Source organism: Hemiscyllium ocellatum, chromosome 9 (assembly GCF_020745735.1).
Source record: "Hemiscyllium ocellatum isolate sHemOce1 chromosome 9, sHemOce1.pat.X.cur, whole genome shotgun sequence".
Classification (NCBI taxonomy): Eukaryota; Metazoa; Chordata; class Chondrichthyes; order Orectolobiformes; family Hemiscylliidae; genus Hemiscyllium; species Hemiscyllium ocellatum.
In genome coordinates, this window is record NC_083409.1 from 102,710,825 (window position 1) to 102,782,913 (window position 72,089).

Genomic DNA, 72,089 nt, shown 5'->3' on the forward strand with positions numbered 1-72,089 from the left:
TGGAGCCAGGCTGGAACCCGAATTGTTGAGGGACATAAAGTTTCAGTTAAGGAAGAAAGTAGTGGCTTATTGCAGATCCCAATGGGCAGAATTCCTGAAGTATTACAAAAAGCTTGGATGGGAGAGGATTGAAAAGGAAAGTAGGAAAATAAAGAATGGTGCATAAGGACAAGGGGAGGAAACTAATGAGGTGATTTTGGGATGATATCAAAGGAAGTATGCTTGGTCTTGCAGAGAGAAACCTTCCCCAGAATTCATCAAAATCATTAGAGAGAAGAAGTTTGAGAGGAATAGTTAATAGAGACATACAAGATGATCAGAGGATTAGGTAGGGTGCACAGCGAGAGTCCTTTTCCTCGGATGGTCATGGCTAACACAAGGGGACATGCTTTAAATTGAGGGGTGATAGATACAGGACATATGTCAGAGGTAGTTTCTTTACTCAGAGAGTAGTAAGGGCATGGAATGTCCTGCCCACAGCATGAGCAGACTCACCAACTTTAAGGGTATTTAAATGGTCATTAGATAAACATATGGATGATAACGGATAAGAATAGGTCAGATGGGCTTTAGATTGGTTCCACAGGTCAGTGCAACATCGAGAATCAAAGAGAGGCTGTACTGCGCTGTAATGTTCTGTATCTAAATTGGCAGAGTCAAAATATTATAAGATTCAGCTCATAGTGTTTAGAAATGACACTGGTAGAGGATTCTAAATGGGTCTACACCATCTTGGGTGAGAAACAACTTGAAGCAGAACTTCTCGGTCACTAAGTCACAGAGTTGTTGCACTTGATTTATTGACAATTCTTGCACAACTCTGAGCAAAGACTCATTATTTTGCCATCAGCACTGGAAGAGCTGCCAATTCCCTCTTAAGTCTGTCAATACCAATGAGAACAGGAAGTGAACAATTCACAAGCATGGCGTGACTCACATATCAAAAGCTGTCCAGGATAAAGAAAATTGCTCTGTGTTTTCTTTAGCAGCAATCAAAATCTACTGGATTTCAGTGGATACCACATTCCATGGGTCACTGCAGGAAAGCCTTTATTTAAATGTTATGACATCGGAGACTATTATATGAACTTGACAAGCTATAGTCTGGAAACAATCTGAACACAGCAGTAATGAGATTCCAGAAAGCCTTTGTCTTGGTGCTCAGCTATCTTCTGTGTGGTTCTATTCTAAAGTGTATTGGAGTAAAGCTGGAGAATAATGGATATCGAGACATCGTTATTGCCATTAACCCAAACATTCAACATAATGAACAGCTGATTCAAAATATTCAGGTGAGTTATTGACGTGTTGCCTGGTATGAATTAATTATTTTGTTTCATTGTATGTCCTTTAATGTTATATTTAATGTTAAGAATTCAGTATTTGCTGAGAGGAGGGGGAGTTAAAGGAATATATTATATATTTTTTCTTTAGTCCCAAACTCACTGCCACATCTCCTCCACGTACACCTACCTTGAAGAAGTTCAGCTCCTCGGTTGCGATGAAGGTTCATTGGATCCAAAACATTGACTCTGCTTTCTAGCTAGGTAAAACCAATGACTTCAGATGCTGGAAACCAGATTCTGGAGTGGAGTGGTGCTGGAAAGACACAGCAGTTCAGGCAACATCCGAGGAGCAGGAAAAGTTGAAATACTGTTTGTTGAGAGTATGAATTCTCCTGAAGATATAGTACAGAAGGGGTCCTTTGCAATTCTGAGACAGTGTGGCCCTCAGCTGAGGCAGGGCTGACTGTAGAGAGATTAGGTGCCGGCGCATTGCTGTGAGCGTGGAGTGGAGGATCTTGAAGGAGAACTGTTGCTGGTGTTTTTGAATCCGTAGTTTGTACTGTTTGGATCCGAACTCTGCTGGTTTAAAGGTGGTCCAGAATCCGTGTGGGATGAGTTGGCTACGGAAGCAGGCACCGAGGAAGCAAATGTGGCTGTAGTAGCAAGTCTGTTTCAGGACATGGTTGAAGAGCTTCAGGGCAGAGGAAATGACCTGGGAGTTGCAGTGGGTGAGGGACTCCCTGAGATTCTTGTAGAGAGAGGAGGAAAACTTCTTCAAGGCAGGCCTCCTTGCAAGAGGATTCGCAGTAGGGTTAAAATCAACTAGGTGAAAGCAATGACTGCAGATGCTGGAAACCAGATTCTGGAGTAGAGTGGTGCTGGAAAAGCAGAGCAGTTCAATCTGCTTTCTAGCTGCAAATGCTGCCAGACCTGCAGAGATTTTCCAGCAATTTCTCATTTTGTTTCTGATTTTCAGCACCCACGATTTTCTGTGTTTTTTAAAATTATATTTGTTTCCCTCTCACCATTTGATGAATGAATGGAGCTGTTTTGATGTTAAAACTGGGTTTGTGTTTTACAGGAAATAGTGACTGTAGCCTCCTCCTACCTTCACCGAGCGACCAAAGGGCGAGTTTATTTCGCAGATGTGAAAATCCTGCTGCCTGTAACATGGCCAGTTGGTTCCCATGTGGTTCAGAGACTGACAACTGAGTCCTACAGAAAGGTAAGGACAGAGGGTGAAGAGTAACAATTACCCAGAATCTCCTCCTGCTCAGCTGCTGAGGCTTCACATCTGCAATTGAATGGCTTTTATTTTGCACTGCTGATGTAGCATCAGCAACTCTGGGGCAATTTTCACAGGATCTGAGATTTGAGAAATGTTTTCTTGAGCATGTATATTAACCCCTGAAGATTATCTATTGCTGAACAGCTGACAGGGAATACTTTCGATGTGATGGTGTCAGTCATTGAATATGATGTGGAGATGCCGGAGTTGGACTGGGATGGGCAAAGTTAAAAATCACACAACACCAGATTATAGTTTATTTGGAGGTACAAGCTTTTGGACTGCTGCTCCTTCATCAGGTCGTGAGTGGGTCAGGATCTTAGGACACTGAACAGGACTGTCTTACGCTGAGCGATTGGAGCAACTGGGCTTGAGTTTAGAAGGCTGAGAGGGATCTGATTGAGATGTATAAGATTATTAAAGGATTGGACACTCTGGAGGCAGGAAGCATGTTTCTACTGATGGGTGAGTCCCGAGCCAGAGGACACAGTTTAAAAATAAGAGATTGGCCACTTAGAATAGAGCTGAGGAGAAACTTCTTCACCAGAGTGTGGTGGGTGTATGGAATGCTCTGCCCCAGAAGGCTGTGGAGGCCAAGTCTCTGGATACTTTCAAGAAAGATTTGGATAGAGCTCTAAAGGATAGTGGAATGAAGGGTTATGGGGATAAGGCAGAAACAGGATACTGATTGAGGATGATCAGCCTTGATCATAATGAATGGAGGTGCTGGCTCGAGGGGCAGAATGGCCTACTCCTGCACCTATTGTCTATTGTCTATAATAATTTCCATTTCTATTACACAACATTCTGGAATTTACACTGATGCTTTGGCAAATAATTTTGCAACCTTCTCCACTCCAGTCTGAAAAGAATACATGAGTTGTTCAGAAATGATAACTTTACCAGAGTGTTTGATATAACGTAGTGTGTAGACAGTATTACTGTTTTTCTCTTTCATCCCTCCAGGATTCTCTTGTGTCAGTTTGAAAGCCTAAACCAGAGTGATTAGTGCAGGTAAAAGGGTCATGTGATCTTAGAGCCCAGATGAGTCTGTTAAAATTTAGTGAAGACTCCAAAGTAGTTTTGGGTGGCACGGTTGCTCAGTGGTTAGCACTGCCATTTCAACCCACCAGGGCCTGGATTCGATTCCACCCTCGGGTGAATCTGTGTGGAGTTTGTACATTCTCCCTGTGTCTGCATGGGTTTCCTTCAGGTGCTCTGGTTTCCTCTCGAAGTCTGCAATGTGCAGTGAGGTGGATTAGCCATGGTAAATTCCGGGGTAACAGGGATAGAGCATGGGGGTGAGTCGAACCTGGTCAGCTCAGGTTATATGCTCAGGCTGCATGTAGAAATCAACTCCATACGCAAAGCCAGGAAGAATATCAAGCCCATTCCAAAATAGAAAAGGGAAAAATACATTCTGAAGCAATTATGAGGAGCAAATTACTGCAGATACTGGAATCTGTACTGAAAACAAAAAATGCTGGAAATCACCATGGTAAACAAGGAGGCTGGAAGAACAGAGCAAGCCAGGCAGCATCAAGAGGTGAAGAAGTCAATGTTTCAGGTGTAATCCTTCTTCCCAATGGGTCAGGCAGCATCTGTCACTCTAGAACAAGCTAATATTTCAAGTCTAGATAACTCTTCATCAGAGCTAATATGAAGTATGCAGTGGTATGGGATGGAGTGCTAGGGGAGAAAAGGTGCTGATAGTGCAGAGTAAATGATCAGAATGTGAGAGTGGCAGGAAAATGGTGTTTCCAACTTCATTTCGAGGTGAGGGTGCTTGGTGATGTAAAATGGAACAAGCAAAGCTGTGATGTGGAGTTAGTGTTGGACTGGGGTGGACAAATTTAGAAATCACACAATGCCAGGTTATTGTCCAACAGGTTTATTTGGAAGTGCTAGCTTTTGGAGCACTGATCCTTTATCAGGTGGCCACTAAATTTGTCCACCCCAGTCCAACACTAGTTCCTCCACATCACAGCTTTCCTTGTTCCATTTAATGTCACTAAGTGCTTTCGCCTTTCACAACCACCATCACACCCCCTTCTCCCCCCTCCAGTGGGATCCTCTGTCCTTCCCAGTTTGGCAGGTGGACACACCACTGTTCTGTCATTCTCACATTCTGATCACTTAATATGCTCTATCAGCAGCATTCCTTCTCTAGTGCTCCACCCCTGACTAATGCATAAATGCTGCCAACTCCACATTAGCTTTTTCTCCAGGATGGTTGCCTGACCTGCTGTGATTACAGTATTTTTTGTTTTCACTCAAATAATTATTGTTATATTTTTATTGACACATGGGATGTGGGTTTTGCTGGCTGGCACAGCCTTTATTGCCAGCCCCTAGTTACCCGAGAGAAGGTGATGGTGAGCTGCCTTCATGAACCGCTGCAGTCTATGTCCTGTAGGTCGACACACAGTGCTCAGCAAAACCGACAACTCGGGGGAGACACAGGTTTGAAGCAATTACTGCAGGGAATAGACATTTGAAGGGAAGTTTTAAAATTGAAACTATGCAAGATTAGGGCTAGTGAAGAGGCGAATGATAATCAAAGTCTGACAGGAAGGGATAGAAAATATGTGTAGAAGAATGCATCTGAAAATTGAACCAGAATAATTTATAATGATGAAAAGCTTATGGCTTTTTTATATGAATGCATACAACATTTGCAATGTGTAGATGATGGCCTTGGGATACTATTGCTTCAGTATTAATCTGGCGATGCAGTAATGTTCTGGGACACGGGTTCCAATCCCACCATGACAGATGGTGGAGTTTGAAAACAATTTTAAAAATCAGGAATTAAGAATCTGATGATGAGAAACAACTCATCTGGTTCACCAATGTCCTTTAGACCATCCGACAATGGAGTGTAATTCATAGAATCCCTGCAGAATAGAATCCCCTACCGTGTGGAAACAGGCCATTTTGGCCCAATATGTTCACACTGACCCTCCGAATAGCAACCCAACCAGCCCCTCCACCCACCCCACATTCACTCCTAACCAATGCACCCAACCCACACATCCCGAACACTTTGGGCAATTTAGCATGGCCAATTCACCTGCACATCTTTTTGATTGTGGGAGGAAACCGGAGCACCTGGAGGAAACCCAGGTTTCCTGGCACAGGCATGGGAAGAATGTGCAAACTCCACACAGACTGATGCCTGAGGGAGGAATCAAACCCGGGTCCCTGGCCTGGTGAGGCAGCAGTGCTAACCACTGAGCCACCGTACTGACCCTAACTGAGTCACTGTGCCACCCCAGCCGTTCAGCCCATTAAGTCTGCTTTGTAATTTGATTAGTGGCTGATATGTTTCTCAACCCAATTTTCCTGTGACCCCTGATCCCTTTACTAACCAAGGATCTGTCTATCCTGGTGTTAGATGCATTCAATAACCTGGCTTTGACAGCTTTCTCCAGGAACACATTCCCCAGAATAACCACTCTGTGGCTGAAGGAATTCCTGAAGGGTCATTCCCTTAATCCGAGCCGGTGTCCTTGTGTCCTAGTCTCTCCTATTATGGAAACATCTCCTCCACGTCTCCTCTATCCAGGCTTCTCAGAATTCTTTAATTTCAATCAGTTCCCCCATTAACCTTCTAAGCTCCATTGAGTACAGAGCTAAAGTCTTTGAGTGCTCCACATATAATAAACCCTCCATCCCCAGAATCATTCTTGTAAAACTCCTCTGGCGATCCTCTAAGGACAGTGTGTCCCTCCTTACATATGGAGTCCAAAGTTGCTTACATTATATTTCAAATATGTTCTGGCCAGAGCTTTATTCAGCCTCATTCCTAATCTTATATTCTAGCTTCAGGGATGGAAACTGCCATCCTTACCTGATCTGACCTACAAGTGACTCCAGACCCACAGCAGTGTGATTGTCTTGTAATTGCCATTCCATAGTCGCTCATGAGAAGGTCGTAGCCAGTCACCTTCTTGAATTGCTGCAGTGCATGTGTTTCAGGAGAAGGAATTTTGTGATTTCACCCAGGGACACTGAAGGAATGGGAACATATTTCCAAGTCAGGATGGTGAGTAGCTTGGAGTGGAACTTGTACGTGGTGGTGCTCCTAAAAAAATCTGCTGTCCTTGTCTTTTGAGATGTAGGTTGAAGGTTGGAGGATCTTTGGTGAATTACTGCAGTGCATCTTTAGACAGTACACACTGCTGCTCCTGAGTGTTGGATGCTTGTGGATGTGGTGCCGATCAAGCTGATTGCTTTGTCCTGAATGAAATCAAGCTTCTTGAGTATTGTTGGAGCTGTACTCATCCAATGAAGTCAGGGGTATTCCATCACACTCCTGACTTGTTACTTGTAGAAGGTTGCCAGGTTTTGAGGAGTCAGGAGATGACTTACTGACTGCAGGATTCCGAGCCACTGACTGGCTGTTGTAGCCACAGTATTTATATGGCTAGTCCAGTTCAGCTTCTGACCAATGGTCACCCTCGGATGCTGATAGCAGGTGATTCAGTGGCTGTGAGAGAATACATTTTAAAGAATGGTGCCACTTGTTTGTACTCCATAAGGAAAATCCACATTTTCCAATTATGGAACAGATTATTATTTCCTCAGCCACATAGAAAATGAAATCATCAAGTTTGGAGGACAAATGACTAATTCTTCTGTTTTTACAGCTTATTTCTTTTTTCTACTTAAAACTAAGAAAATCTGCAATGTGCAACATTTAATCTTATTTTGTATGTTCTATGCCATAGTAGAATTACTGCAATTTTTAACTTTTAACTTTGTTTTTCTTTTTACCTTATTCTTAAGATTCTGTACCGAGGTACTTGTACCTAAGATGGCACTTGTGTGGCAACATTATACACTTTTCACTGTACTCCTGTACCTTTGTACATGAGGTACGTGTGAAAATAAAATCAAAATTAGGTTAAATCATTGGGTGAGAGTGTAACATTGGATCTGAGGAACGTTCTTTGCCCTTTCACAACTGGCACACTATATCATTAAATCAAACAACTGTTTACACTTGTGGAGGGTTATAAATAAAATACAGTCAGTAATAAACATGGTCAAGATTTCAGGATAAGTGTACTTACTCAAAGAATAGGGAGAATATGAAACTGTCAGGGAAATGGTCTGAGTGTTAGTTTTACACAGTAACTGAGCAAGAAAACCAAAACCAAAAAGCACACTAGAGAGTTCCAGACAGCACATCTAACACCAATGATAAGGAGCCTCCATTAAGGTTTATCAATCTTAAAGTTAAACTCATCATTTCAAATGTGTTACTACCACCTTACATGTGAAACGCACCATCACTGGACTAGATGGGGTGAATTTCATCATCCATTTAAGGGGAAGCTGTATAAACAAATCGGCAAAAAGGAAATAGAAGGTTATGCTAATAGGGTCAGATGAAGGATCTTCATGTGGAGCATGAGCACAGGTATAGGGAGGTGACGTCTTAGTGATATTGTTGCCGGAATCTTAGTCGAGAGACCGAGGGAATGTTCTGGCACTTGGGTTCAAAGCTCACTACAGCCAATAGTGGAATTTGAATTCAATTTTTTAAATTCCTGGAATTAGAGGTATTAAGTTGACCCTGATTATGAAGAAAACCCATCTCATTCACTTATGCCCATTAGGGAGGGAAGCTGTCACCCACACCTGGTCCCTCCTACAGGTGAATCCAGACCCACAGCAATGTGATTAACTCTTAACTGGCCTCTGGGGAATAAGTGCTGCCCTCGCCAGTAATGTCCACATCCTGTGAATGAATGAATGAATAAAAAGAAGTAGACAAATGGAATCCAATTGTCTCTTTCTGTGCCCTACATTCTATGCTACTGTTTTCACTGGGTCACATTCGATGGTCAAAAACCAGGAAGGACACAATCCTATTAAAAACAATGAACTGCCCAAAATGTAGTCTATGTACATATCATGGGAAAATAACCATAAATTCATTAGTGGTCATAGGAGGACAGACCAATCTTTAGCTGATTTTGTCAAGGGTAAGAATGGTTTGAGGTTTTGTCCACACCAAGTGTACATTACAACATAGGAATATGATTATTTTATGATATCCCATCATTCCCAGCTGAAACTTTCTACTTATAACAGATGCCAATATTCATACCAATTGTTAAATTATAAGTGTGCCCTTAAATTCCCACAACCCTCTCCCTCCAACTAAAATGTTACCTGTAATAACTAAAGAGATAATTCTGTGAAATTAAGCTATCACTGTAGAGACTTGCCAATTGGGATGCCCATCATGATTTCACTCCTCATAGACACCAGGCATGATGAACAGAAAATCATAGAGTCATAGAGATGTACAGCATGGAAACAGACCGTTTCCTCCTGTCCATGCCTGTCCATGCTGACCAGATATCCCAACCCAATCTAATCCCACTGCCAACACCCAGCCCATATCCCTCTCAACCCTTCCTATTCATATGCCCATCCAAATGCCTCTTAAATGATGCAATTGTACCAGCCTCCACCACTCCCTCCAGCAGCTCATTCCATACACATACCACCCTCTGCATGAAAAAGTTGCCCTTAAGGTCTCTTTTATATCTTTCCCCTCTCACCCTAAACCTATACTCTCTAGTTCTGGACTCCCCCACCTGAGGGAAAAGACTTTGTCTGTTTATCCTATCCATGCCCCTCATAATTTTGTAAACCTCTATAAGGTCACCCCTCAGCCTCCAACGCTCCAGGGAAAACAACCCCAGTCTTTTTAGCCTCTCCCTATAGCTCAAATCCTCCAACCCTGGCAACATCCTTGCAAATTTTTTCTGAACCCTTTCAGGTTTCACAACATCTTTCCGACAGGAAGGAGACTAGAATTGCATGCAATATTCCAACAGTGGCCTAAACAATGTACTGTTCAGCTGTAATATGACCTCCCAACTCCTGTACTCAATACTCTGACCAACAAGAGAAAGCATACCAAACGCCTTCTTCACTATCCTATCTACCTGCAAATCCACTTTCAAGGAGCTATGAACCTGCACTCCAAGGTCTCTTTGTTCAGCAACACTCTCTGGGACCTTACCATTAAGTGTATAAGTCCTGCTAAGATTTGCTTTCCCAAAATGCAGCACCATGCACTTAACTGAATTAAACTCCATCTGCCACTTCTCAGCCCATTGGCCCATCTGATCAAGATCCTGTTATAATCTGAGGTGACCCTCTTTGCTGTCCACTACACCTCCAATTTTGATGTCATCTGCAAACTTACTATCTGTACCTCTTATGCTCGCATCCAAATCATTTATGTAAATGACAAAAAGTAGAGGACCTAGCACTGATCCTTGTGGCACTCCACTGGTCAAAGGCCTCCAGTCTGAGAAACAACCCTCCACCACCACTCTCTGTCTTCTATCTTTGAGCTAATTCTGTATCCAAATGGCTAGTTCTCCCTTTATTCTGGGAGATCTAACCTTGCTAACATGCAAAATTCTTATGAAATGGATTGTTATCCCAGTACACAAGAAAAAAATGTAGACAATTTACTGCAAATTTCCAGTTCTTGTCCTTACTTTTAAATCCCTCCATGACCTCTAGCTCCTCTCAACTCCAGCCCTATAACCTGTCAGAATTTCAATGCTTGTCTAAGTCTGGTTTCTTGAGCATTTGTGATTTTAATCATTCCATCGTTTGCAGTATGCCTTCAGATGCCAATGCCCACAAACTCTGGAATTTTCTCCCTCACCCTCTCTGCCTGGTCATCTGTCCTCATATCTCATTTGGCTCTGTGTCATATTTGGATTAATAACATTCTTGGGCAGCATCTGGAGATGCTCCCTTTCATTAAAGGTGTGATTTCAAAGTATGGGGAAAGGCAGAGGTATAGTGGTTATATTACTGGAATAGTTAACAAGGACCCTGGCTAATGGCCTGGTTTGACAGAGTTTCAAAACTCATTGCAACAAATGGTGAAACTTAAAAGAAAGACAAATCTGGAATTGAAAAGCTAGCGTAATGGCAAGTATTGTTCAAATCCATTCAGTTAACTGAGATCACCCTTAGCTGGTATGGTCGTCATATGATTCACAGTTACCCTCTTAAGTGGAGAAGATGGTGGTGAACTGCCTTCTTCAACCATTGCAGTCAATGCTGGGTAGGTGCACGCACAGTGCTGTTAGGAAGGAACTGCCAGGATTTTGATGCAGTGACAATGAAGGAACAGAGATACAGATCCAAATCAGGATGGTGTGTGGCATAAAGGAGGACTTGTAGGTGGTGTTCATCTTGTCCTTCTTAGTTGTAGAGGTTGCAGGTATGGAAGCTGCTGGTGCATGTGCCCTACTACAGTGTCTCTCGGAGATGATACATATTTTTGCCATTGCGTATCATTGAAGAAGACAGTGAATATTGAAGGTGGTGGAAGGAATACTTTGTCCTGAATTGTGTCAACCTTCTTGAGTGCTAGTGGCTACATTTCACAGTGAGCGCAAGGGCCAGCCATTTGTTCCTGGGGGATTTTGCTGTCCTGTTCTCAGTCTCAAAGGTGTAATACTGGGGCCCACCTGACCCCATTTTCAGTGTCCCCTCAGTAAAATGGTTGTTCAGCAGTGGTCGGTGGGTGGGCATCTGAGTTAGGTTATGCCCCCAATGGGTATCCTAGTTCCAATTGACCCTTTCAGGCTGGCATATGGCATTGGGATCGCGAGGGTGCTGGATATAATCAGTGTTACCTGTAACTTGCATCGTGGTTCTGTCAGGATCTGGCCATCCCAATAGAAAACCACTGCACACCTCATTTGCAGCTGGAAATTCCTGGACTAGTTCATATTGTTAGTCTGGATCATGTCAGTGATTCCAGGCGGAAAACATTGCAAAAGCTTAGGGTTAAACAAAGATAATTGAGCTTTGTGATTATTTTCCAGTTTTACACCACTTCCATCACCCAGATAGTCACATAGTTCAGTCTTGCAACACAAGCCATTTGTATTCAGGCTCCTCCCAGAATTTTGCTGCATTTACATTTGTTTCACCCTTGGGCATATTGAGCAAATTGGGCCGATTTGGTCTTGATGTCAGGGACATGCTTCATTTGCATTACTCTAATTCCTGGGATGGGCCCTGATTTAGGATGGCACAGGCCACTCATCCCCATGATATCAGTTATGAAGACTGGTTGCTTCATTAAAAAAAAGGAAAGGTTTGAAATAAGGAGGGTAGGTATGCTGGGGACAATTGGGAGATGTTAGAGTGTCCAGGAATAAAATCCCCATTCTCAAATAGGGTCGGTATGCCAGACATAGGGGGTTTCCGAGTAGAATCTAAGACCTTTATTTTACAGTATTTTTGCTTCAACCATGGTTTGTACATTCCTCAACTTTCGTGGCCTTGCACTGTTTCTCATGTCCCTTTTATTTTTTCATATACCCATTCACACTCACCTCCCAGCTTTCTGGAGTTCCATTTGCTATCCATACCTCGCTCCCCCAATCACATACAGAATTCCTTCAACTAGCCAGTAAGGTATCTTTCCATTCTTTAGTTAACAATGAATTAATGCAACTAGCTTCATGAGGCATGAGACAGGTCACTGACAATGTGTAAAGGAATAAAACCAAGGGATCCTGCCAACTAATTCTGATTTTGTGATTCAGGTCTAATACAATTGATGATAAAAAAATAGAAGAATCATTGTCTGTACTTCAGAGGCAGAAGTTCAACAAGTGGCTAAGACATTTTAAAAGTCATCAATAAAAACTGAAAGTTCATTTATTCAGTATTCAATATTTAAAATGTAAAATGTACACTAAAATCCACTATAATTACCTAGTTCTAGTCCCTTAAATTAAATCCAAGATTAATGCGCTCCTGACCAGCCATTGCACAGTTACAACGCTATAGGTCATGAAATGACTGCAGCCGCCTTAAGAGGTCTTATCTACTCACATGGTCACACAAAAAACCTTCTAATACACAAATAATGGCTGAATTCAAAGACAGAGATATTAACCATAATATATTAATTTTGTTACATGATTTATCACAACCTAATGTTGAACTGAATCTTCATTTGTCATTGAGGGAGTGGAATTGGTATAAAATAAAGCTACAGCTGGCATACCATAATCACCGATGAAACACAGCAATCTTAAAATTAAGTGGAAACAAACGAGTGAAACAAAAATTAAATCTGCTAGTATCACTTTCTGAAAGCAATGCTGTTGGTTTGGGATATTTTGGATCTATCTTTATATTTCCAGTTTTACAAAATTAAACTAAATTCATTTCAGATGTGTCTGGAAAGATGCGTGAGTGGGTGGGGAGCAAAAGGATACAGGTGCTTAGGAATTGACTGACAGGTTTAGACAGTACATTTGGATGGGCTCAGGCTTTGTTCTTTGTTCTAAATAAAGTTCATGCAATTCCTCTACTCAATGAACAAATGTTAATGTCTGAAGTGATTTTCCCCAACGTTAGGCCTAGATTATAACTAAAATTGAGCAGAGACCGGCTCTCATCCTGGAACAGAATGATTCTGCACCTGAGGCCCAGGTTTAGTACTACTGTTTTACATCCTTTGGTCAATTCTATCATTCGTACAACATGTAGGGGTGAGAGGGGAGAGGGGTGAAAATGATCTTTGTCTGGAGCATGAAATTATGGGGAATTTGAGAGCAAGTTTATACTGATGTCAAATGGTGCAGAATCAAAGGAGAAGACTATTTTTTTTCAAAGATTATAATGTTGTTTTTCTCCATATTAAACTGATTCGAAATTAAATAAGATTGGCTTTCATGCAAGCATAAAAGTAGGGCAGTAGGCCTGTAAAAAGAACAGGGGTTAATATTTAATTTCATAATCACTTAATCTTAAAAGAAATCATGACAAATTCCCAAAATGCAAACCAAATCCAAAACAATCCCAGTTCTCAAGCTCCAGGGATCAAAACACAAACATTCAATCATCAAAAAGCAAATGTGCGTCCAAACCGAATCTGCAAGCTGCAGCTCTCTCTCTCTCTGTCTGTCTCTCGCACATACACACACATTCCAAAAGTCAAGTTAGGGAGTTCTACCCTCATGAATCTTAGCTGTGGCACGTAGCTGCTTAACCAAGTGTGCGAGAATTGTGTCACTGACACGACACTAACATGACAAAAGCAGCAACCACCCCTATATTTCATAAACAAAGAACAAACACCAAAACAAACAGAACAAACAAGACAAAGCAGCAAAGCAAGACATGACAAGCCGAACAGATACAACAGGGAAGATAACCCCAACGTAAAACTTTCACTAATCAACAACCTGACAACAAACAACAAGGCTAATGATTTCTGCAAAACACTGTCGACATTCTAAACCCTGACTGTTTCGTTATAATAAATCGCGATAGTTCTTTGTTTCGTCTTTCACAGAACAATTTAGGAATCAATTTAGACGGCACCAATTTGACCGAATCAGAGTCTTCTGACTCTGTAAGGGTCCTCGACCTTTTTCTTCTTTCTTTTTAGGGTCCTCGACCCTATTCGGATCCTTGATCCACCTCTCATCTCTGTGCTCAGGTCCCTGACCTGAGGTAAAGATCCTCACCCTTCTTTTTCCTGTTGTTAGGTGGAGTCCCTGACTCCATAAAGGTTCTTGACCTTCTCTTTTCTTTTTTTTTGTTTCTTCCCCTTTTTTTATATATATATTGTATCCCCGATCCGCAAGTCCTCGAATTATTAGCTTTATCTCATTTCCTTGACCCTATTCTTACTGAGATCGATCCTTTATGGGCTGGACTGAGACGATAGACAGCGAGGAGTCAGGTCAACCACTATTTGAATGAGAGTAAAACCACGCGGTTATGAAATACTCCCGTCTGCCTGGCTGATTCCTCAACCCTCAATAGTAGAGGACTCAAGGCTCTTACACTGCTGTCCACAATCCATCTATACCGTATCTGAGTCATGGCACCAGATGAAGATCTCGACCCACGGGAGGGGTCTCTCGGTTCCGTGATTGGACATTAGAACACTTGTAATTCGGTCTGATTCTGCAAGATTTCACACTTTATTATCATCGACAGCTCAGGTTGTCCAGCAACACAGAGGTTAAATGCTTCTGTGTTCCTTGGAGTAACTGCACAAATTGCTTAAAACAAAGACAATCTTTATACTGTTTTTGAAAAATAGGACAGCCTTAATTACAGAGCGAATCCAATAGAATTTAAGAAAATGGCATTATCGACATGAAGTTAAGCCAATATTTCCTGGGAACTAATTTTGTTTTGCACATTTTATCTTTCGGCAACCTTGTGTTTCCAAGGTTAGCAAGGATGGCTAGTAATGTCCTATCCAGCTTAGTTAACTCCATACTGTGAAGGAATCATTGTCTGCTAAGCTTTGGTTCAGTTAGTTCTGGAATGCAGCTTTTAACAGGATAAAAAAAATTTTAAAACAGAGTTGTCAATTTGCAGCCTAGAAGCCATTTTATTTTAGAATTTATAGAATCCCTGCAGTCTGGAAACAGGCCCTTCAGTCAACATGTCCACACCGACCCTCCGAAGAGTAACCCACTTAGGCGCATTCTCTTACATTTACCCCTATTAATACAGCTAACCTACAAATCCCTGAATGCTATGGGCAATTTTAGCATGGCCAATTCACCTAACCTGCACATTTTTAGATTGTGGAAGAAAACTCACACAAACTCCGGACAGACAGTCACCCGAGGTGGGAATCGAACCCAGGTCCCTGGCGCTGTGAGGTAGCAGTGCAAACCACTGAGCCACCATGCCATGCTTTATTCGCCACTATATGCACCAGATCTGATTACATCCTAAACAAAGGTTATACTTTGAAACTATATACGAGTTTGTTCAAAAACTAAAGTAAAACAAAGCACTTGATTGGAGATCTGAAACAAACCCATGGCCTACAGTCCAGTCACCCACCGTACTCTAAACATTAACTGTTTTCTCTCCATAGATGCTGCCAGACATGCAGAGTTTCTCCACCAATTTATGCTTTTGTCGGCATCGTAGTTTAGATTAGATTAGATTCCCTACAGAGTGGAAACAGGCCCTTCGGCCCAACAAGTCCACACCGACCCTCCGAAGAGTAACCCACCCTCCTCTGACTTTACTCTATGTTACTCACATTAAGAAGCCATTTGTTTTGTTAGTAATGACATGTATTGCTCCTGACAGCAGCCCAAATTCAGATTTTAGATCCTCAGAACCACACTATTTCTATGGCTAGTCCAGTTCAGCTTCTGGTCAATGGAATTTCCCCATCTCAGGATATGGATAGTTGGGGATTCAGCAATAATAATGTCATTAAATGTCAAAGAGCAATGTTTGGATTCTCTATTGTTGGGCATGGTCATTGCCTGGCAATCATTTGACATCAATATTACTTACTGCTTTATTGGTCCAACACTGAACATTGTCCAGATCTCATGACATTTGAACATAGATTACTTCAGTATCTGAGGAGTTGCGAATGCACTGAACATTATGCGATCATCAGAGAACATCCCTCTGAATGAAGGCGGAAAGGTTGTTTATCAAGGAACTGAAGATAGTTGGGTTCAGGACAGTGCTCTTAGGAATTCCTGAAGTGATACCCCGGAGGTGAGATGATTGACAATCAATAATCACAGTCACCTTCCTTTGTGCCAAGTATGACTCCTCACAGTGTTTGACCCTGACTCCCAGTGACTTCAGTTTTTCTAGGGCTCCATGATGCCACTTAATGGGAAGGTAATGGCCTATTGGTATGATCATGAGACTATTAATCCTGAAACTCAGCTATGCTCTGTGGAACCAGGTTCAAACCCTACCATGACAGATGGTGATCTTTGAATTCAATTTTAAAAACTCTGGAATTAAAAACTCTGGTCTGATGCCCATGAAATTGTTGTTGATTGTCATGAAAACCCCATTTGCTTACTTAAGGAAGGAAATGTGCGACATTACCTTGTCTGGCCCATATATGACTCTAGACCCCACAGTAATGTGGTTGACTTTCAATTTCCCTTTGAAATGGCTGAGCTGGTCACTTAATTCAACAGCACCTGAGGACAGGCACTAAATGCTGGCCAGCCAGAGATAGTCACAGCCCATGATTGAATTTTAAAGATACTGTTGGTCAGAACTCATCTCAATGTCAAGAGCAATACACTTCACTTCCTCTCTGGAGTTCAGCTCTTTTGTCCATGTTTGGACAGAGGCTGCAATGAGGTTAGGAACTGAGTTGGCCTAGTGGAGCCAAACTGCATGTCAATGAAAAGGTTAGTATTGGATAAGAGCTGTGATAGCACTGTCAATGACACTTTTAGACATTACACTTTATTTCAAACCTGTACAATACAAGCCAGAGTAATGACAACAGATACCAGATATCAACAGATTCTTATACGGTAGTGTCCATTTATCTTTTCCTAGGCTGATGTGATCATTGCTGAACCAAACGTCAAAAACAGAGATGAACCATACACCCTGCAGTATGGTGGATGTGGAGAGAAGGGACGGTACATTCACTTCACACCAAACTTTATCCTGGACAGCAGTCAGGTTTCATTTTATGGACCAAAAGGTAAACTATCTGAACTAAGTTAGAACGGAGTAGCATTTGCTTTAAGCACCGAATTAAGGCTGCTTAGTTGGTGAACATGATCCTAGCTGATGCTCATGAAGACAGTGAAAATGAATACAGGAGTTGTTATTACAACGAGTAATGAAGAAGGCAAAATTGGAACACAGCAAACTTACTATTTCCCAACACTTATTGGACCGGGAGTGTGTCCGTTGATTAAATAATCCAGCTGGCCAAGACATTCACATAACCATTGTGAAAACACACTCAATGTAAGGCAGGGGATATACACCTCACTGTTATACCTTATTTACAGCATAAATCAATTAAATTAAATCACTTGGCTTTTAAATAAAATTTACTAGCTATTTGGACATTTTGGAGATTGTGATAATATAGTAAACTTCCAGTATTTGAAGTATATAATTTTTGCCAGTTTATCGAGAGTGCCAGTTCATAGGTGCTGGTAAAAACGAAATTGAAAAGTGAGGTGCTAGAAAAGCACAGCATGTCAGGCAGCATCTGAGGAGCAGGAGAATCGACATTTCGGATACAAGCCCTTCTTCAGGAACTCCTTATGCTTGAAACCTCGATTCTCCTGCTCCTCAGATGCTGCCTGACTGGCTGTGCTTTTCCAGCACCATATTTTTTGACTCTGATCGCTAGCATCTGCAGTTTTCACTTTCCACTGGTAAAAACAAAGTTTGCTGTACTCAATCTTGGTGAAAAAATTAAAAGCAAAGCTACAAAAAGAGCAATATCCGTTTGAATTATGTCCTCTCCTTCCATGCCAATGGAACAGTGAACATTTCAGCTCAACCCTCTGAAACACAATTTCTATCCCACACTCAGAAACATTGTACCATTAACACAGGAGAACAGAATATTGATTTCCATGGTGAATTCACAAAACATCTTCACACCATGAGGTGTATTTTACACCCGTGAGTGGAAAAATCCGACGTTGAAACTTCCAGAAGCACTATATTTCTGCAGAGAATATATGTGTTGGTTACATTGTTTTAATAAAAAGTGCTCCTGTTTCTACAGATCGAGTATTTGTTCATGAATGGGCTCATCTTCGGTGGGGAGTTTTCAATGAATACAATGAACTGGTGCCCTTCTATTTATTTAATGGAAAGAGTGAAGTAACGAGGTAAGACATCATTGATTGTAGTATTCTGCTCATTGAATAATGTCTCTTGGGTTTCTGGGATAACTTGTGATACCCATAGGATAACTATTTGTTCTTGCAATCTGTTCCAGTAGGTGTGTTGACACCGTTAAGATAGGGTTATGTACGAGCCCATACCACTCAAAACATTCTTAAACAGGCAGCCCAGACCATAACTTTGCAATTTTTTTTCACGAAGTGTATAGTAAAAATTACTTGGAGTAAGTTAGTGAGATTGACTACCAGGTCATAGAGTCATAGAGATGTACAGCATGGAAATAGACCCTTCGGTCCAACCCGTCCATGCCAACCAGATAACTCAACCCAATCTAGTCCCACCTACCAGCACCTGCCCCATATCCCTCCAAACCCTTCCTATTCATATACCAATCCAAATGCCTCTTAAATGTTGCAATCGTACCAGCCTCCACCACATCCTCTGGCAGCTCATTCCATACACGTACCAGCCTCTGCGTAAAAAAGTTCCCTTTTATATCTTTCCCCTCTCACCCTAAACCTATAACCTCTAGTTCTGGACTCCCCGACCCCAGCCTATTTACCCTATCCATGCCCCTCATACTTTTGTAAACCTCTATAAGGTCACTCCTCAGCCTCTGGCGCTCCAGGGAAAACAGGCCCAGCCTGTTCAGCCTCTCCACATAGCTCAAATCCTCCAACCCTGGCAACATCCTTGTAAATCTTTTCTGAACCCTTTCAAGTTTCACAACATCTTTCCAATAGGAAGGAGCTGAAAATGTGTTGCTGGAAAAGCCCAGCAGGTCAGGCAGCATCCAAGGAGCAGGAGAATCGATGTTTCGGGCATAAGCCCTTCTTCAGGAATGAGTAAAGTGTGCCAAGCAGGCTAAGATAAAAGGTCGGGAGGGGAGACTTGGGGGAGGGGCATTGGAAATGCAATAGGTGGAAGGAGGTTAAAGTGAGGGTGATAAGGTGAGGGTGATAGGCCGGTGTAGGGGTGTGGGCGGAGAGGTCAGGAAGAAGATTGCAGGTTAGGAAGGTGATGCTGAGTTCAAGGGTTGGGACTGAGACAAGGTGGGGGGAGGGGAAATGAGGAAACTGGAGAAATCTGAGTTCATCCCTTGTGGTTGGAGGGTTCCTCGGCGGAAGATGAGGCGCTCTTCCTCCAGCGTCATGTTGCTATGGTCTCGCGATGGAGGAATCCAAGGACCTGCATTTCCTTGGTGGAGTGGGAGGGGGAGTTGAAGTGTTGAGCCATGGGGTGGTTGGGTTGGTTGGTCCGGGTGTCCCAGAGGTGTTCTCTGAAACGTTCAGCAAGTAGGCGGCCTGTCTCCCCAATATAGAGGAGGCCACATCGGGTGCAGCGGATGCAGTAAATGATGTGTGTGGAGGTGCAGGTGAATTTGTGGTGGATATGGAAGGATCCCTTGGGGCATTGGAGGGAAGTAAAGGGAGAGGTATGGGCCCAAGTTTTACACAACCGCAAGAAATACAAAACTTGCGCCCACACCTCCCCCTTTACTTCCCTCCAAGGCCCCAAGGGATCCTTCCATATCCACCACAAATTCACCTGCACCTCCACATACATAATTTATTACATCTGCTGCACCCGATATGGCCTCCTCTACATTGGGGAGACAGGCAGCCTACTTGCGGAATGTTTCAGGGAACATCGCTGGGACACCCAGACCAACCAAACCACCCCGTGGCTCAACACTTCAACTCCCCCTCCCACTCCACCAAGGACATGCAGGTCCTTGGACTCCTCCATCGCCAGACCATAGCAACACGACGGCTGGAGGAAGAGCACCTCATCTTCCGCCTAGGAACCCTCCAACCACAAGGGATGAACTCAGATTTCTCCAGTTTCCTCCTTTCCCCTCCCCCCACCTCCTCTCAGTCCCAACCCTCAAACTCAGCACCACCTTTGTACCTACAATCTTCTTCCTGACCTCTCCGCCCCCAACACCCACTCCGGCCAATCACCCTCACCTTATCAGCCTCACCTTAACCTCCTTCCACCTATCGCATTTCCAACGCCCCTCCCCCAAGTCCCTCCTCCCTACCTTTTATCTTAGCCTGCTTGACACACTTTCCTCATTCCTGAAGAAGGGCTCATGCCCGAAACGTCGATTCTCCTGCTCCTTGGATGCTGCTTGATCTGCAGCGCTTTTCCAGCAACACATTTTCAGCTCTGATCTCCAGCATCTGCAGTCCTCACTCTCTCGCAATAGGAAGGAGACCAGGTTTGAAAACAGACAAGAATTTATTCACAAAATTACACAATGAAGCATAAAGAACAGAATAAAGAACCCCGACAGAACTCTGTCCATCCAAACTAGACTTAATTATACTGTTCCCAATATACACAACAGGCCCAATAAGCAAACCCCCTTAAAACACAGCAAAACATAATGGAACAGACGCTTACAGGTTGAAGATAAATGGGCAGAAAGAGAGAGTTTAGCAAACTGTTTCACACAGGTCATCGTCGAACCCCCAACTAGTTCTAGACTGAACTGAACTGCTCACCTAGAGAGCTGACCACTTCCCTTTAATTATACATGTCACCTCTAAAACATGACAATTTTGGCCAGAAGTCTCATCTGTTGACATATAAATAAAAAAAATTGTAAACCGATCCAGCATCCACTGAAGTTTGTGCAATAGATTTCCAATAACCCACCACCCTTTGTGTGTAGAAATGCTTGCTGCAAATGTGTTGCTGGTCAAAGCACAGCAGGTCAGGCAGCATCTCAGGAATAGAGAATTCGACGTTTCGAGCATCCTGATGAAGGGCTTATGCTCGAAACGTCGAATTCTCTATTCCTGAGATGCTGCCTGACCTGCTGTGCTTTGACCAGCAACACATTTGCAGCTGTGATCTCCAGCATCTGCAGACCTCATTTTTTACTACGTGTAGAAATGCTTCCCAACATCTGTCCTGAATGGCTTGGCCCTAATTCTCAAACTATGTCGCCTGTTCTGGAATCCCCAACCAATGGAAATAGCTCATCTTTATCTATCCTGTCTTTTCCTATTATTAATTTTGCAGCGTGGACTATCCATACAAATACATATCCTAACCCTATTTTACACAGGTCCTTTTCCTGGGTAACTCAAATGATCGTCTGACTAAGACAGAAGCCATATTATTTTATTTAAAACAGGACCACGTGAAAAAAAAACATTAATCTCTCCAGTGGCCTGATACATTTAAAGAGAATTTCAAACTTCTAGTTCACAGTTTCTTTTTCATAATTTGATACAATCTGAGCATAGTGAAAAATAGAGATGACTAAACATTTAATTTGTCTCTATACATTGTTAACTTGGAAACTGTAGTCATTGGTCCAAGACCAAATAGCTTTAATATTCTCCTCAATAATTCACTCAGGATTACTTCAGTACAGGTTACATGATTTGTTTGATACACTTTACATTTAAAGTCACAGTCCTAAATTACAATTATCTTATATTCCAAAAGATACAATCCCCAAACAATGATCGAACAAACCTTACAATAATAACATGGGCATATGGTACATAAAGGTAAATCTGTGGAGCTACAATCCCGTCCAAAGGAATTTCATCCTCAGCTTTTCCAAATAAACATGTCTAATCGCGTTGGTGGAAAAATATTGAAAAATATTCCAAGGAACTGTATAAATGATTGTTCAAGGAGGCATCAATTAATCAAAGAGGGTCAGGATGGATCTGTTCAGGGAAGTCTGAGTCTGAGCAACTTGGTTCAATTGTTAAGCAAGTAACATGGAGGCTTTATCTGGTTAATGCATTTGGCGTGATCTCTAGGGGACTTTGCAAGGCTTTAGCAAAATCTCACATGACAGACTGGTCAGAAAACTAAACGTTTATATGGGATCCCTAAACAAGTGAAAAATTGGATGAAAAATTAACTCTATGGTAGGAAACGAAGGATCTACGGATATCTTTGGGACTGGAAGGCTGGTTTCAATGGTGTGTATGAGGTCCCTTACTTTTCATGATATACATATATATTACATATACAGATTCAGACTTCGATGTAGTCATCATTATTAAGATGCTTGTACTAGGTATCAAAAATTAGCCACATGTTTCATGTCCAATAATGCAAACTGCAGAAATATAAATGGATTATCAAATTGGTCAAAAAGAGGTAATGCATTTATAGGGCTGAGGATGGTGAAAACAAGCAAAAGGAACATATAAATAATAGATTACTAAGAAGGGTAGGAGAAAAGACTAATATTCCAGTGCATGCTCCCTGAAGATAAAAAAGGGCAGTTGGATATGGTGGTTAAGAAGTCATACAGATACATTCCTTTATTAACTCCGGCAGACAGCACAAAAGCAGGGAGGTTATTCTAGAATGATAGAAAATACTGTTCAGTGAATAGCTCATTTACTGCATATTGTTAAGAGTATGTCTTTTCTATTTAACTGTATTTTTGATTGTGGTCTGAAATGGAAAACGACTGGTATGAAAACCAAGATTATTGAAGGGATTGCTGTATAAAGCAAAAAGTCTGGCACTTGTTGTAGGAGATGTTTCCACAGCTGTGTGTGCAAGCCTAGTTACAGACCATCTGTAACTAGGGGTTGGCACGGTGGCTCAGTGGTTAGCACTGCTGCCTCACAGTGCTAGGAACCCAGGTTCAATTCTCACCTCAGTTGATATCCGTTTGGAGTTTGCACGTTCTCCCTGTGTCTGCGTGGGTTTCCTCTGGGTGGTCCAGTCTCCTCACACCATCCAAAGAGGTGCAGGTCAGGTGAATTGACTGTGTTAAATTGCACATAGTGGTAGGTGCATGAGTCAGGGGCAAATGTAGGGGAATGGGTCTGGGTGGGTTACTATTCAAAGGGTCGGTATGGACTTGTTGGGCTAAAGGACCTGTTTCCATACTGTAGGGAATCTAATCTAGTTTGTGTCCAAATAGAGACTCAGCTGGTAACAAGTAGCTGAATCTTGCATGGAAGAGTGACTGGTTATTGCTGACAAAAGCCTTCTGCCTGTCCACAGCAATGTGACTGGCTTCTAGTTAGCTGAGCAGCTTACAGATTGTTTATTCAAGTCAGGAACAATCATAACTCCAGGAGGAAAGGAGTTGTGATCAGCAAAAGGAGCATCTGAGCAAATCCTGGTGGCCCTCTCAATTGTTCGCTCCACCTGTAATGCCCTTTTCTTTGTGTCTATTTGTATGTGCGTATGCAGTGGTCATTTTATTAGTAGGTTAGAATTTTAACCAGTAGCGTTATGTATTAATTGATCATAATTCTGTTTATCTGCAGTTAGAATATATTTATTTGTAATAAATAGTCATTCCTGTTAAGTTTAAATTCCTGGTCCATGCTTTCTGTCAACTTGGATCTAAAAGATGGGAAAATTGGGAATTTTGGCTACATTTTAAAATCTTGAAAGTTAACTTATGTGACGACTCTGGTAATAGTGGGGCTTGATTTCCAGTGTGTTACTCCAGTGAGACATAACAGAACAGTTCTGGTAACTGGATGTCCATCAGGATGTATACACTGAAAGAGGGTACAAAGGAGATTTATTGGAATGTTGTCTCAACTAGGGAATGAAGAATGAATAAAGACTGGGTAGGCTGGGGTTCTTATCTTTGGAAAGAGGGAACTATGGGGACATTTAATTGAAGTGAATTAAAATTATAAAGGGCTGAGAGTGGAAAGGAAAAATTGATTTCCTGAGGAAAGTGGTTGATTATAACCTTTCTTAGTCAGCAAGGAAATGACAGATGAAAGTTGCAAACGGTATGGAGGAAATGTTGTAAGTTTCAACCTTATTCAGTGATTTCTCATTTTAAAATTTTATTATAAATCAAGGAATTATCTTTGATCATTTTTACTTTCAGATGTTCAAAAGAGATTGGAGGACGGCCTGCTGATTGCTCAGGCGGAAGCTGTTCAGCATGTGAGACAGATCCTACGTCAGGACTACCGAAAGGGGATTGTGAATTTTATCCAGACAGCAAACAGACTGCATCCTCCTCAATTATGTTCATACAGGGACTATCAGATGTAAGTAAAGCTGCTGAGAGGTACGTTTGTCCAATATTGCTAACACCCCTACAAGATCTCCTCAGATTAGTGTCCTCGGACCAACTAACCTTCGCTGCCCATCAATAACCTTCCTTTAGCTAAAAGGACAGAAGTCAGGATGATTATATTGTGTTCCACTCAATGCATTATTCCTCAGCTAACTACGTGGTCTCTAGTACAGACAGTTAACCCTGGATAGCATCCACGATTGGCCTGAAATGTAGCATGTCACATTTTTGTGATTCAAATGCCTGGCAATGATTATTTCCAACAAGACAGAATCTCACCTCCTCCCCTTGCATTACCATTGCTGAATTCCTGAAGATTACCATTGACCCTAAATTAAACTGGACGAGCAAGTAAATAAAAACAGCAAGTGTTGGAGAGACTCAGCAGGTCTGGCAGCAACCGAGGAGAGAAATGGAGTTAATGCTTCAATCTAATATGGCTCTTCTACAGAACTGATCAAACCACAGACATTCTGGATGAACTTGTTCAAGACCGGATAGTCTGTGAATACTTCTGCAGTGACCTGAAACATTAATTTCATTTCTTGCTCCAGATTTTATTTCAGATTTCGAGCATCTGTGATAATTTGCTCTTGTTGGGTAGTCTCACACTTTAGTTCCCCAAAACCTCTCCAACACTAACAAGGTACAAGTCAAAACCATGATGGGCCGCTTCCTATGAGATTGTAACAAACACCATCAAACTATCAAACATGAAGAAATCCGCTTGGTCAGTTCCATCAGCCACTTTAAACATTCACTTGCCCCACTATTGACACACAGCGGCTGGATTGTGTACCAGTTGCAGGATGCATTGTATCTGTCACTAAGGCTTCTTCAACAGGGCCTTAATCTTAAGCAAAGGAAGCAGATGAATGGTGTTGTGCCCAAGACTGGGGAGTGGACTGCTTCTGTCAAGTGCCATCATTCCATTATTCCCAACACAAATCTATTTACTTTACACAGTTACCAAGATAGCCAATGATGCTTTATCTATATTTTCAAGTTAGAATACAAAAGATCCATTAAATAAACGTCTCTAGTAAGGAACAAAATTATTGATTTATTATGAAACAAAATTACTCAAAAAAGATGCAAAAACACAAGTGAAAGTCTCAAATGATAAATCTCTGAAATAGCCAGACATTTGTCAATTAAAAACAAAACAAAATTCTTGACAGAGATAAGGAATGAGGAAATGAAGAAGAAGATATAGAAGATAGACAGTCATCATAGGGATTCTTACAGATGTAGTTTATTCTGTAATCGCCAACATATATTGTTCAAAAGGTATTCCAGGAGTACAGCTCACGCAGTGTTTGGTTATTACACTGGTCCCTCAAAAGAGCTTTCTTTGAAAGGCAGAGGATAACCATTGCAGCAACTGAATTCCACACAATATTGACAACCAGACAACCACCTCTGTGACTGCCGCAGGATACACCGTCACTGCTAGATTCACCGCCTCTGGCACAAATGCGAAACTTACTCTCACGTCCCTTCCACCCCTGCAGTTCCCACCACCACAGCCACTTCTGCCCCGAAAAACATCACTCACCTACTCACTCAGACACGAATGAGACTTTCGCCGACGTCACTTCTGCCAGCAGTGACGTCATTCACCGAAAACCAGTCCACAATGTCGTCACCGTCACGTGTGATGTCACCTCCATCCCCCCGCCATAGAGACTGCTGTAAGGCCCATTTCCACTCTCAGTGTTAGTATCACTTCTATTGATGACATCACTCCTGACCCTATAATCACTCAAGTGATTGTCTCTGCCCCCACACCCATCTCCATCTCCACCCCTAGTCCCAGGTCCCAGCCCTGCCCTGTCTTTTCTCTTCCCCTAGACCTCCCTCTTCACTGAGGATGAATGTTTAGTCCTCAGCAAAGGCCTTTCCTTCATCCTGCCACACTCCTGGATTAATGAGTTCGACATGTGTCGCAACCTTGAACATTTCATTCCCCGCCTTTGGGCCAACTCTTTCAATCAAGACTCCCTTTCACCCACCGATGACCCCTTCTCTTGCCTCCAACACACCCCATCCATCTGGACGCCCCAGGCTGGCCTGTTACTGTCCTTGACCTCTTCAATTCTAACTGCGGCCGTGACATGGATAGCTTCAAACTATCCACCGTCCTCACCTATTCCAACCCCCCGCCCTCACAACATACAGCCCTCCACTCCCTCTGCTCCAACCCCAACTCACAATCAAACCCGCAGATAAGGGTGGTGCAGTGGTAGTGCAGCGCACCGACCTCTACATCATTGAAGCCAGGCGCCAACATGCAGACACTCACTCCAACTGTCCCGAACCACCACGACCTCACCTCCCATCACAAAACCATTGTCTCCCAGACTATCCACAACCTCATCACCTCTGGGGATCTCCCACCCACAGCCTCCAACCTCATTGTACGTGAACCCTGCACTGCCTGATTCAACCTCCTACCAAGCTTCACAATTCTGACTTCCCTGATCAGCCCATTGTCTCAGCCTGTTCCTGTCCCAATGAACTCATCTCTGCCTACCTTGACAATGTCCTGTCCCCATTAGTCCAGGAATACCCCACCTATGTTCGGGCACCATCATGCCCTTCACCCCCTCCAAGATTTTTATTTCCCCTGCCCCCAACACCTCATCTTAATCATGGACATCCATTCCCAGTACACATTGATCCACCATGACAAAGGTCTGCAAGCTCTCTGTTTCTTCCTCTCACACCATCCCAACCAGTACCCTTCCACTGACACCCTCATATGCCTGGCTGAACTGGTCCTCACCCTTAACAACTTCTCCTTCCAATCCTCCCACTTCATCCAAACCAAAGGGGTAGCCATGGGGCACCTGCATGGGCCCCAGCTCTGCCTGCCCCTTTGCCGGGTACGTGGAACAATCCATCTTCCACAGCTACATCGGCACCATCCCACACCTGTTCCTCCGTTCCCTTGATGACTGTATCGGCACTATCTCATCTTCCCATGAGGAGGTTGTACAGTTCATCAACTTCACCAAACCTTTCACTCTGACCTCACATTCACCAGGACCATCTCGGACATCTCCCTCCCCTTCCTGGACTTCTCCATATCCACCTCCGGCAACCGACTAAAAACAGATATCTACTGCAAGCCCACCAACTCCCACAGCTACCAAGACTACACATCCTCCCACCTTACCTCTTGGAAAATTGTCATTTATTATTCCAAATTCTCCCGCATCTGTTCCCAGGATGACCAATTCCACCAGAGAAATTTTCAGATGGCTTCCTTCTTCAAAGATCATAATTTCCCTTCCCATGTGATTGACGATACCCTCCAGCGCATCACCTCCATTTCCCACCCCTCCCAACGCAACAAGGACAGAAACCCTCTGTTCCTCACCTTTCACCCCATTAACCTCTGCATACATTACATCATCCTCTGCCAGTTCCACCACCTACAAATGGACTCCACCACTACAATATATTTCCCTCTCCACCTATAGAGTGTACTGGAGAGACCATTCCCTCTGTGACTCCCTCACCAAACTCACGTCCCCCATCAGCCCATGCCCCACTTCCATCACCTATCCCTGCTACAGAAAGAAGTGCAAAACCTCCACCCACATCACTTTCCTCACCTCCATCCAAGGCCCCAAAGGATCCTTCCATATTCAACAGAAATTTATCTGTACCTCCACCAATGTCATCTACTATATCCGTTGCACCCGATTTGGTCTCCTCTACCTTGGGGAGGCAGGACGCCTACTTGTGGATTTTTCCAGAGAACATCTCTGGTAAACCTACACCAATCAACCCACCGCCCCGTGGCTGAACACTTCAACTTCCCTTCCCACTCCGCCAAGGACATGCAGGTCCTGGGCCTCCTCCATCGCCAAACCGTTACCAACAGACGCCTAGAGGAAGAACACCTCATATTCCGCCTTGGGACCCTGCAACCACACAGGATCAAAATGGATTTCACCAGTTTACTCACTTCCCCATCCCACTCAATATTCCAGACCCAAGCCTCCAACTCGGCACTGCCCTCCTGACCTGTCCATCAACTTTCCTATTTATCCACCCTCCTCTCCGACGCATCTCCTTCTCCCCCACCTTCATCTACCTATGGCATTCTCAGCTCCCTTCCCCCCAACCCCTCCCCCTCCCATTTATCTCTCAGGCCCACAGCCCTCAAGCCACATTCCTGATGAAGGGCTTATGACTGAAACATTGATTCTCTTGGTCCTCAGATACTGCTTAACCTGCTGTGCTTTTCCAGCATCACACTCTCGACTTTGATCTGCTCGTCCTCACTTTTCACAGCCAGAAACCAAGGCATGTGATTTCCAATAAATCACTGCATGTAATTAATTTAAACCATGTGACTTCCAAGAAATAGCTTTAACAAATTGGTCCAATGTGTCACTCAATGACCTTTCTAAGAAAAAGGTCCAGGTGTCTTCCATGAATTTACAAACAAATGATTGTCTGCAATTCTTTAAACACAAATCCTCAAAGAAACTATTGATAATAAAGGATCTTCATAACAAGAGCAGCACATCCACCTCCAGGTTCTCCTCAAAGTCCAACACTAATCCCAACTTTGAAAATTCTCATTAATCTTTCATTATCACTGAAATCCCCTAACGTGATGAAGAGTGCAGACAATTGACGCTGCTGTGCCTCAACAAGGTGAATCACCATGTCCCTGTCATAGTTAATTTGATCCTGTCAGAGATATCTATACTGTAATAATTTATAAAGAAATAAAGTGAAGTCTCCATAGTCCTACCAGGTCAAGACTGCTCTCCCATTGGATTGAGGCAATGTGTGATGCCTTAACCAGACAGACACCACAGCTCAGGTGAGGGTAAAGATTGACAAGGACAGTCCTTCATGGAAACCTCAACCAATGCAGGAATCGAACATTATTGCCATCACCTCTGTGTCATAAATCTGCTGTCTAGCCAACTGAAGTCTTTGTACTGGCAGCAGTGCTCTGGGAGAATTTCATTTCGATGGAAACCTGCAATTTCATAAAATCCTGACAGTGTGGGAAGACACCATTCAGCCCATTGGGTTTGCCATCAACCCTCCACAGAGAATTCTATCTCATACCAGTAACCTCATTTGCCATGGTCAATCCATCCGGCCTGTACATCTTTGGACGATGGGAGGAAACCAGAGCACCCAGAGGAAACCCATGCAGACACGGGGAGAGCATGCAAACTTCACACAGTCAGTTACCCAAGGCTGAAATTGAACTCAGGCCCCTTTTGTATGAGGTCGCAGTGCTAACCATTGAGTCAAAAATGTGTTGCTGGAAAAACACAGCAGGTCAGGCAGCATCCAAGGAGCAGGAGAATCAATGTTTCGGGCATGAGCCCTTCTTCAGGAATCTTCTGAAGAAGGGCTCATGCCCGAAACGTCGATTCTCCTGCTCCCTGGATGCTGCCTGACCTGCTGCGCTTTTCCAGCAACACATTTTCAGCTCTGATCTCCAGCATCTGCAGTTCTCATTTTCTCTTAACCACTGAGTCACCTTACCATCTCCTCAATTCCTGAGCATCACTTTCCCCATTTTACTGCAGATTGAAAGTGTCTCCTCTTCAATGGATGGCAGCAGTGACCTGCATTTTCCACATCTCCAGCTTCCACTTGCAAAGTGCAGGGCCTTTGAGATTGATGATAATGCACAGTTTGGTGTCTTTCCCTTATCGGATGCCATTGACTGGGGAAGGGCGGGATGCAAACATAAAACATTGAAGCATTTGACAGTTATGCCCTTTTCTTGCTTAAAACGCATATGATGATATTATCAACAAATTAGTGATAAGTTTTAAAGACTGAGGGTATTTGCAAACTTACATTGTGGATTCCTTCTTGTTAGACATCTATGTGATATCCGAGAGATTCAATGCAATATCGATCCTTTGGTCTTCACAACGGGCGGGTAACCATTTCCAACAGTATTCTTCCTGGGTAGGGATGGTAAAAAAATAACCCATCCCCACCCCCAAGCTATCTGCATCCCCTTTAACCTGTTACATCTTTTTTTAAAAAACACCCAGGTGACTGAATTCTGTGACGATAAGACTCACAATCCTGACGCACCGAACATGCAAAACAAAATGTGCAACTTCAGGAGCACCTGGGATGTAATCAGCAAGTCGGAGGATTTCCGAAACAATCCCTCACCCTACAGTGGTTCAGTGATACCAACCTTTACACTGCTACAGGCCAAACACCGTGTGGTGTGCTTAGTCCTTGATGTCTCTGGGAGCATGAACTCGGTAAGGTCATTAGTAAAGTTTATTTCACAGAAAGTAATGACTTTGACCCACATTTGAGCTATTGTGTGGTTTCGCACAGCAAGTTAGAGGAGGTCAGAAGCTAGATATTCTGAAATGAGTAGCTCACCTCCTTACTCCCAGATCCTCTCTGTCATCTACAAAGCGCATATCAAGAGTTTGACATATTACTCTGCATTTTTGAGCAGGCATTGGTATAGTGGTAATGTCAGGGTGGCAATGTAGAGACTCCTGATGAAGGACTTATACCTGAAACATAGATTCTCCTGCTCCACGGATGCCACCTGATTTGCTGTGCTTTTGTAGTACCACAGTCTTGACTCTGATCTCCAGCATCTGCAGTCCTCACTTTCTCCTGGTAACGTAGAGAGCCATGCTAATGCTCTGGAGACACGGGTTCAAGGGGGAGATGATGGCACAGCTACAGTATCGTTTGACTATCAATGCGGCAACTCAGACAATGTTCTGGGGACCTGGTTTCAAATCCCATCATGGCAGTTAGTGGAATTTGAATTCAATCAAAAAAAAATTGGAATTGAGAATCAACTGATGATCATGAAGATATTGTCAACTGGCGAGAAAAAATATCTGGTTCACTGATGTCCTACAAGAATGAAATTTGTCATCCTAACCTCGGCTGGCTGACATGTGACTCCAGACTCACAGCAATGTGGTTGACTCTCAATTGCCGTCTGAAATGGCCTAGCAAGCCATTCCTTTGTGTCGATCATTACAAGAAACAAAACCAGACAGATTGCTCAGCATTGACCTCAGCACTGGAAAAAGACAATGGCAGAAACAGCCCTGTCAACCCTGTATTTGGGTCTAGTGCCAAAGTTGGGAGAACTGTCTCACAGACTAGTCAAGCAACAACCTGTCATACTAACACTCACAAAATCATACATTCCAAAAAAGATCCAGATATCACCACTATCATCATCTCTGAATGTGCCTTGTCCCACTGACAGGACAGACCCAGAGAGGTTGTGCCACAGTGGTATATAGTCGGGAGGGAGTTGGCATGGGAATACTCAACACTGACAACAGATCCCACGAAGTCTCATGGCATCAGGTTAAACATGGGCAAGGAAATCCCCGACTGAATGGATGTGAACATAGGAGGTACTGTTAGTAAATTTGCAGATGACACCAAAATTGGAGGTGTCGTAGACAGTGAAGAAGGTTACCACAGAATACAATGGGATTTTGGTCAGATGGGCAATGGGCTGAGGAGTGGCAGATGGAATTTAATTGAGATCAATGTTAGGTGCTGTATTTTGGAAATGCAAATCAGTGCAGGACTTATACACTCGGGGACATAGAGGTCAGAGAGATGTGCAGTACAGAAAGAGACCCTTTGGTCCAACTCGCCCATACCAACCAGATAACCTAACCTAATCTAGACTCATTTGCCAGCACTTGACCCATATCTCTTTAAGCACTTCCTATGCCAAGGAAGTAGTGGTGGCTGGTACAATTACAACATTTGAGACATCTGGGTGGATACATGAATAGGAAGGTTTTAGAGGGATATGGGTCAAGTGCTGGCAAATGGAATTAGGTTACTTTAGGTTATCTTGACGGCATGGATGAGTTGGACCAAAGGGTCTCTTTCCATGCTGGACATCACTATGACTCTGTGATGTATTGTCCACCCTTAGCTAATGAGTTGATCCTCCTCCAAGTTGAACAAACATGAGAGGAAGCACTGAGAGTGGCAAGGACACAAAATGTACTTTGGGTGGAGCAGTTCAATGCCCACGACAAAGAGGGGGTCAGCAGCAGTACTGAAGATTTATGATCCCTTAAGAGGGGCCTCTTGGTTCAAGGTCAGTCAAAATAATCAAGGGAATGCAGTCTATAAAAAAGCAAAGGTCATTAGTTTGTTGAATTAAGGCACATTGATGCAATTCTGTCCAGCAATGCAGAGGTTAAGGCTTCTGTGTTCCGTGGTGGTGTGATTGACAGCTGGCTAATCCAATGATATTCCCTGGGAAACGGGTCTTAATTACTTAAATCGTCATGGTAGCAGTTCAAGGTTAGTTCAAACACCAAATCACTATCGTATGATTCATATGATGAAAACTCCATTGTTTTCTCTTATCTCTAAATACAACCAACTTAGCAAAGCATCAGTTCAAGCTCACAGAGTCAAATCATTATTTGCAGCCATCTTGTTGTGTTATTTTAAAATGAAAAGCCATTTTGTGGTTAATAAAAATCTACATATACTTGTTGCTTCTGACAACAGCCTAAATTCAAATTTTAGATCCTCAGTACTACTGATCGAATTGGTTGGGTCCTAAAGGACCTAACTTCCAGACTGGGTCTGCAGCAGGTGGTGAGGGAACCAACATACCTGACCTCATCCTTACCAATCTGCTGTCTGCGGATGCATCTGTCCATGACAGTATCAGTAAGAGTGACCACTGCAGAATCCTTGTGGAGATGAAGTCCCACCTTAACATTGAGAACATCCTCCATTGTGTTGTGCAGTACTAACACTGTGCTACATGATGCAGACTTTGAATAGATCTAGCAACTCAAGACATGGCATCCATGAGGCACTATGAGCCATCACCTGGAGCAGAATTGTCTTCAGCACAATTCGCAACCTCATGACCCAGCACATCCCCCACTAAACCATTACCATCAAGCCAGGGAATCAATCTGTTTTTAGTGGAGGAGCAGCCTCAGGCAGGTCTGAACGTAAGGAGTCTATCTGGTGAAAGTACCAAACAGGATTACTTGTAATTCAAACAGCACAAGTGATCCCACAATCAATGGATCAAAGCTCTGCAATCTTGCCACATCCAGTCATGAATGGTGGTGGTCGATTCAACAATTAAATGGAGGAAGACACTTCACAAATATCACCATCCTCAATGATGGAAGAATCCAACACAGTATGAAAGATAAGGCTGAAGCATTTGCAGCAATCTTCAGCTACAAGTACCAAGTTCCAGCTGGACCTCCTCGAGGGGTCCTTAGCATCACAGCTGCCAGTCTTCAGCTAGTTTGATTCACTCCATGTGAGATCAAGAAGTGTTTGTAAACATTGGATGCTGCAAAGGCTACGGGCCCTGACCACATTCCGACAATTGTACAGAAGACTTGTGCTCCAGAACTTGACACTCCCTTAACCAAGCTCTTCCAGTACATTGAAAAACTGGCATCTATCTGCCAATGTAGACAATGGTCCAGGTATTCCCTGATTGTCCAGAAACACTTCAGATACTAGGAATACTGTGGTAACTCACCTCCTGACCCCTGAGATCCTGTCCACCATCTATAAGACACAAGACAGGAGTGTGATGGAATGCTCCCCACTTGCCCAGAGGAGTTCAACTCTGACTACACTCAAGCAGCTTGACACCATCAAGGACAAAGCAGCTCATTTGATTGGCATCACATCCACAACATCCACTCCCTCCACCACCAACGTTCAGCAGAAGCAGTGCGTACTGTCTACAAGATGCACTGCAGAAATTCACCAAAGATCCTCAGGCAGTGCCTTCCAAACCCATGACCACTTCCTTCTCAAAGAACAAGGGCAGCAGAGCCATGAAAACACCACCACATTCAAGCTCCCCTCAAAATCATTCACCACGGTGACTTGGAAACATATTCCCGTCCCTTCACTGTTGTGAGGTAAAGAAAAAGCCTGAAATTCACCCCTAAAGGCATTGTGGGTCAAGCTACAACATGTGGACAGCAGCAGTTCAAGAAGTTGGCTCATCACCACCTTCTCACCAGTAACTACGAATGGGCAATTGATGCTGGCCAGTTGGACAAATGGCAATAATGATTGTAAATAACCAACTAATGCCCTTTTTACTAATGTCCTTAAGGGAAGGAAATCTGCCAATGTTATCTGATGTACATGTGATTCCAGTCTCAGAGAAATGCCCAGTAAATCACTCAGTTCAAAGGCAATTGGAAATGGGCAATAAATACTGCTGTTGCCAATGATACCCACATCCCATCTGTAAAAAGGAAACATTTGCTTGAATTAAGGCAGCCAAAAACCTTGACACCATCTCGGGGTGTAGTCTTCGAGTCATAGAGTCATGGAAACAGACCCTTCGGTCTAACTCGTCCATGTCGACATATATCCCAAATCAATCGAGTCCCATTTGCTAGCATGTGGCCCATATCCCTCCAAACACTTCCTATTCATATACCCATCCAGATACCTTTTAAATGCTGCAGTTGTATCAGCTTCCACCACTGCCTCTGGCATCTCATTCCATACACACACCACCCTCTGCATGAAAAGGTTACCCCTTAGGTTACTTTTATATCTTTCCCCTCTCACCCTAAACCTATGCCCTCTTGTTCTGGACTCCCCCACCCCAGGGAAAAGACTTTGTCTATTTATCCTATCCAAGCCTTTCATGATTTTATAAACATCTATGAGACCAGTCCTCAGCCTCCCACACCCCAGGGAAATAGACCTAACCTATTCAGCTTCTCCCTATAGCTCAAATCCTCCAAACCTGGGAACATCCTTGATGGCCTAACCAACATCCTGTACAACCACAACATGACCTCCCACTCTTATACTCAATGATCTGACCCATAAAGGAAAGCATGCCAAATGCCTAACTCACTATCTTATATACTTACGACTGTACTTTCAATGAACTATGATCCTGCACTCCAAGATCTCTTTGTTCAGCAACAATCCCTCGGACCTGACCATTAAATGTAGAAGTCCTGTATTTTATACAAAATGCAGCACCTCACCTTTGTCTAAATTAAACTCCATCTGCCTCTCCTCAGCCCATTGGTCCATCTGATCAAGATCACGCTGTAATCTGAGGTAACCTTCTTCACTGTCCACTACACCTCCAATTTTAGTGTCATCTGCAAACTTACGAAGTATACCTCCCATCGAATCCCAATGTTAACTGAGGGAATGGCTCACTGAGCATCGCTGCTGGGTCCACATTGGCTGACCAGACTACCCAATCATGGCCTATTTCAATTCCCTAACCACTTGCTTTCCAACATGACCATCCTTGGCCTCCTCCATTGCCAAAACAAACCACAGCTCCTATTGGAGGAACAACACCTTATTTTCCACTTGGGCACCCTACAGCCCAGAGGACTCAACACGAAGTTCTCCAATTTCAAATAACCTCGCTCCCTGTTCCCTGACTCCCTTCCCAGCCCCTCCCCCTCCCTGCCACAGCTCCCTGCCACCAACCAGAATCAATCCTCCTATTGACCAACCAGGTCATACTCTCTACCTGTCTTCACTTATCCCTCCTTCACCACCCTGCCCCCACCTCCCCCTTTACCTGCATCAGCCCCCCACACCAACCCCCACTCCTGAAGAAGGATTACACAAAAAATGTCAACTTCTGTACCCCCTGATGCTGCTTGGCTTGCTGTGTTCTTCCAGCCTTCTACCCGTCTATTTTGGATTCCAGCATTTGCAATTTTCCTGTCTTGAACCATCTTGGGCAAAGCAGACTACTTAATACGAGCTTAAATTAATTTTCATCAATATTACTTTAAATGCAATTTATAAATAAATCAACTAAATGGCAGTGAGCTGCATATTATATTGTCTTTTTTTAATTCAACAGGAGAATCGTATGAACAGACTCCGACAAGCAGCCGAGATATTCTTACTTCAGATCATTGAAACAAAATCACAAGTTGGAATTGTCACTTTTAACAGTGCTGCAGCTATTCAATCACATTTGAAAATGATTGATAATGAAGGTGTGAGGCATCAACTTGTCCAATTGCTACCTACAACAGCTGATGGGGGGACAAATATCTGCGCAGGAGTCCAGGCTGGTTTTCAGGTAGAAACTGAAATGCTTCAGCAAACGTTAGTAACTCATTTTATTTTTCAGTTTTCCCACGTTGACAATAACTTACGGCGTTGCAGGTACTTGGTGGTGATGACGGTGCTACAAATGGTGATGAAGTTGTTTTGCTGACTGATGGGGAGGACAGTGGGATAAGCAGTTGTTTCTCGGAGGTGGAACAGAGTGGTGCAGTTATCCACACGATAGCATTAGGACCGAAGGCAGCCAAAGAGCTGGAACAGATGTCAGCAATGACAGGTAATAAGGACACAAAGAATTTCTCATGAATTCTTGGGAAAGGAACACAACCACAAGCCTTGTTGTTTTGAGTTCTGCTCCCAACTTTTATTGTGGTGGAAATGTTAACAGGTTTAAAATGAATTGGGTGGCCCCTCAGTGAAAATATTGGACAAAGGAATTTCGAGTGAGAGCCTTCCAATTACTGGGCAAACTCCAACAGGAAGTTGGTGGGACTTTACTCTTGGCACTGCCCATAAGTACAGCTAACAGGAAATTAGACAAGTCAATTTATTTATTTAAAGTGATGTCACACAACTTTAATGTACAATAAAAGTCATGGACATGTCCATATTTCTAGTCAGTCAGATTGATTCTCCAAGCTACCTGTTAATATTGCAGGTAATGGGAACATAATGGCTACCACTGCCATTTTAATTCTTCTTCCCTCAACTACACATTGCTCCTGCTAATCAGACAGGATTAAAGTTAATGTTCCCATGTTCAATAGTTTTATGCCAAACAATTTGACATTGGGTAGTTACTGTCACATTGCAGAAAGTCCTGATGCCTCCTCCTTCATTCCAGTCTCAATTGGCATTGCACACTGACCATGTATTTGATCCATGTTTATAACTTTCTTACCCTCTCCATTCTCTAGGGGGTCGACAGTTTGCAGCCACTGATAATGTGTATGCAACTGGATTAACCGATGCCTTCTCTTCATTAGTATCTGGAAATGGTGACATTAGTCAACAGTCAGTTCAGGTGTGTTTCCCCTCAGATAGTGACCTTCAAATTATCTGTGTGTTAACTTAACATTAGATTCAATTGTTCCATTTCTTTGGTCCCAGCTTGAAGTTTCTGCAATAAAGGTTGAAGATGACAGTTGGTTGAACAGAACAGTTTTCATCGATAAGACCATTGGGAATGACACTTTTTTTGTCATTACATGGGAGAAGCAGACACCAGATATTTTTGTATATGACCCCAGTGGAAATGTGTACAACAACAATGTCTTTAAAATTGATAGTACAACACATACAGCCCGTCTGAACATTCCTGGCACTGCACAGGTAGGGATCAAAATGTCTACTTTGATTTTTTTATGTTTTGCAGTGTGCAAGTTATTAGAAAGCAGCTTGTTTACTATCAACCATCCTCTATTTCAACAAGAGTCCATTATGCAGAGCAGTCTTTTACATGATCTCTGCCATTAGCTGGTTGAGTACACAGTACAAATGTAATGAAACAAAATGGCTATGTTACAATTCATCACTATATTACAATATGTCACTCCTGCATGGTACAGCTGCCAATGCATTGGTGAGGACATGGGCAATAGGGTCATTCAATGCCATTGAGAGCCTTGGGAACCCATGGAGGCATCATAAGTGAGGATTATCCTGAGTTCACCTCAATTTTGCTGACACACTTTCAAGTGAAGAGTATGAAACACCCTAAAGTGTTGGAGAGTATGTTCAAGACAGAGATTGATAGATTTCCAGATGTTGAAGACATTAAGAGATATAGAGATAGTGCAGATCAATGGCATTGAGGTAGAAGATCATCCATGCTCTGGTCAAATGACAGGATAAGATTGATGTTCTTATTTCAGTTCTTATTTCTTCTGTTCCTGAGTGTACACAGTTGGATCAATGGTGCCTCACTGTCATGTAAGAAAGACAAGACAGTCCCTTAAATGACTTCTGTTATTCAGTGAGACCATGGCTGATTTGTATCTTAAATCAATGTACTCAGTTTGGTACCAACCCCTTGATATATTTGACTTTCAATGTTCATTGTTCTCAGTGTTGAAAATTTATTGAAGCAGCAAATCCAACTTCTAATTTTCAATTAGTTCTTGTTTGTTTCCTCACTTCAACCTCTACAGCTGTTCCCTCATCTTGTCTGGATGCTCCCAATAAGGGCAATAAAATTCTCTAATTACCATAAACACTCTGATTAAATCACCCTAAATTGTTTATAGTTATAGTAAAACCATCTCAGTTTATGAAAAACTTTTCCTCCTTATTTAATCCTCATCACAGCAGGACCATTACAAACAATCTGTGCAATATATAAAATATATAAAAACTGTAATTGCTGGGAAACCCAAACGGTTTGGCAGCATCTGTGGAGGGATAAATAGAGTCTAATGCCCTTTCTTCAGAACCTGTTCCACTTTCCTGGAGAAAGTGATACTGCAGATGCAGTATTCCCAGAGCATTACACCGCTGGGATCATAACATCCACACCACTATATTCCAGCCCCTCAAAATGAAAGCTAACATTCTTGTAGCTGTCCATTAGTACAATGTGATCCATTTAGATCATTCCCACAGCTACTATTCTCACAATTATTTAGATCAATTTTTGTTGGCAATGGAGTGAATTATCTCATACTTCCCTGCACTGAACTCCCTCCATGATGGTTTTCATTATTCACTTATTGAACTTCTGTTCCTATCTATCCCCTATTCACTGTGCTAAACAATTCAATGTTGATCACAGTGGGTGCCACGTCCATTTGTTTTTCTCTTGCCCAGCAAGTGACACTGAGGGCATTTGTAAAAGGTCTCCCTTTACCTCTGCTCAATATTACCCAAATTCTAAAGAAGGATTTCGAGAAAGCATTCAGGTCTTGCAGAAGCTCTTATTTATCCAGCTGTTGAAAATAAGTATTTTTATCCCAGGCAGGTACTTGGAACTATGCTATCCTGAATCCTGGCAGTGAACAGGTTATAAGGGTCATAATGACATCCCGAGCAGCAGATGAGAAAGTTCCCCTGGTCACGGTCGATGTGCACATCAGTGAAAAGGATTCGGTTGGTGGTCGGACAATTTATGCAGAAGTCAGTCAAGGATTCTCACCCATCCTGTTTGCAAACGTGACGGTTATTATTGAACAACCCACCGGCCCAACAATTGAACAGGAACTTTCTGATGATGGCCTGGGTAAGACTGATGATGTGACTCTATAAAGTGGAATGTATATTCATACTGTTAGTGCCTGATATGTACATATATCCAATTACAGTATAACGTCCAGAACACAAAACGTATGACAAATTAAGCCTGTTGACTGTTCTGACACTGAAAGCAGTGCTCGCAGGGAATATAGGCTTTGATTCCACTGATTTTGGACTCCATGAATTCTCATGGCATCAGGTCAAACATGGGCAAGCAATACTTTGCCACTTTACTACATACCATCCCCTGCCCCACTCCCATCCCCCCCACCCCCAACCACCCAATGGACTGATAATTCAATACTCTTCTATGTTGAATAACACTTGACACCATTCAGGACAAAGCAGCCAGCTTCATTGGCATCACATCTACAAACGTCCATTCCCTCATCCACCAACACTCAGTATCTGCAATGTGCACGATCGACAAGATGCATCACAGAAATTCACCTGAGATTCTCGGACAGCACCTTCCAAACCTATGAACACTTTCATCCAGAAGGATTGGGCAGCAAAAACACAACTATCTGTGAGTTTCACTCCAAGCCACTCACCATCCTCACTTGGAAATATATCGTCATTTCTTCACTGTCACTGGCTAAAATCCTGGAATTCCCTCCCTAAAGGCATTGTGTGTCACTTTACAGTACATGGGCTACAGCAATTCAAGAAGGCAGCTCACCACCACCTTCTCAATAGCACCTCGGGGCAGGCAATAAATGCTGGCCCAGTCAGTGACGCTCACATCCCATGAGCGAATACATTAAAAAATACTGCCTCCTTCAGATTCAGACAATAGGCATTAACCTTCTTGGCTCCTTGCTCCTACTCCTGTTTGAGGATGGGTCTTGAGGATCTCATGGCCCCATTCCCTCAAGATCCATGGTGTCTCTCCTCCTTTACAACTCCACCACAGAAAGGCTGGCTTCAGCACCTTTTCCCTACTCAATACACTCTTAAATGCAGTGGGAGTCAGCACTGCAGTGGACACATAGTTCCCACTATGTACATCAGATGGCAGTGTGAGATTAAGTTAAAAATCACACAAGGCCAGGTTACAGTCCAATAGGTTTATTTGGAAGCACTAGCTTTCGAAACACTGCTCCTTCATCAGGTGGTTGTGGAGCTGTGCTCCAAAAGCTAGTGCTTTCAAATAAACCTATTGGACTACAACCTGTAGTAGTGTGATTTTTAACTTTGTCCAGCCCAGTCCAACACTGGCTCCTCTACATCATAGCATGAGATTATAGTGTTTCCTATCTACACCAGACTTGGAATGAGCAGCTCATGAATGCTGAGAAACAGCGCAAAACCAATTTTTAACTCCTGAAACTTCATTCGTATTAAAAAATCATATAACAAAAGGTATTTTGCATTTGTAACAATTCACAAAACAATTCAAAGTGATTGGGATTTGAACTTAGAGTTCCCAGATCAATTTGACTTTGCACTTACCTTGCCTTTAGGTGCTGATGTTTTCAAGAATGATGGTATTTACACAAAGTATTTCTACAAGTATTCTGGATATGGAAGATACAACTTTAAAGTACGTGTGTGGGGAAAGGAAGGGAAGGCAAAGACAGCAATCCAAACAGGAGGACATTCCTTTTACATCCCAGGATACACAGAAAATGGTAAACAACATTTGGCAATAGCAGTAATAGAAATGAAATAACTGAAGAATCATCCAGTGAGGCTTTGTGGGTGGAGCTAAGAAATAAGAAGCGGGTGGTGATGTTCCTGCAGTAGTACTGTAGGCCCCCAAATAGTCAATGGGAATTGGAGGAATAAATATGCAGGGAGCCTGGAGACTCACAGGAGAAATAGGCTTGTCGTAGTAGAGGATTTTAATTTTTCCAACCTAGACTGGGACTGCCATAACGTTTAGGATGTGGAAGGGCTGGAATTTGTTAAGTGTGTTCAAGAAAGTGCATTTCCTCAAGCAGTAAATGGAGGGTCCTACTCGGAAGGGGTAAAACTCGACCTATTCTTGGGAAATAGGGAGGATAGGTGACTGAGGTGACAGTGGGGGAATACTTTGGGACCAGTGACCATAGTTCTATTAATTTTAAAATAGTGATGGAGGGGGACAAAAGTTTCAATTTGTAAATGAGAGCAAGGCAGATTTTGATGGAATTAGGCAGGAGTTTGCAGGGGTTGGTTGAAGTAGTTTCTTTTCAGGCAAAGGGACCTCCGGTATGTGGTCGGCCTTTAAAAATGAGATAGCTGTGGTTAAGGTTGATGTGTTCCTGGGATGGTGAAAGGCAAGTTTGACAGGAACAGGGAACCCTGGATGACAAGAGATATTGAGGTTTTGACCAGAAAAAAGGAGGAGGTATGGCTCAGGTACAGAGAGCTGGGATCAAGGAAGTCTCTGGAGGTAAATAGGGGATCCAGGAGCTTACTGAGGAAGGAAATGAGGAGGGCAGAAAGGGGGCACGAGATAGCCTTGGCTGAGAAAATTAAGGTGAATCCATAGAAGTTATTTCAGCATATAAAAGGTTAAATAATAACTAGATAGAAAATCGGGCCTCTCAAAGACCAAAGTGGACATTTATGTGTAGAACCTCAGGAGATGGGCAAAGTCTTCAAAGAATATTTCTCCTCTGTGTTTACCATGGAGAAAGACATGAAGAGTTGGGAACTTGGAGAAGTTAAGGTCATGTCTTGGAGACAACCCATATCACAGTAGAGGAGGAGTTGGATGGATTAGAAAGTATGAAAATGGATAAGTCGCCTGGTCCTTACCAGATATATCCAAGAACACTGAAACAGGTTAGAGAAGAAATTGCACGGACCCTGGCAGATAGTTTTCACACAGAACATAGAATGTCACAGTGCAGCACAGGCCCTTCGGTTCTCAATGGAGCATCAATCTGTGAAAATAATCTGATGCCCATCTAACCTACCCCATTCCATTATTGTCCATATGTATGTCCAACACCCATTTAAATACCCTTAACGTCGGCGAGTCTACTACAGTTGCAGGAAGGCCGTTCCACGCCCCTACTACTCTCTGAGTGAAGAAACTACCCCCCTAGTATCTGTCCTAGATTTATTACTCCTCAATGTAAAGGTGTGTCTCCTCATGTTCACCTTCATCATCCGAGGAAAAGGGCTCTCACTGTCCACCCTATCTAACCCTCCGGTTAATTTGTGCATCTCAATTAAGTCTCCTCTCAATCTTCTTCTTTCCAACAAAAACAGCCTCAGTTCCCTCAGCCTTTGCTCATAAGACTGTCTTTCCATACCAGGCAATATCTGAGTAATTCTCCTCTGAACCATTTCTAAAACATCCACAACTTTCCTATTGCGGTTACCAAAACTGCCGCAATACTCCAGATGCGGCCTTCCCAGTGTCTTATATAGCTGAAGCATGACCTCATGGCTGCAAAACTCAGTCTCCCTCCCAATAAACACCATGTGCCCTCTTAACAACCCAATCAATCTGGGTGGCAACTTTCAGGGATTTATGCACCAGGACACTGAGATCTCTCTGTTCACCCACACTGCCAAGAAGTTTACCATTCACCCAGTACTCTGCATTCTTGTTACTTTTTCCGAAGTCAACTACCTTACACCTTTCCACATCACCGTTAGCCACGAGCGAGGTCCCAGAAGGCTGGAGGGTAGTGCCATTATTCAAGAAGGGCTGCAAAGAAAATCATGGGAACTATAGACCAGTGAACTTAACGTCTGTGATGGGTAAGTTACTTGAGAAGGTTCAGAGGGATAAGATATACCAGCATTTGGAAAGACAGTGTTTGATTCATCAGCATGTGTGTGAGATCATGCCTCACAAATTTGTTAGAGCTCTTTGATGAAGTGACCAAGAAGATTAATGAGGGCAGGGTGGTAGATGTAGTCTACATGGATTTCAGTAAGGCCTTTGATAAGGTTCCACTTGATAGGCTGCTCTGGAAGGTTAGATCGCGTGGAATCCAGGGGAAACACCAAACTGGATACACAACTGGCTTGATGGTAGGAAGCAGAGGGTAATTGTGAAAGGGTGCTTGTCAGACATGAGGCCTGTGATTAGTCGAGTGCCTCAGGGGTCAGTACTGGGTCCATTGTTGCTTGTTATCTACATCAGTGATCTGGATTAGAATGTCCAAGGCATGATTAGTAAGTTTGTGGATTACACTAAAACAGGAAGCATTAGGTACAGTAAGGAAGGGTACCAGATACTGCAGCAGGACCTTGATCATCGGGGGAAGTGGGACGAGAAAAGGCAAATAGTGTTCAATGTAGATAAGTGTGAGGTCTTGCATTTGGGTAAGTCAAATCAAGGTAGGAGTTTCATGGTGAATGGTAGGGCCTTAAAGAGTGTAGTGGAACAGGGGGACCTTGGAATTCAGGCGCACGTTCTTTGAAAGTGGAGTCATAGGTAGACAGGGTAGTGAAGAAGTCTTTTGGCACACTGGTCTTCATTAGTGAGGGCACTGAATATAGACTTTGGGAAGTTGAAGCTGTGCAGGATGCTGTTGAGGCTGCACTTGGGGTATGGTGTTCAGTTTGATCACCTTGTTCAAGGAAGGATGTTATTAAACTGCAAAGACTGCTGAAGAAATTTACAAGGATGTTACCAGAACTTAATTGTCTGAGTTATAGGGAGAGGCTGGAGAAGTTGGACTTTTTTTCTTTACAGTCTAGGAGACTGAATGGGGCTCTTATGGACATGTATAAGATCATGAGAGGCATGGTTAGGGAGAACGCACTCAGTTTTTTTCTCAGGTTTAGGGAATCGAGCACGAGAGGGCATCAGTTTAAATTTAGAGGTGATGAATTAAAAGGGAATCTAAGGGGCAAAGTTTTTACGCAGAGGATGGTACACATACGGAATAAGCTGCCAGCAGAAGTGGTTGAGGCAGGTACATTAACAACATCTAAAAGGCATTTGAACAAATACATGAATAAGAAAGGTTTAGAAGAATATGGACCAAGTGCAGGGTTGACGTGGATGGGCATTTTGGCTGTCATAGACCAGTTTCGGCTAAAGGACCTGTTTCTGTGCTGTAGGACTCAATGATTCTCATGTGCAAGAATGCCTTGGCAATGATGTATGGGTTTATGGTGTGAAAAACCACTGAGTTGTGAGCTCTCCATATCCTTTGAGTGCTATCTGTTTCTATTCCTACTGTGGCTGGAATGGTACTTCACATAATGCCTAAACTTTCGCAATATTCATTGCAGAAGATTCTCCCAGCCTTTACAGTCCATGAAAAGCAAAATGAAGGTGTTGGACAATGGGGTATGGGAAACGTAAACACTTATGGGTTTACTGACCCCTTCCTTACTATGATAAAAGATTGCCTTCTACTGCTGCATGTCGTTCTTCACTGTGTTTTAACGCAATGGTCAAAATCTTGTGCCTTCCCCCAGGAGGGCTTCTGCCACCACCTTCTCACCTCCAGCCTGGTAAATCCATGGCAGGATGGCATTTCGATACTGCTCTTGAGGCCTTGATGTTCACCTAAGAGCAATGTCCCACCACCATTGGTGTTAAACAGAAAGGTGGACAGAATACTCACCAAGTGGGGAAGCCACCATGCAAACCCTCGTGGGTTTACTCGCAGGCATCTGGGGATAGGCTCTCTTTCAAAATCACTCAGCCCTTGAACGAGGCGCCAAAGGCTAGGAAGGGGGTAGACTGCTGACAGCCAATCTTTCTCCACTTTCTGCCAACTCTCCTAACCCACTTACCGTCCTTCTTCCTTTTCCACCATCATTCACCTATATTCCTAGGTTCATTTTTTATTCAAAGCCTCGTTTATATCGGCAACAGCCACCACCTAGCTCCTGGCATGGCTGAATCAAAAGGAGCAACTCCGCTCTGATTGGCTGGCAGCTCCATGCTCACACCCTTCCCACCCCTCTCAGGGTCCTTCATCCTGGACTAAGGCCGACTTGGTAAATGCCCAATTTGTGCAAGATACATTGAGTATTCTTGAAAAGATGTGGCACTGAGGTCATGCATGTTGATACCAATAGTTGAAATCACTGTTGCCTCCTCAAATTCCCATCAGTAACTCTAACTCAATGTAAAATAATTTCATAATGCCACCTAGTTTATTCCGTTTGATAATTATGTGTTGGCCCTTGGGCAGGCATCATTGTAAGCTCTTCATACATTACAGTTTAAAATTAAAACTAACCCTAGCTCTATGATAGCTGTGGGGCCCATGAGACAAGTCAGATCCCAGAATGAAATCTGCCTTCATTGTTTTTTGCTTTGGTTTAGCTGACTGCCTTAAATCCATTGTCAATGTAATTCCAGGCACACTCAGAATTATCCAGCAATTGTCGTCCAATCTCAAAAATTTGAGCAAGAAGTGAAGCTATCTGTTTTCCTTTCTTACTGTGCAGTAATAACACAAAAGGTGTTCACCAACAAATACATACTGACATCAAACCAAAAAGACAGTATCTGACATCAGATGTAAGTTTGGGCTACATTTGCTGGATAAGAGTGTGAGGAATTATGCCGACAATTGGTTTAAGGTAGTCCATCAGGCTCACAGAGTGGTGCCCTTGTGTGGGCTGGAAGTTCCATGTTATAACACACCAGGCCCTTGACAGACAGAAATTACATGTACACACTCTGCTCCTACTGCAACTCAACAAGTAGGTGACAGCCGGTCATTGGTTAATTTCTCAGGGCCTGACCAATTAGAGACAACCCACTTGGTTAACAATTTAACAGAACTGGCTGTTACCTGTCAATAAATATGAATGAATATATTTTCCATAGCAATGTCTCGATCAACTCTGGTAAACCTTTTCTCTCCGCTCTCTAAAACATCCACATCCTTCCAGTACACAAATTCCAAGGGCAGCCTGACTAAACTTCTACGAAGCTGGAGCATAACTTGCCTATGCTTATATTCAATTTTGCCTTTATCCCATTACTCAAGTTCTGTCCAAGCAAACGAGTATTGAAGTTATTACATATGTGTGTGTGTGTGTATATATATATATATATATAAAAATTACACACCTTTCATTACAGTATCTTAGGTGTCATATTTGTTTTATCGGTTCTCAAACAATACAATCCACCTAAACATTTACTGCATTATAAAAACCTTTTCCTCATGCTGCATTTGCCCCACAGAACAATCCATGATGTTCATGTGTTTGTTCCTTTTCCAAGGAGGTGATCACACCTTTAAGCCCAATCAGCAAAACATTAATCATTACTAAATTTTAGACCAAAACCAGAGGAGAGAAGAGAGTTTGAACAAAACTGTTTGGGTAGAGACTCAGAATAAAACAAGATGATAAAAAGAGCAAATTCATGATCAGAGAGAAACAACAGTTTGAACAAAAAGAAACTAACTCAAAGAGGCAAAATTCAAATTGAAACAAGAGGCAGAAATAAAACCAGAAAATGCCGGAACCATGCTGCAGGTCAGGAAGCTGCTCTGGAAAGAGAAATGTCAGCCTAATTGTTCAGGCGATAACTACTCATCATATCAAGCTGCTTGATAGTGTTGGAGATAGTGGGGAGATGATTCCCCTGGTCAGGGAATCTACAAGTACAGATCATTGGCTCAGGATGAGTTGTTGGCCATTTTGGACTGAGTTGAAGCAAAATTTCTTCACTGAGAAGCTTTGGAATTAAAAGATAAAGTGCAGGTGAAATACAGCCGGTCAGGTTATATCTGTGGAGACAGAAAAAGACTTGTTTCATGTCTAATATCAGACTTGAAACATTAATTTTGTTTCTCTCTCTACAAATACTGCATGAGTTCCTGTGTTTCTCCCACATTCTCTGTGTTTGTATGAGGTTCTGCACACCTATCCCCTCACACAGGTAGACAAGGCCAGAAATATGTCCTGTGGGAAATTGGAGGCAAGTCCCCAGATCAAGGTGAAACAGTCATGCTCATTAAGTCTGTGGTGGTTTTGGTCTAATTAAGATATGTGTCTTCCTCATCATGCAGGCAAAATTAAACTAAATCCACCAAAACCTTCAGTCAATGTGGATGATCTTGAAGCTGACATAGGAGATTTCAACAGGGTCAAATCAGGAGGAGCCATTTCAGTTGCTGAAGGAACACTCAATGTTGACATTCCACCGTGTAAAATCACAGACCTACAAGCAACATTAGCTCAAAACAAAGTTGTGTTGGAATGGACTGCACCAGGAGAGGACTATGATGAGGGAGCAGGTAATTGTTGCAAAACATTGGCTACTTATATGGATATTTCCTGTTTGGGACTGAATTAAATAGATTGTTGGTGCATGTTGATGAACAGTGGAGATATTCTATACAGACAAAATGCACCCAACAGAGGAAGAGAGGAACCATGTCAGGTCATAGTGAGATGGTGAATTTAGATGTGGCATGGTAGCTTAGTCGTGAGCACTACTACTTTACATTGCTAAGGACCTGGGTTCGATTCCAGCCAGGGGCGAGTGTCTGTGTGGAGTTTGCACACATTCTCCTTGTATCTATGTGGGTTTTGTCTGGATGCTCTGATTTCTTCCCACAATCCAAAGATTTGCTGCAGAGGTGAATTGGCCATGCTAAATTGCCCATAGTGTTCAGGGTGGGTTAGGTGCATTAGTCAGTGGGAAATGTAGAGGAATGGGTCTGGGTGGGATACTTTTCAAAGGGTCAGTATGGGCTTGCTGGGCTGAAAGGCCTGTTTCTGCACTGTAGGGATTCTATGATGACTCATTGATTGTGTTCTACTTTAATCAATAAATTGTGAGGTTTGTGTTTTAATGTAACAATGCGCTGTTTTCACATGAATGGTAAAGCTCCACAATGATAGTATTCCACTATTTGAGCCGCTTAAGTGGGCAATACCCACTTACAACTACATTCTGCTGCTGCTCGTATTAATCCAGTGGTGGGGGAGGGACCCCATTGCAGAGGGCACAAGAAGCAAAGCCTGGCATATTGGCTTGAAGCTTTCTTGAGGGGGTTCCCTCTTTCAACGATTCTGAAATGGACACAGCATTAAGGGTTTATGATGGGAGGGGGGTGCTGTCCACTGGCAGCCACCCTTGCCATTGCACCCCTCACTCCCTCAGCTTGAGTTCAAACTTTCCAGCTCTCCCACCCAACAACCCAACATCCAGCAACCCACTTCCTGCCATCACTTACCTGGGTCCTTCATTGGCCCTCAGGTGTATGCAGTGCCAGCAGCAGCCAATGGTTCCCAAGTGTCACTGAGCAATATCGATAAATTGGCCAGCAGCTCTCAGAAGGTGGGTTTTTTTCCAGCGCACAAAACCTTTCCCCCCAAAAAAACTCCCCAATCCTGGCTCATGACAGACTTGCCCAGTGCCTGACTGGCATTAGATGTGGTGCACTTTTCCAAAATGAGATAAAGCATGGGTTTTTAGATTAGATTACTTACAGTTTGGAAACAGGCCCTTCGGCCCAACAAGTCCACACCGACCCGCCGAAGCACAACCCACCCATACCCCTATATTTACCCCTTACCTAACACTATGGGCAATTTAGCATGGCCAATTCACCTGACCCGCACATCTTTGGACTGTGGGAGGAAACCGGAGCACCCGGAGGAAACCCACGCAGACACGGGGAGAACGTGCAAACTCCACACAGTCAGTCGCCTGAGTCGGGAATTGAACCCGGGTCTCAGGCGCTGTGAGTCAGCAGTGCTAGCCACTATGCCACCATGCCGCCCACAAGAATGGATAGCCCGTAGACCCACTGAAAACTGCTTTCCTGACCGGGTTGCTCTGCTCTCCTGCCACAAACCAAGACCCCGTTGTTTCTTCCAGGTTCCACCCTTTACCTTGGTTTAGAAAATCACCATTGTTCAGTTTAGATAGGAACGTATTCATTTCTTTTCTCTCTTCTTTCATTTCTCCTTTTCATAGTGTCCCGCTATGAGATGAGAAAGAGTGACCACCTCCTCCAGCTACGGGACAACTTCACAGCAGCTGCCCTGGTTAACCTCACCAACTTGAATCCACGTCCATTTGGCTCAAGGGAAACATTCACATTTGTTCCCGAAAACACGGAACTGCAAAACGGGACAACGCTCTACTTCGCTCTCTGCGCCTATGATAAACAGGAACAGTCATCTGAAATGTCTAATGTGGCCAAGGTTTATGTCTTTGTACCTGCACCTCTGGTTGAGCACCCAAAAGGCAGTAGTGTATGGAAGGTGATTTGGATTATGATTGTTGTTGCAATTCTGGTGTGTTTGATCATTGGGATTGTCAATTACCTGGTTCAGAAAAAATGCATAAGTAGAACTTTTGCACTAGTTTAATATCCTTGCTGGAGGAATGAGTTGGTAGCATGCAATTAATTGGTCTAATTATTCAAACACTCAATCAGATTACACTGTATGTTATAAAGATTTCATGCTGAAAGGTTCTAGTCCATGAATGTCCATGGTATATCTCCAATGTTCATGCTATTTTCCAGGGATTTCACAGCTTTTTGACCAATGTTGTGATGCACCTTTCCTCATTATTGGCTTGGAAGAGATAGGAAGCTGAATGGATAAATACAGGAAGGATGTTCCTGACATCTAGGTAGTCCAGAACCAGGGCCACAGTCCAGAGATACAGAGTAGATTACTTACAATGTGGAAACAAGCCCTTCAGCCCAACAAGTCCACAACGACCCGCTGAAGCTCAACCCACCCGGACTCATTCCCCTACATTTACCCCTTCACCTAACAAGGCCAATTCACCTAACCTGCACATTTTTTTGGACTGTGAGAGGAAACCGTAGCACCTGAAGGAAACCCACGCAGACACGGGGAGAATGTGCAAACTCCACACAGTCAGTCGCCTGAGGCGGGAATTGAACCCGGGACTCTGGCGCTATGAGGCAGCAGTGCTAACCATTGATCCACTGTGCCACCCACAAAGTAGGCCATCCAATTGGCTCCTTTAATATAAGAATATCAACAAGGATCTCAAATGGAAATATGCATCAAAAGCGAAGTTCAACCATGAATGGAGGGATTAGATGATTGACACTAAAACAGGAATTGCTGGAGAACTTCAGCAGGTCTGGCAGCATCTGTGGAGACAGAAACAGAACTTGCGTTTCAGAATCTGAAGAAGTGTCGCTGGACCTGAAACATTAACTCTGTTTTTCTCACTCCACAGATGCTGCCAGATCTGCTGAGGTTCTCCAGCAATTCCTCTTTCTGTTTCAGAATTCCACAATTCTTTGTTTCTTGCTTAGCTGGTTGACCATCCAGTTGGTGAGATGGTGAGGAAATGTATAAGGGAAGAAAAGAGAACAGCAGCAATAAAGGGATTCTGATTGGCTGAGCCAGAAAGCAAGGTTAAACATCACTGATGACCTGACAGCAAAGGTGGAGCTTTGTGGATGAGTTAGGAATTTGGGAATGATAGGAGTCCTGTGAAATAATTATGTTTAGTGTTCGAGATGGAGAGAGATGTGGGAGAATTTCTCCCTTTTCTCACCTCTTGGCTGATTGCAACTTAGAGTCATAGAATCATAGCATCATAGAGATGTACAGCATGGAAACAGACCCTTCGGTCCAACTCGTCCATGCCAACCAGATCCCCAACCCAATCTAGTCCCACCTGTCAGCACCTGTCCCATATTCCTCCAAACCCTTCCTAGTCATATACCCATCCAGATGACTTTTACATGTTGCAATTGTACTCGCCTCCCACCACTTCTTCTAGCAGCTCATTCCATTCACGTATCATCATCTGAGTGAAAAAGTTGCCTCTCAGGTCTCTTTTATATTTTTCCCCTCTCCCCCTAAACCTATACCTTCTAGTTCTGGACTCCACCATCCCAGGGAAAAGAGTTTGTTTATTTATCCTAACCATGCCCGTCATGATTTTATAAACCTCTATAAGGTCATCCCTCAGCCTCCAACAATCCAGGGAAAAAAGACCTAGCCTATTCGACCTCTCTCTACAGCTCAAATCCTCCAACTCTGGTAACATCTTTGTAAATCTTTTCTGAACCCTTTCAAGTTTCACAACATCTTTCCGATAGGAAGGAGACCAGAACTGCATGCAATATTCCAACAGTGGCCTCACCAAAGTCCTGTAAAGCCAGAAAATGACCTCCAAACTCCTGTACTCAATACTCTGACCAATAAAGGAACTTCAGAGATACAGTGTTTCATCTCTTTCTAACTTCAAAACACATACATGGAACCTTGTTAGATTAAATCAAAAGAACAGATGACCATTTATTTCTCACATTATCTGAACTGTAAAAGTAACATACCCAACCTTTCATATACTCACACGTGTGACAATGCTGACACTTTAAGAAGTTATTTTGTTCTGTTTTTGTTTGAAACGAGCAAATAAGGTAAATGTACCAAATTTGCTGCTGAAGACCAAGTAAACAGATTGGGAGGCGTTGGCCTTTTTAAAAAAAATCTTGAATATGTATGGCCAGCTCTCACAGGTCCAGATGTCTAGAACTCAGTTTTGTCAGTAACATCAGAAGATATTGGGGTGTCAAAAGCATTGGAAGCTTCAATGAATGTCTCTTGGCTGCTACTCTCTCTCAATCTTCTCTTGATTTTTTTTTCCCCCTGGTTTGGAGAAATGGATGTGAGACTTTGTCTGAAATTTCTTTTTTGCTAAGGGGTGTGTTTGGAACAATATGGTGTCATATTGGAACAGTTAATTAGTAATTGTTACTGTGTCTATTATTCTGATAAGTTTCCAATAGAGTTAAGTTATTCTCAATTCCTCTTTCTTTGGCTGTACTTTAACTTCAGTGTTTATAATTGCTCAATGTTGAGTAGTTTGACCAGTTGTATCGCATGTGAGACACTTGACATTTGCCTTTACAACAAGAAAAGGTTAGAGTCTAGAACAAAGAACAAAGAAAATTTACAGCCCAGGAACAACCCCTTCAGCCCTCCAAGCCTGAGCCAATCCAAATGTACTGTCTAAACCTGTCGGTCAATTACTAAGCATTTGCATCCTTCTGCTCCCCACCTACTCATGTATCTGTCCAGATGCATTTTAAATGAATCTATCATGCCTTGCCTCTACCACCTCTTCTGTTAACACGTTCCAGACACCCACCACCCTCTATGTGAAGTACTTGCCACATGTATTCCCCTTAAACTTTCCACCTCTCACCTTGAAAGCATGACCTCTTGTTATTGAATCCTTCACCCTGGAAAAAAACTTATCTCTATCCACCCTGTCTACACCCTTCATGATTTTGTAAACCTCAATCAGGTCCCCCCCCTCAATCTCCTTTTTTGCTAATGAAAATAAACCTAACTTACTCAACCCCTCTTCATAGCTAGCACCTTCCATACCAGGCAACATCCTCGTAAACCTTCTCTGCACCCTCTCCAAAATGTCCACATCCTTTTGGTAATGTGGCGTCCAGAATTGTACACAATATTCTAAATGCAGCCGATCCAATGTCTTGTACAATGTTAACATGACTTGCCAGCTCTTATACTCAATACCCCGTCCAATGAAGGCAAGCATACTATATGCCTTCTTGACCACTCTATCCACCTGTGCAGCAACCTTCAGGGTACAATGGTTTATTTTATGTTCGTAAAATATTTTTGAGGAAGTCTGTTCTGACGTATTGTAAACTGGGGACTCTTGTCATGATCAAAATCGATAATTCCCAAGGAGGGTTTAGGATTATTGGAATTAAAAGGCTGCAAGTGGTTATGGCTGGTGTCTTTTATTTTGGGTATTGAATTCGGCGGATTGAAACAAAGAGTGCCTTTTGTAGTAATGGCTCTTTCACTCACTAAGAGTTTTCTGGGGGTGGAAGAAGTGACTTTGGGAGTTTTACACAAAGTGAGCAAGGCAAAGCTGTTGGACTTGGCAAACAAGCTGGAGGTCGGGTTGCCCCAGTCCGTGCGAATATTGGAGGGAATTGCAGCAATAGCTCGACACTTATAATTTTCGGAAATGCCAGCAGAATCTTTGGAAATGGCTAAAATTCATTTGCAAATAAAACAGCCTGAATTAGAGGCAAAAGCAAAGGGAAGAATAGCCCTGACAGAACAAAAAGAAAGAGGTAGGAAAACAAAACAGTTTTAATTGCAATTAAAAGCAGAGGAAAAAGAAGAGACAAAGGCCCAAGCAGTAGAAAGAGAAGTAGAAAGAGTTTGAACTTCAGAAGTTGGCAATTAGAAACATTCATACTCTATTTCCTTTGAAATAAAGGCCAACATTCTATTTGTGTCCCCTTTACTTTCTCAACTTGGATGTGAGCCTTTTGTGCTTCATGGATGAAGATTTCAAATCCCTCTGTTCTGAGTCTTTCTGCAGTCTATCTTCATTTTAATAATATTTAACTCCACTATCCTTCCTGCCAAAGTGCATAACTTCATATTTTCCCACTTTATATGCTGAGTTTTTGTCCATTCACTTAACCTGACTGTATCGCTCTGCAGACTCTCCATCATACCCACCACTCATCCTCCCACCTATATTTTTGTGTCAGTCACAAACTGGGTGGTAGTACATTCATCTTCCTCATCCAGGTCATCAATATATATTGTGAATCATTGCGGTAACAACACGGACTCTTGTCACACTCCACTCATTACGGGTTGCCAACCTGAAAATGTACCCCTGATGCCAACTCCATCTTTTCAAGCAAACCCTCTATCCATGCTAATGTACTATCTCCAACACCATGGGCTCTATTTTATTAAGTAGCCTAACATGTGGTTAATTGTCATATGCATTCTTAAAACCCAAACATGCTACATCCAGTATTTATCATTTGTCCTTCATTTTAACTAGAACATAGAACAGTCCAGCACAGTACAGGCCCTTCTGTCCACAATGTTGTGCAGATCATTTATCATAATCTGAGATCAACTTAACCTACACATCCCTCAATTTACTGATGTCCATGTCCCTAATGTCTCTGACTCTATTACCACCGCTGGCTGTGTATTCCACACACCCAGCACTCTCTGTGTAAAGAACCTACCTCTGACATCTCCCCTATACCTTCTTCCAATCACTTTAAAATTATACCCCTCGTGATAGCCATTTCTGCCCTGGGGAATAGTCTCTGGCTATCTACTCTATCTATGCCTCTCATTACCTTGTACACCTCTGTCAAGTCATCTCTCTTCTGTCTTCTCTCCAACGAGAAAAGCCCTAGCTTACTCAACCTCTCTTCATAAGATAAGCCCTCCAATCCAGGCAGCATCTTGGTAAATCTCCTCTGCATCCTCTCTGAAGCATCTGCAATCTTCCTGTAATGAGGCGACCAGAACTGGACACAGTATTGCAAGTGTGGTCTAACTAGGATTTTATAAATTTGCAGCAAAACCTCCCGACTCTTAAACTCAATACCCCTGGTAATGTAAACCAAAACTCCAGATGCCTTCTAACAACCCAACCAACTTGGGTGGCAACTTTGAGGGATCAATATACATGGCTTTGTGTGGGTCAGGTCATGCCTCACAAGCCTTATGGGGTTCTTTGAGGATGTGATGGGATAAGTTGACGAAGGTGGAGTAGTGGATGTGGTGTATATGGATTTCAGTAAGGCGTTTGATAAGGTTCCGTACAGTAGGCTCATTCAGAAAATTAGGAGGTATGGGATACAGAGAAATGTGGCTGTCTGGATGCATGATTAGCTGGCCAAAAGAAGACAGTGAGGGGCAGTGGTTAGAAAGTATTCCGCCTGGAGGTCAGTGACCAGTGGCGTCCTGCAGGGATCTGATCTTGGGCCTCTACTCTTTGTAGTTTTTATAAATGACTTGGATGAAGTAATGGAAGGTTGTGTTAGTAAGTTTGCCACTATCACAAAGATAGATGGCGTTGTAGATAGTCTTGAAGGCTGTTGCAGGTTACAACACGACATTGACAGGATGCAGAGCTGGGCTGAGAAGTGGCACACGGAGTTCAACCTGGATAAATGTGAAGTGATTCATTTTGGAAGGTCGAATTTGAATGCTGAATACAGGGTTAAAAACAGGATTCTTGGCAGTGTGGAGGATTGGCCTCACTCCCTCCCTCCTTGCTGTTGGATCCCAGGCTGAGATTCTCACTCCAAGACCTTACCTAGTGTGGGCTGTGGGTGCCTGGTCTAAACATGCGGAGACAGGACTGTGGGGATCCTGGAGAAAGTACCAACGTGAGTTCAATCAGTGCGTAAACATATGAAATAACTACATTATATTTATCAGTTTGACACTTCATCAGGAAGTCTTATTGTCAAATGTTTGCTTTATTATGCTATAGAAATAGAAAAAAAATATGGATGTTGTAAATCAGAAACAGAAATTGCTGGAAAAACTCAGTAGGTCTGGCAGCATCTGTGGAGAGAAATCAGAGTTAATGTTTCAGAACCAGTGACCTATTTATTCCAACCTGATATTCTAAATTAATCTAGTACCGTTTGCAAGCATTTGGCCCATGACCCTGTAAACCCTTCCCATTTCTGTACCCATTCAGATGTCTTTCAAGTGTTGTAACTGTACTGAGGAAGGGTCATTCAACCTGAAATGTTAAATCTAATTTCTCTCTGCAGATACTGTTATACATGCTGAGTTTTTCCTATAAAATAATATTCTGTCTTTATGCAGTGAAAAATGTTTTGGTATATTTTAAGATGTCTTTGATGTACACCAAATTCTATTATAGCCATTCAACAAAGACATGTAAACCACAGGCTCTTCATCCTTTTATGTATCAACTTTCTTCCTGCCATCACATTATGTTACATTGTGAAATGATGATCTAAAAGAGCAATCTTTCATGACTGGCCAGGTTTAAAGTCAAAAGCACATGACACCAGATTATAGAGTTGGCGCTGGGGACAAGCAGCATCCGAGGAGCAGGAGAGTTGACATTTTGGACATAAGCCCTTCATCAGGAATGTTGGGGAAGCGGGCTGAGTGATAAATAGGAGGATGGGGATGGGGCTGGGGGAAAGTAGCTGGGAAGACGATAGGTGGGTGCAGGAACGGTTGATAGGTCTGTGGGGAGGGTGGAAGGAAGATGGACAGATGGAGCAGGTCAAGGGTTGGAGGGTTGGATCTAGGATGATGTGGGAGATGGGGAAATTCAAAAGCTGGGAAAAATGATGTCGATGTCATGTGATTGAAGGGTTCCAAGGCAGAAGAAAAAGCGCTCTTCCTCTCATCATATGGTGGCTGGATTTGGCAGTGGAGGAGGCCCAGGACTTGCCTGTCTCTGGTGGAGTAGGAGGGGGAGTTGAAGTGGTCAGCCACAGGCAGTGGGGTTGTTGGGTACATGTGTCCCAGACAAGTTCCCTGAAATGTTCCGCGAGTTGGCTTTCTGTGTCGCTGATGTAGAGGAGACTACATCGAGAGCAATGGACACAATAGGTGAGGTGTTTGGTTGTGCAGGAAAATTTCTGCTGGATATGAACGGATCCTTTAGAGCCTTGGATCCAGGTGAGGGGGGGAGGTATGCCTACAGGTTTTACATCTCTTGCAGCAGCAAGTGGAGGGTGGGTTGGTGGGGTCATGGATACAATGAGGGAGTCATGGTGTGAATGGTCTCTGTGGAATGCAGATAGGGGTGGGAAGGGAAATACATCTCTGATGGTGGGGTCTGAATGTAGGTGGCGGAAATGGCAGAGGATGATGGAGGGAGTGGGTGGTGTTCCAAATGTATGTGTGGACAAAGGGGAACAGGGTGATGTCAAGATATGGGGAGATAAGTTCGGTGGGGCTGGAGCAGATAGAGACAATAGGTTGACCGAGGCAGTCAGGTTTATGAATTTTGGGTAAGAGGTAGTGCAGGGTTGCAGAATAATGAGGTTCAAGGCTGTGGATGGAAAATCCCCTCAGGCAATGAGACTGGGGATGGTCTGGAAGGCAAGGTCATGGTCGAAGGGGCAGTAGGAGGAGGTATCTGTGAGTTGGCACCTGGCTTCAGCGGTGTAGGGATCAGTGCCCCAAACTACCACTGCGTACCCCCTTGTCCACTGGTTTAATGATGAGGTTGGGGTTGGAGTGGAGGGAGTGGAGCGCTGTGCTTTGTGAAGGTGAGAGGTTGGAAGAGTAGGTGAGAGGGGTGGGCAGGCTGAGGCGGTCAGTGCCATGGTGGCAGTAGGAGATGAAGAGATCGAGGGCAGGTAAGAGACCATGATGGGGTATCCAAGAGGATGGAGTATGTTTGAGGCAGGTGAAGGATTCTCTGAGAGCAGGGGGAGTGGGAGCCATGACTGAAAGCATGGAAGCAGCAGAAGTAAAGTGGTATGTTGCAATGCAAATGAAATTCATTGACCCAGGAGTGTAGCACCATGAAGGTGAGACCTTTACTGTGGAGTGATCATTTATCCTCAGTGAGAGGGAGATCTGGGGGAATGGTGAAAACCTGGCAAGGCTGGGGGCTGGGGCCTAGTATAGATCTGGAGTTGGGAGTTGGGGTGGAGACTGTCTCTTGAGTGGGGTGGTGGTCATGTGATCATTGGTGACATCACCAGAGGAAGTGATGTAAATAGCAGCGGTTGGGGGCATGTGTGGAAGCAGTGCTTTCGGTGACATCCTTGGGGGTGGAAGTGACATTCTGGGTGATGTTTGCGGTGTCTTCAGCGGCAGCTGTGGAGGCGACATTGTCAGCAGAGCTTCGATGAGTATGTTCGGATGTGGCACTGTGGCTCAGTGGTTAGCACTGCTGCCTCACAGTGTCAGGGATCCACGTTCGATTCCAGCCTTAGGTGACTGTGTGGAGTTTGTACATTCTCCCCGTGTCTGTGTGGATTCCCCCCAGGTGCTCTGGTTTCCTCCCATAATCCAAAGGTAAGAGATGGATGATCACCTTGTTGGGATTGTATTATAGACTCTCAATACTCTGTGGGAAATTGAGAATAAGTTTCGTAAGGAGATTTCAGTTATCTGTGTGAATACCACTGTGGTAATGGCAGGGGATTTTAACTTTCCAAGTATAGACTGAGAGTGCCATAGTGTTAAGGGTTTAGATGGAGTGGACTTTGGGGCCAGCGACAATAATTCTATTAGTTTTAAAATAGTGACGGAAAAGGATAGACTAAGTCTAAAAGTTGAAGTTCTAAATTGGATGAGGCTTATCTCGATGGTATTAGGCAAGCATTTCAAGAGCTGATTGGGGGTAGATTTTCACAGGTAAAGGAACTGCTGGAAAATTGGAAGATTTTCAGAAATGAGATAAAGAGACAATATATTCCTGTTACAGTGAAAGGAAAGGTTGGCAAGTGCAGGGAACGTCGGATAACTAAAGAAATTGAGGGTTTGGTTCAGGTAAAAAAAGAAGTATGTGTCAGGTGTCGGCAGGATAGATTGAATGAATCCTTAGAAAAGTATAAAGGCAGCCAGAGTATAATTAAGAGGGAAATCAGGAGGGCAAAAAGGGGACATGAAATAGTTTTGGCAAATAGTGTTACGGAGAGTCCAAAGGGTTTTTACAAATACATTAAAGACAAAAGGGTGACTAAGGAGAGAACAGGACTCCTCAAAGAACAGCAAGGCAAACTTTGTGTAGAGCTGCAGGAGATGGGGTAATACTAAATAAGTATTTTGCATTAGTTTTTACTGTGGGAAAGGACATGGAAGACATCGAAGGAAGGGAAATAGATGATGACACCTTGCATATTACAGAGGAGGAAGTGCTGGGTATCTTGAAATGCTTAAAGATGGATAAATCCCCAGGACCAAATCAGGTGTACCCTAGAACTCTGTGGGAAGCTAGAGAAGTGATTGCTGGGCACCTTGCTGAGATATTTGTGTCATCAATTGTCACAGATAAGGTGCTGGAAGACTGAAGGTTAGCTACCGTGGTGCCACTATTTAAGAAAGGTGGTAAGGTAAAGCCAGGGAACTATAGACCAGTGAGCCTGACATCAGTGGTGGACAAGCCATTGACGGACAGGATTTACATGTATTTGGAAAGACAAGGACTGATTAGGGATAATCAACATGGCTTTTTGCATGGGAAATCATGTCTCAGGAACTTGATTGAGTTTTTTGAAGAAGTAACAAAGAGGATTGATCAGAACAGGACACTGTACGTGCTCTATATTGACATCAGTAAGGCGTTTGACAAGGTTCCCCATGGGAGACTGGTTAGCAAGTTTAGATCTCACCGAATATAGGGAGAACCAGCTACTTGTTGTGCAACACAAACAGAACGCGCCCTTGTCCTCACCTTCCATCCCACTAATCTCCGGATACAGCACATTATCCTCCGCCATTTCTGCCACTTACAGCCAACCCCCACCATCAGAGACGCATTTCCCTCTCGACCCCTACCTTAATTCCACAGAGACCATTTCCTTGAAGGTGAAAGGCAGAGGGCGGTGCTGGAGAGTTGTTTTTCAGTCTGGACGCCTGTGAGCAGTGAAGTGCCACAAGGTTCAGTACTGGGTCCACTACTTTGCGTCATTTACATAAATTATTTGGATATAAACATAGGAAATATATTTAGTAAGTTTGCAAATGACACCAAATTGGAGGTGTGGTGGACAGGGAAGACGGTTCCCTCAGATTACAACGGGATCTTGATCAGGTGGGCCAATGGGCTGAGGAGTGGCAGATGGAGTTTAGTTTGGATAAATGTGAGGTGTTGCATTTTGGGAAAGCAAATCTTAGCAGAACTTAAACATTTAATAATAAGTTCCTGGGGAATGTTGCTGAACAAAGAGAATTTGGAGTGCATGTTCATAACTCTTTGAAAGTGAGTCGCAGGTACCAGGATAGTGAAGGAGGCATTTGGTATGCTTTCCTTTATTGATCGGAGTATTGAGTACAGGAGTTGGGAGGTCATGTTGCAGCTGTACCAGGACATTGTTCAGGCCACATTTGCAATATTGCATGCAATTGTAGGCTCCTTCCTATTGGAATGATGTTGTGAAACTTGAAAGGGTTCAGAAAAGAATTTAACAGGATTGGAGGATTTTTGCTACAGGGAGAAGTTGAATACGCTGGGGCTGTTTTCCCTGAAGTGTCGGATGCTGAGGTGTGACCTCACTGAGGTATATAAAATCAGGAGGGGCAAGGATAGGGTAAATAGACAAAGTCTTTTCTATGGGGTAGAGGAGTCCAGAACCACAGGGCAGAGGGTTAGGGTGAGAGGGGAAAGATATAAAAGGAACCTAAGAGGCAACCTTTTCACACACAGAGTGGTGCGTGTGTGGAATGAGCTGCTAGAGGAAGTGGTGGAGGCTGGTGCAATTAAAATGCACCTGGGTAGGTATTTAAAATAGGAAGGGTTGGAAGGGATATGGACCAGGGTGCTGGCAAGTAGAACTAGATTAGATTGGGATATCTAATTGGCATGGACAGGGTGGACCGAAGGTTTTGTTTCCATGCTGTACATCTCTCTGACTCAGTGTGCATTTTAGGTGAATTGGCCATGCTAAATTGCCCATAGTGTTCAATGTGTAGGTTAGGTTTAGTACTCAGGGGTAAATGTGGAGTAACAGGGTGGGGTTAATGGCCTCGGTGGTCACTCTTCAGAGGGTTGGTATTGACTTGTTGGGCCAAAGGGCCTGTTTCTATACTGTAGGGATTCAATGGATTCATTCAGCTGCAGCCACATGGGCAGATGTAACTCTGGTGGTAGTTTGACCCACAGACCTCTCCACGGCTGGAGCCAGGTGTCAACTCCCTCAGCTATCTGGACTACCCCACCTCCCACCATTCCTCCTGTGACAACACGATCCCTTACTCCCAATTCCTCTGACTCAGCTGTATCTACTCCCAGAAGGAGCAATTCCACACCAGGACATCTCAGGTGGCCTCCGATTTCCAGGACCTCAATTTTCCCCTCCCACGTGATCAACAATGCCCTGCAGTGCCTCGCCTCCACTTCCCACACCTTTGCCCTTGAACCCCACTCCTCTAAGTATAACACAGACAGAACCCCCCCCCCACCCCCCCAAACCTGGTCCTTACCTTCCACCTCACTAATCTTTGGATACAGCGCATTGTCCTCCCCCATGTCTGCCACATACAGTCAGACCCCACCACCAGAGACGCATTTCCCTCTCCACCCCTACCTTAATTCCACAGAGACCATTTCCTCTGTGACCCTCTCATTATGTTCACATCCCACACCAACCCACACACAACACCTGCATTGCTGCTGCAAGAGGTGTAAAACCTGCACCCACAGCTCCCTCCTCACCTCCCCCCCAAAGGATCTTTTCACATCTGGCAGAGATTTTCCTGCACATCCACCCACCTTCTCAATTGTGTCTGTTGCTCTCGATGTGATCTCCTCTACATCGGGGAGAGAGAACACCAATTTGCAGAATGTGTCAGGAAAAATCTTTGGGACACACCCATCCAACAACCTCAACACCCTGTTACCGACCACTTCAATTCCCCCTCCCACTTCAATTCCCCCTCCCACTTCACCAATGACATGTACTCCTGGGCTTCCTTCATTGCGAAATCCAAGTCACCTGACGTCTGGAGGAAGAACGCCTCATCTTCTGCCTCGGGACGCTTCAACCACATGACATCAATGTCGACTACATGACTTTCCAAATTTTCCCTCCCCCCACCTCATCCTAGATCCAACCCTCCAACTCAGCTCTGCCATTTTGACCTATCCAACCTGTCCATCTTCCTTCCCACCTATCTGCTCCACCCTCCCCACCGACCTATCACAACCACCTCCCACTTGCATCCACCTATCACTTTTCCAGCTACCTTTCCCCCCAGCTCCACTCCCATCCTCCTATTTATAGCTCAGCCCCCATCACCTCCGATATTCCAAAAGGGCTTATGTCCGAAACGTCAACTCTCCTTCTCCTTGGATGCTGCCTGATCTGCTGTGCTTTTCCAGCACAAACTTTTTGAGTCTGACTCTCCAGCATCTTCATTCCTTACTCTCTCTCAGACACCAGATTATAGTCCAACTGGTTTATTTGAAATCACAAGCTTTCAAAGCAAAACCCTTTCATCAGCCCCACTGCGCAAGTTTGTGGTTTCAAATAAATCTCTTGGACCATAACCTGGTGTCATGTGACCTCTGACTCTGTCCACCCCAATTCAACATTGGCACCTCCTCACCGTGCCCAGGGTTAAAGTTACAAGCCCCATCTAGATCTGGCTGTTTTGGTTGTGGATTGTCTACTGCCCTCTCTCTTGGTTAGAGTTAGGTGTTTCAATACGTCACTTTCACTGCACATGTACATCAATTACATTTCTGAAAGAAAACACAACTTGTTGAAGTTAATCATCTGTGTTTATTTGGACATTTACAAACCTGCAAAAGGGAACAACATTTTATAATGTATGAGAACAAGTGCTGGTTAGTTGGCAACAGCAGAGGCATTGCATGGAGAATGCACCAGTTAGATGATGATTGCAAGTTAACGGCCAAGCTTTGTTGAAATGTCAGTGAGGCAGATTTTCTCTAATTGGTCAAGGCATTGCCCTGATGAACGCCCTCGAGAATGGCTGTCACCTATTTTGTAAAGTTGATGGAAGCATAATATGCATGCATGATCTTTGTCACTTGTAGTGGTGTTCCACAGGATTAATGTTGAGATTGTTGCAGCTAATGATCTTATCAAGGTGTGCATATTGTGGAGGAATGATCTGCACATTTCCGTACAATTCCAAGTTAACTGCAAGAGAGAGGACAGTTGACAATCCACAACTAAAACAGTCAGATCTAGATAGGGCTTGTGACTGGCCAGTGATGTGTAACTTACAAAAGGACAAATTGATGTGGGTGAACTGAATGGCCGATATGCAAAAATACAGCTTCAAGGAAAAGTAGAACACCCTGTAGAAAATGAACACAACATGGACATTCAAGTGTGTAGCCCTTGGAAGAAATAAGACATGAAGTTATGTTTAATGTTTCACAAACCAAGGCCTTGCCAAAATCATTCACAACCAATAAAGTGTATATTTATTTAAAACAATGCGGTCACGATTGTAATGGCAGAAATATTGCTCAAACTTGATAATGATGAGACAGCCTGCAGGCTAACGGCTAAATAATGGTCAGAACATCAGAGAAAACTGGATGTAAGTTTGCTCACTGAGTTGGAAGGTTCATCTCATATATTTCGTCACCATACCAGGTAAAATCATCAGTGAGCCTTCGGTCATAGAGTCATAGAGATGTACAGCATGGAAACAGACCCTTCGGTCCAACCCGTCCATGCCGACCAGATATCCCAACCCAATCTAGTCCCACCTGCCAGCACCCGGACCATATCCCTCTAAACCCTTCCTATTCATATACCCATCCAAATGCCTGTTAAATGTTGCAATTGTACCAGCCTCCACCACATCCTCTGGCAGCTCATTCCATACATGTACCACCCTCTGCGTGTAAAAGTTGCCCCTTAGGTCTCTTTTATATCTTTCCCCTCTCACCCTAAAACTATGCCCTCTATTTCTGGACTCCCCGTTCCCAGGGAAAAGACTTTGCCTATTTACCCTATGAATGCCCCTCATAATTTTGTAAACCTCTATAAGGTCACTCCTCAGCCTCCAACACTCCAGGGAAAACAGCCCCAGCCTGTTCAGCCTCTCCCTATGCTCAAATCCTCCAACCCTGGCAACATCCTTGTAAGTTTTTTCTGAGCCCTTTCAAGTTTCACATCATCTTTCCAATAGGTAGAAGACCAGAATTACGTGCACTATTCCAACAGTGGCCGAACCAATGTCCTGTACAGCTACAACATGACCTCCCCACTTCTGTACTCAATAATCTGACCAATAAAGGAAGGCATACCAAATACATTCTTCACTATCCTATTTACCTGTGACTCCACTTTCAAGGAGTTATGAACCTGCACTCCAAGGTCTCTTTGTTCAACAGCACTCCCTAGGACCTTACCATTAAGTGTATAAGTCCTGCTAAGATTTGCTTTCCCAAAATGCAGCACCTCGCATTTATTTGAATTAAACTCCATCTGCCACTTCTCAGCCCATTAGCCCATCCAACACTTCCTCCTCTGTAATATGGACATTTTTCAAGATGTCACCATCTATTTCCCTACAGTCTATATCTTCCATATCCTTTTCCACAGTAAATACTCATGCAAAATACTCATTTAGTATCTTCCCATTTTCTGTGGTTCCACACAAAGACCTCTTTGCTGATCTTTGAGGGGCCCTATTCTCTCCCTAGTTACCCTTTTGTCCTTAATGTATTTGTAAAATCTCTGTGGATTCTCCTTAATTCTATTAGCCAAAGCTATCTCATGTCCCCTTTTGCCTCCTGATTTCCCTCCTACTTCCTTTTTATTCTTCTAAGAATTCACTCGATCTATCCTGTCTATTCCTTACATATGCTTCCTTCTTTTTCTTAATCTAGTGAAGCACTGGCATTATGGGGCACTTTCTCTTCATGTATTTAGGGTTCCTTGCACTGGTGATGGCATTTCCTGTGTTGCTATGTCATTTCCTGTTCTTTTCCTCACAGGGTGATAGATGGGATCGAAATTGATGCGTTTGTTGATAGAGTTCACATTGAAATGCCATGTTTCTAGGAATTTGTGTGCATGTCTCTGTTTGGTTTGTCCTAAGACAGATGTGTTCTCCCAGTCAAAATCGTGTCCTTCCTCAGCTGTATGTAGGGATACTCGTGATAGTGGGTCATGCCTTTTTGAGGCTATTTGATGTTCATGTATCCTGGTGGCTAGTTTTCTGCCTGTTTGTCCAATGTCGTATTTGTTGCTGTTCTTGTATGGTATTTTGTAAATAACATTTGTTTTGCTTGTTGCCTGCATAGGGTCATTAGCTACTGTTGTAGTGTATTGGTGGGTTTGTGGCCAAGAGGTCTGAGTAGTCTGGCAGTCATTTCTGAGATGTCTTTGATGTAGGGAAGGGTGACTAGGGTTTCTGGGCATGTTTTGTTTGCTTGTTTGTGTTTGTTGCTGAGAAATCGATGGACTATTTTCATTGGGTACCTATTCTTTTTGAATATGCTGTATAGGCAGTTTTCTTCTGCGCTTTGTAGTTCCTCGATGCTGCAGTGCATGTTGGCTCATAATAATAATATTCTAATGCAGCTTTATTTGTGGGTGTTGGGATGATTGCTTCTGTAGTTCAGTATTTGGTCCGTATGTGTTGTTTTCCTGTAGACGCTGGTTTGAAGTTTCCTATTGACTGTATGCTCTACTGTGACATCTAGGAATGGCAGCTTGTTGTCGTTTTCTTCCTCTTTTGTGAATTTTATGCCTGTAAAGGTATTATTGATGACCTTGAAGGTTTCCTCTAATTTGTTTCATTTAGTGATGACAAAGGTGTCATCCACGTAGCGGATTTGAGTTGATTGGTTAGAGGAGCTGTTTGTTCTAGTCGAAGAAGGCCATTATTTCATCCTCTTCTATCTTAGTGTCTTTGATGGTGTTCAGGAATTCTTGGGTGGCGTGAATGGAGTGGCGTGCATCTTCTATTAAGTGTTTTAGTCATTGGTGCAATTCTGTGGTTAATCTGTACGTTGATGTTCCAGGTAGTGAGACAATGAGTCTGAGGTGGGCTCCTGGTCTGTGAATTTTGTGTAATCTTTAAAGGCGTGGTGTGTTGGATCCATCTGGTTTCATTTTTTGCAAGTCTGTCTTGTTTAATTCTCCAGATTGCTGTGATTCAGTTATCGAGTTGTGGGGTCAGGTCTATCACCAAAATTCACTAACAGATACCAGTCTTCAGCCAATTCAATTCACTCCAGGTGATAGCAAGAAATGGTTAGAGACATTGGGTACTGCAAAGGCTATGGGCCCTGACAATATTCTAGCAATTATACTGAAGACTTGTGCTCCAGAACTTACCGCTCCCCTAGCCAAGCGTTTCCAGTACAGTTACAACACTGGTATCTACCCAACAATGTGGAAAATATCCTAAGTAAGTCCTGTACATAAAAAGCAGGATCAATCCAACTCAATTGCATTTGAACATGGACTGCTTCAGTATCTGAGGAGTCACGAATGGTACTGATCATTGTGCAATTATTGGTGAACATTCCCACTTCAGACCTTATGGCAGAGGGAAGGTCATTGACAAAGTAGCTGAAGATTATTGGGCTGAAGACACTACCCTGAGGAAGTTCTGCAGAAATGTCCTGGAGCTGAGATGAATGACTTCCACAAACAGACATACAGATGTTCCATGCCTTCTGGATATGGATGTAGCCAAAGAACAGTCTATTGAAAGAATCCTCTTTCCACTCCCTGTCAATAATCTGGCTGCGGCATTCTCCACATGAATGTATGGACAACTATCGCCTATGAGCCTACTGCCAGTAAAGTGATGGAAGGTGTCATCAAGAGCACTATCAAGCAGCACCTACGCAGCAATAATGTACTCAATGACACTATGTTTGAGCCAAGGCCACTCAACTCCTGACCTCATTACAACCTTGGTCCAACTATGGAAAAAATAGCAGAATTCTAGAGGTGAAGTGAGAGTGTCAGCTTTTGACATCAAGGCTGCATACAACCGACTGTGACATCAAGGAGCCCTGGCAAAATTGGAATCAATGGGGAGCGGGGGCAAATTCTGTGGTGGTTGGTGTCATACCTGGCACACGGGATGATGATTGTGGTTGTTGGAGGTCAACTAGGAAAACTGAGGACTACAAATGCTGGAGATCAGAGTCGAAGAGTGTGGTGCTGGAAAAGCACAGCAGGTCAGGCAGCTTCCGAGGAGCAGGAAAGTTGACATTTTGAGCATAAGCCCTTCGTCAGGAGGGAGGAGGTCAGTCATCTCAACTCCAGGACATCTCTGCAGAACTCAGCCCAACAATCTTCAGCTGCTTCATCAATGACCTTCCCTCTATCATAAGGTCAGAAGTGGGATGTTCGCCAATAATTGCACAATGTTCAGTACCATTCACAACTCCTCAGATGTTGAAGTAGTCCATTTCAAATGCAACTTGACCTGGATAATATCCAGGCTTGAGCTGACAGCTGGCAAGTAAGATGCATGCCACACAAATGCCAGACTAACCATCAAGCCTTGGCTTTCAATTGTTTTGCCATCACTGAATCCTCCAATATCAACATCCTGGAGGTTATCATTGACTAGAAACTCAGCTGGACTCACCACAGAAACACAGTCAGGAGTGTAATGGAATACTCCCCAATTTCCTGGATGAGAATAGACCAACAACCCTCAAGAAGCCTGACTCCATCCAGGACAAAGCAACCTGCTTGATTGGCACCACATCCACAAACACCCACTCCCTCTACCACCGAAGCTCAGTAGCAACAGTGTGTACTATCTACAAGATGCACTGCAGAAGATCACCAAAGATCTTCGGACAGCACCTTCCAAACCCACGACCACTTCCATCCACAAGCAGCAGATATATGGGAACATCACCAACATCAAGTTCCTCAGCAAGACACTTACCATCCTGACTTGGAAATCTATTGCTGTTCTTTCACTATCACTATAACATCCTGAAATACCCACCCTAATGGCATTGTGGGTCAATCCACGGCAGGTGGACTGCAGTGGTTCAAGAGGACAGCTCACCACCACCTTCTCAAGGACAACTAGTGACATGCAAAAAATGCTGGACCAGTCAGCGACACCCACATCCTACAAAAATAATGAATAAAGAGAAATAAATAAAATTAGCCATCTTCACTGGAGTAGGGGTAGTGCATTCATGTGGAGAATAATATCTAGTGATCCAGACCTCCACACAGAGACATAAAGATGCGCCTTGCCTTCTGGATATGGATGTAGCCAAAGAACAGTCTGATGAAAAAATCCTCTTCCCACTCCCTGTCAATAATCTTGCTGCTTTTTCTGTTTGTTTTTCTTATATTTCTGAATTACTGTCTCACACACTCCCTCTTTAGTGCTTTCTCACAAAAAAAATGCTTTTCATTCCAAAGCTTTGTTCAACAGTGCTCCCAGGACCCCAAATTTCAGATGGCACCTGTTTCCCGTCCAACAGGGTGACTGTTTCCCCTGGGGACCATTTGGGGACTTGGTGGGAAAATCGTGGCTTCTGTTGTCCACCCTTAAAGTGAAAGTGCTGACTCCTAATTCATTTAAATGGGTTTCAGACAAATCTAGCACCTTTTCGTGCACAAACTTGTAGCTAACTTCAGGGTGTGTCCATTAACAACTTTAAATTCTGTTAACAATAAATCATATATCAGCAAAGTCAACAATTAGTATTGGGTTACCCAGATGGAACTAGTTTGAAAGAAAAGATGTCTTTGTTCGGATAACTCAGATGTTATCTTGATCTGACTGTTCATTTTCTTACAGTAATTATCGTGTGTTTACTTTTTGCCCTGAGCAGATACAGAATCATTCCCATGTGGAAGCAAGCTATTCATCCCATCGAGGCCACGCTGATCTTCTGAAGAACAGGGTGAAGGGCATTGAAGTATCTGATCAGCTATGATTTAATTAAATGGGAGAGCAGGCTTGATTGGCTGAATGACCTACTCCAGTTTACCTGAAATTGTTATTGAATACAACTTTCAAAAGGTTAAGTAAAACCGATGAAGGTAAAGTGTTATGAAGATGTGGGTGAACTATACCTTTGAGAGAGTAAAAGTTAGTAATGACAGCACCAAGTGTTCTCAGTAAGATGCAATGTAGCATATGCTCTAGCTACTGGGGTAGCTAGTTGCTTCGTAATGACAAAACAGATTTGAATTAGGCCAATCAGTTTAAATTATACGCCGAGAAATACCAAATTCCAATCCAGTTTAAATTGAATATATTGACAATTTTAAAAGCCAGTGACACAATCCAATGCTTTGGTGTCTAAGACCGGACAAAATTGAACAGTTTGGAGGAGAATTGCTACCAGATCAACAGTTGTAGACTGCTAGTCAGAACTCTCGGAGAGGTACTTGTCTAGAGAAGTTTGCACAAACAAAAACCTCAACACTGACTGGAGATCCAACCTACCAATGAAGATAAAGAGAAGATTCAACTGCTGGCTGGTTTACAAATTTGAATTTTTCTGTAAATCTTAATTGGGAGTTTTATTGGACCAGTATTATAGAAGGCAAAGTAAAAGATAGGTTACAGGAAGGAGTTATAAATAAGTGCGAGTTAATTATTCTTTGTTATATTCTAAGAAATAAAATTGTTAATTTTTACTTTAAATAGTTCTTGGCCAGAGCTGAAAACGTGTTGCTGGAAAAGCGCAGCAGGTCAGGCAGCATCCAAGGAGCAGGAGAGTCGACATTTTGGGCATGAGCCCTTCTTCAGGAAGGGCTGATCTCCAGCATCTGCAGTCCTCACTTTCTCATAGTTCTTGGCCACTCAATTTTTACAGATTACTGCATGGGATAAATCTTTTCTGTGCTGCTGGTTTTAAATTAAGCTAGAGGATTTACCCCGTGTCGTAACAAAAGACAGAGAGACTGATATGTTTAGCCTATCTTCTTTGAAAGAAATGTAATGAATGGGTTCAGAATTGAAAGAGTTAAATAAAACAACCTTCCAATTTTGTATTTTTCTGTTTTACTTTATTGCAATCTTTGTTTATCTTTTCCATGTGAACACTGCCTTTCCAGTTTACACCTGTCCCAACATCACTGGCAAATACTTGCTACTAGTCAGTCATGGTCCTGCCCAGGTGTAAGCAGAGCATGAAGTAAAGATTTTACAACATTTAGAACATTTAGCAAAAGATTCAGAAATTGTAAATTTGACCCTCCAACAATCAAGTTGTAAAACATGGAGTTACTTCAGAGGTTGGACAGCATTATCTTTTATCTTCCAGAAAACTATCAAAGTGACTCACAGAATTATAAACCAAATTGTGGGAATAGGTCAGGAAAATGGCTTTGGTGTTCATGATGTTAATGTGGGGACTATATTACTTAGAAAATAACACATCTGCAACTCAATCTGGAGTGATTTACTCAGGCGAGTGATGAGATTAAGTTTATGAAATAACACCATGTTCCTGATTGAACTCAATTTTTGTATTTGGTTTTACCTATTGTAATGATGCCAAAACTGGATATGTCACAAAGATTCTGTATTGAGTATCTGAATGAATGTGGTAACAAAAACTAATTTATCATTTCCAAGACTAGAGGACTGCATTGAGCAAATTGGACATGCATAATTTGACTCAAAAATAACTTACTTGCTATAGGGATATTGGTAAATTCTGTTGACTGATGGAGCCAAAGAAAAAGTGGGTGGACTGTATCAAAATAAAGTCACATGGTTGGAATGAGATATGCACTGGCTGCATATTAATCAAGAAGGGCATGAAAAGTTGATGTAACTGTGTTGCTTATATCAATGTTTTGGTTGTTTTAATCCAGTCTGGGAGGAATATTTACACTTCTTGACCAAACAGATTGGTCGGTCACAAAATGCCAGTTTGGTTCAGATAGAATTTTGCCAAAGCAGAAGTGACTTATTTTGGCCACACTATGGAGTAAGTCCAAGGACCACCTATAGAGCTGGATTTTTCTGAGCCGAGGATAAAGCCTAAAGTTTTATGCTATGTTGGCATGAGTAGAATTTATCACGAGTGTGCTCCGAATTTCAGTGCCTAAGTTCCAAATTTATTGAAGAAAGGTAGAAAATCTGAATGATGCCAGAGTGTCAGAATGCTTTTGGAAACATGAAAGCACTGCTGCCAAGTACAGCAGGTCAAGCCATACACAATTATGAGGGGCCTTTCAAACTGCATTGTGGGGACTGTTTTACTGCAAGGGACAGAGGCGGGGATTGAACAGCCTGTCAGGTACTTTACAAAACAACTGATTGCATATCAGCAAGAAAATTCTACAGTGGAGAATGCGACCATTAGGTCTTGAGATGTCAACAAAACTTTGAACCATACATCACCAACACTGTGGAAGAAACTGTTTATAGGCTGCAACATTTTTGTCGGAAATATTTCAAAAAAAAGTTTGGAACTATTTTGACAGAATTTAATTCTCAACTCTTGTAGTTTGAAAATTGCTCTTGTGTGTGGAAAGGAGACATTTTTGAGGTCAAAACTTTACCAAGAGCACATTTGAAGGACACTGAGTAACATGGTATCTATGAACCTTTGTGAAATATGGTTGGTATGTGCTTCATTGTGTGTTTAATGTCAATATGTACCTAACTGTTAATGTGACCTAACAATAGTATTAAGTTAACCTTTGATTTGTCTGTTTCTACGTATTAGCCTCAATAATATCATGAGCAGCAATTTCCATACTCCAATCAGATTCTGTTTTGGATTTATATTTGGAGTTAGGCTTCCTTTTATTCTTGTATCCTAGTTTTGAACACTCTCAGGAGTGGAAACATTCCACATGTACCTTACAGAACATTTAAAGACCTCTGTACAGGTCATCCCTCCAACAGCTGCTTTTCTAATTTGAAAACTTTGAATGGCAATTGATAGATACACCAAATAAAGGACTTTATGCGAATTTGTTAAATAAACTAAGGATGTGATGACTAAGGTTTCACTGTGACTCTTCTCAGTGTTCAGTTTTAATTGGACTGTGGTTTCTCAGCTCTAATCCTTTCC

At 43.0% G+C, this 72,089-nt stretch overlaps 1 protein-coding gene across 3 annotated transcripts; it reads left to right on the forward strand.

Annotated features, from left to right (window-relative positions):
• The first annotated feature begins 1,042 nt into the window (after positions 1-1,042).
• LOC132819185 (calcium-activated chloride channel regulator 1-like) lies at positions 1,043-56,275 on the forward strand. 3 transcript variants are annotated; one of them, XM_060830622.1, is made up of 14 exons: positions 1,043-1,292; positions 2,368-2,511; positions 16,966-17,116; positions 18,167-18,272; positions 24,143-24,308; positions 30,394-30,615; positions 36,231-36,455; positions 36,542-36,719; positions 37,360-37,466; positions 37,553-37,774; positions 39,395-39,656; positions 41,137-41,304; positions 47,617-47,844; positions 49,536-56,275. In XM_060830622.1, exons 1-14 carry the CDS (start codon positions 1,131-1,133, stop codon positions 49,931-49,933), a joined length of 2,739 nt encoding a protein of 912 aa, XP_060686605.1. In that variant the 5' UTR covers positions 1,043-1,130; the 3' UTR covers positions 49,934-56,275. The 3 variants fall into 3 exon arrangements, with proteins under 3 accessions (XP_060686605.1, XP_060686606.1, XP_060686607.1); XM_060830623.1 differs by lacking the exon at positions 47,617-47,844; XM_060830624.1 differs by lacking the exons at positions 36,542-36,719; positions 37,360-37,466; positions 37,553-37,774.
• Positions 56,276-72,089: the final 15,814 nt, after the last annotated feature.

Excerpts from the sequence above, each read along its gene's own strand:
- LOC132819185 (XM_060830622.1), top strand. The coding sequence starts at position 1,131 with ATGAGATTCCAGAAAGCCTTTGTCTTGGTGCTCAGCTATCTTCTGTGT. Across the intron at positions 30,616-36,230 it reads TCTCTGGGAGCATGAACTCG|GAGAATCGTATGAACAGACT; the intron begins GTAAGGTCATTA and ends TTAATTCAACAG. Across the intron at positions 41,305-47,616 it reads CCCAGGATACACAGAAAATG|GCAAAATTAAACTAAATCCA; the intron begins GTAAACAACATT and ends CTCATCATGCAG.